At 34.0% G+C, this 65,583-nt stretch overlaps 6 protein-coding genes and 1 non-coding gene across 11 annotated transcripts in view; 4 read left to right on the top strand and 3 right to left on the bottom strand.

Annotated features, from left to right (window-relative positions):
* LOC100259239 (nuclear intron maturase 2, mitochondrial) overlaps window positions 1–3,127 on the bottom strand; it is a 23,515-nt gene extending 20,388 nt beyond the window's left edge. The window contains exons 1-2 of one of the 4 annotated variants that reach the window (XR_009467115.1): window positions 2,888–3,118; window positions 328–2,742 (exon numbers count right to left, since the gene is read on the bottom strand). Coding sequence is in view for 2 of the 4 variants with exons in the window: in XM_019223818.2 (XP_019079363.1) it covers window positions 481–2,730 (2,250 nt within the window). In the remaining 2 variants the exon portion in view is untranslated. Of the gene's footprint in view, window positions 1–119; window positions 2,743–2,881 lie in introns of those variants that run through there. The other 3 variants (XR_787073.3, XM_019223818.2, XM_002269011.5) reach the window with 3 other exon arrangements.
* A 3,322-nt stretch (window positions 3,128–6,449) lies between these two features.
* LOC100259036 (PHD finger protein Alfin1) lies at window positions 6,450–13,374 on the top strand. The gene is made up of 5 exons (XM_002271538.5): window positions 6,450–6,846; window positions 6,970–7,002; window positions 9,153–9,381; window positions 12,607–12,733; window positions 12,839–13,374. The coding sequence occupies exons 1-5, from the start codon at window positions 6,747–6,749 to the stop codon at window positions 13,109–13,111; spliced, it is 762 nt and encodes a 253-aa protein (XP_002271574.1). The 5' UTR covers window positions 6,450–6,746; the 3' UTR covers window positions 13,112–13,374.
* A 387-nt stretch (window positions 13,375–13,761) lies between these two features.
* On the bottom strand, window positions 13,762–16,960 carry LOC100264414 (pentatricopeptide repeat-containing protein At1g14470). The gene has a single exon (XM_010659603.3). It carries the CDS (start codon window positions 16,666–16,668, stop codon window positions 14,383–14,385), a length of 2,286 nt encoding a protein of 761 aa, XP_010657905.1. The 5' UTR covers window positions 16,669–16,960; the 3' UTR covers window positions 13,762–14,382.
* Window positions 16,961–21,299: 4,339 nt separating this feature from the next.
* On the top strand, window positions 21,300–31,725 carry LOC100242129 (protein STICHEL). The gene is made up of 6 exons (XM_002268923.4): window positions 21,300–23,737; window positions 24,125–24,344; window positions 27,671–28,234; window positions 29,522–30,326; window positions 30,936–31,017; window positions 31,116–31,725. Exons 1-6 carry the CDS (start codon window positions 21,683–21,685, stop codon window positions 31,221–31,223), a joined length of 3,834 nt encoding a protein of 1,277 aa, XP_002268959.3. The 5' UTR covers window positions 21,300–21,682; the 3' UTR covers window positions 31,224–31,725.
* A 694-nt stretch (window positions 31,726–32,419) lies between these two features.
* On the bottom strand, window positions 32,420–38,966 carry LOC100247263 (2-C-methyl-D-erythritol 4-phosphate cytidylyltransferase, chloroplastic). 2 transcript variants are annotated; one of them, XM_019223730.2, is made up of 13 exons: window positions 38,725–38,966; window positions 38,325–38,407; window positions 38,154–38,225; window positions 37,275–37,330; window positions 36,299–36,378; window positions 36,066–36,148; window positions 35,079–35,156; window positions 34,727–34,795; window positions 34,493–34,561; window positions 34,338–34,384; window positions 32,891–32,981; window positions 32,697–32,784; window positions 32,420–32,660 (listed from the first exon to the last, which is right to left on the bottom strand). In XM_019223730.2, the coding sequence occupies exons 1-12, from the start codon at window positions 38,855–38,857 to the stop codon at window positions 32,719–32,721; spliced, it is 927 nt and encodes a 308-aa protein (XP_019079275.1). In that variant the 5' UTR covers window positions 38,858–38,966; the 3' UTR covers window positions 32,420–32,660; window positions 32,697–32,718. The 2 variants fall into 2 exon arrangements, with proteins under 2 accessions (XP_019079275.1, XP_002268908.1); XM_002268872.4 differs by having other exon boundaries at window positions 32,420–32,784.
* A 2,071-nt stretch (window positions 38,967–41,037) lies between these two features.
* On the top strand, window positions 41,038–45,447 carry LOC100252382 (uncharacterized). The gene is made up of 2 exons (XR_009467104.1): window positions 41,038–41,432; window positions 45,131–45,447. It is a non-coding gene; the product is annotated as an uncharacterized LOC100252382 (transcript).
* A 5,621-nt stretch (window positions 45,448–51,068) lies between these two features.
* On the top strand, window positions 51,069–61,738 carry LOC100264437 (methionine S-methyltransferase). Its single transcript, XM_002270941.4, has 12 exons — window positions 51,069–51,394; window positions 52,892–53,085; window positions 53,338–53,544; window positions 54,020–54,115; window positions 54,608–54,796; window positions 54,869–55,057; window positions 55,149–55,385; window positions 56,284–56,418; window positions 57,990–58,310; window positions 58,496–58,675; window positions 59,124–60,092; window positions 61,106–61,738. The coding sequence occupies exons 1-12, from the start codon at window positions 51,157–51,159 to the stop codon at window positions 61,427–61,429; spliced, it is 3,279 nt and encodes a 1,092-aa protein (XP_002270977.1). The 5' UTR covers window positions 51,069–51,156; the 3' UTR covers window positions 61,430–61,738.
* The last annotated feature ends 3,845 nt before the right edge of the window (window positions 61,739–65,583 follow it).

Raw genomic sequence — 65,583 nt, 5'->3', positions numbered from 1 at the left:
GACTCTTCTTTTCTATGTGAATATTAAAACAAAAAAATAATGAGCATTAGAGTAGATATTGAAAGGACCAAGCATTAGATGCAAAAAAAGTTAAACAAACAATTAGCAATTACAGCCAGTGAAATAAAATCCTCTGGATTTTTAAAATCAAATAAATATCATGGAAATTGTACAACCTACTCTGCTTTTTCTGACTTCAAAAGTGGGTAACAAAATTATTGCAGAAGCACCAATAATTTAATTTTGCTTCCCCTCTAAACAGTGCAAATGCCCACTATAAAAGAAAATTTTGGCTATTCAAGCACGGAGTATAAATGTACAGCTTACATTTGCTCAGCATGAAATCCTTCTTCCTTGTTTTCCTCATCTTTGAATTTGCAATCATAGTTCTCATGGGTTGCTTCCCCTCTTACTGGTACAAATGCCTACTTGCACAAAAAATAAAATTGGCCTGGCAAGCACAGAATATAAATGTATTTATTAAATTTGAGCTGCATGAAATCCTTCTTCCTTGTCTTCCTCGTCTCTGGATCTGTGATCATAATTCTCATGGGTAGATCCCAGCAGCAATTCTTTCCCTCTTTGTGCATCACTGACACCACTCTTCCCAACAGAAAGCTGGTCCACTATGATTGCATTTCTTTTGTAGTTCCAAACAAGCATTGAAATGTAATCCTGGGGTGAAACAAGACCATGTTCTCTAAGACAACTCCTTTGCTCCTCCAGAGTTTTAGAATCATCAAGCTTTATATACTCAAGCAAAGCCTTTTCGTGATCAGGCCTCCAATTACTCGGGAAAGGGGAGTAATCAGTCTCAGGTACAAGAGACATCCGGGTATAATGAAGTCCGTCAATTGACTCCACAAGACCCATCCTCAGCAAATTATGGTACTCCGGAGACTGCCCTTTTTTCTCCTTCAAAGGACGGCTCAAATTTCGTGCACCGATTTTATACACCTTTGCTCGGGAACGGAGCTTGTATTTTGCAGCATAAAGCTTTGCAAGCGATCCCCTTATTATGTATGAACAGAAGTTCACAACTTTCTTCCGGTTATCTGCATACCTATACCACTCAACCATAGTCGACAATAGCTTATTCATTTGAGCATTTGTATGAGCCTGAGTGGCATGAAACATTCTGAAACAAGGTTGTGGATCTGGATCCCTATCCCCTTTAAGAAAGCTCAACTTCCTAAATTGCTTAATGCATTGTTTCAAGCTTGCAGTGACAGACAAAAGGGTGCCCACACCCTTCTCACTAATGATCTTCCCACCAGTTGCAGTGTACCGAAGAGTAGGATACACAACTCTCCGGCACAACACATGATCGAGAAACATTATGCCCTTAGTTATATGTTCAATAGGAAGGCTCTCACTGTCAAGCTTAAGCATATATTTCTGATCACAAAACTCAATCAACTGCTTTCTCAATATTGCAGCATCAGCTCTAGGTCCTCGAACTCCAATCAAAATGTGACCCCCATATCTTATATAATCCATTTTTCTGGTTTTGTCTGGGCCACTAGTAGGGACAAATTCTGGCCAAGATGTATTCCCTTGTTCTACTTCCCCATCCGGACTATTCCATATGACATCACTCTTTGACGGGCGATAAAACTCCTTAATCTTACCCTCCATCCAACGATCCAGTTCATCTAGACATACATTAGCTAAAAGGGGACTAAGAATCCCACAATGCCCCCAAGAAGGAAGCTTCTCTGCCTCCTCAGGAGCAAACCCAAAAAAGGTCTCTAACCAATATGGGTCAGGTTTTGGCTCATCTTCTGCTAACACCCTCTTCTTTTGATACTTCCTCTTCTTCTTTTTCTTCTTCTCTCCTTCATCAACCTGACTTGTGATCACTGGTGTGACTAACGCTGCCTTCAGCAAATCAATCACCTTTTTATCTCTAACATCCCTCATTAAAGCACTTATCACCAACCCCACCTTCATCCCATCCAATATCGTACTCAAATCCCCTTTTATATACCATAAATAACCGGCAAAACTTCGGCGAATGACCCGCAACACCGAATGAGCATTTCTCCCAGGTCTAAATGCAAACGACTTCTCTGAGAACCGTGCCTCATAAATTGGCTCCAAAATCATAAACAAAACCTCTTGAACTATCTTATCTTGAAATGGGGCAGGCTGCGTGGTAGTCAAAATAGCCCTAATTTTCCTCTTAGACAATGATTCATACTCGGTCTTGTCCTTGGGAGATTTTATAAAGAACTCCAACCTAGCTCCCCACTTAAACCTAGAATCAAGAACTGCATTGCGCAGCCCTAACAAGTCTTCAAGCGCTGATCTTTGTATCGCACTCCGGGGCATATAAGCCCCCATCTCATCAGCGCAAACCTTTTGGTAGGCCAATACCCACAACTCAAATCTACGGAGAAAAGAGGTCAAATTGGTCACAGTAGCATCCGGTACTCGAAAATTATCGATCCACATTTGGGAGCACAGAGCAACCCCATCTTCCTTCATCAAGGTGGATGGGTCATCGGGGTCCGGTGTCCTACGGTTGGCCGCCGCGAATGAGAAAGCTCGAAAAAACGAAAACCCATTATTCCTAGGGTTTGGAAAATCAGATTTTGCATACAATAAGAAGTTGTTGGTTGCAGAAAAAGAATGGTTTACGAGTACCACATGGTTTACAAGTACCACATGCTTTACGAGTACCCGATGAGCCAAGACGGCGAGGCGTTGATGATGCATATAGTTCATGTCATTTCCCCACTGATAATTCAAACATAAAAACGAATCAGAAAGTGTTGGAAAGTACCTAAACTGAAAACCCTGTTTGTTTTGAGGGAAGAAACTTTCCCAGAAAGAGAGAACGTGGAAATTTTTTGCTAAGAGATAGAGAGAGTCATACATATACCAGTATGTTCGTTGCCACCAAAATAGTTCAAGAAACGGAGAAGCCGAAAATCAAATGTTTCGGATTGGTGCAAGGGAGAAGAGAGGCTTCGTTGAGCTACAACGTATAGTTTCTGCCTTTCTGGCGAAGGCAACGCTCTCACTAATTTCTCCAGTCCACTACTAGGGTTTTTCAGTGCCTAAAACCCTTGAAGCCGCCGTTTCTAATAGCGATTTTAGAAATAATTTGTCTTTAAAATATGAAATAAGAAAAGTGTGATTTGAATCATTTGATTATATATAAAATTAATAATTCTTTTATTAAATATGATGAAAATATACCAAATTTATAAATTCAATTCGTTTGAACTTGATAATTAATTCATTTTTTACATAAAATATTTTTTAACGTTCCATTATTTTTATATAAATTTTAAAAGAAAATATATTTTTAAAAAATAATAATGTATTTTTAAAAAATAATAATAATTTTATAAAAAATATATAAAGATGTTTTTATCCAAAATTAATCCATTTTTAGAAAGAAATAATGCTATTTTTTTCAAATATTATTTTTATAAGAAAAATATAAAGATATTTTTGTCAAAGTTTGATCATGTTTGTAAGCTAAAAAATATAAATGGTTAAATTTATAAATTTGAAATTATTTCATCCTTCCAATTAAATAATCCTAAAATTAAAGATATTCTATGTACAAATTCGCAACTTTTTCAAGTCAATACATATGGAGTAAGGAAAATTATTGATCACCTAAAAGTCATTTATATCAAACTTTCACAAAAATATATGTCACAATATATTATTTTTTTATTGTTATAATTTATTAATTGTTTCATATAATTTACATCATTCAAATCTTAATAAAAATAGTGTTTTTGGTATAAAATTTTGAAAAATAATTTTCTATAAAAATTAAGTTTCCACTACTCAATTCGTTAATTGCATTAAGATTTATTCAATTACTCCAAATCTTAGTTGGTACGATATGCAATTAAGCTTCCCTAAAAATTGATTTCAAATGAGACATGTATTTATCTATGGTACCATGAATAAATAAATATTGTGTTATGAGAATTTGTTACAATATGAAACTTGCGAATGATCGTAAACATTATAATTTTTGGTGCGAATAAATAAATAAATCATATTCTAACAATTTGTAAACTAAAGATATGTGGATGACATAAATATTACAGAGTCTATCTGGTAACTATTTTTTAAATTAATTTTGAAAAATAATTTGACAACAATTTTTTAAAACTGTTGTCTAATTTTTGTAAAGCAAAAGTCTATTTGAAAACATAAAATGTTTTTAACTCGTTTTTAATATTTTTTAAAATAATTTTTATATTTAATATTTTTTTAATTATTTAACATGCTTGCATAATTATTTATTAACACAATCACCATAAAAACCAGTGAAAATAATATAAAATAATTAAAATATGTTTTTTGAAAATGCTTTATTTTTTGTTATTTAAAATATAAAATAAAAAACAGTTTTTAGTTGTTAAATGTGTTTTCCATGATTTTTTATTATGAAAAATAAAAAACTATTTTAAAAAATAATTCCCAAATAGGCGCATAGTTTCTCTTCCAACTTATTTCTTCTCTAATATTTTACAATTTTATTTTCCGTTATTATAAAAGTACTTGAATGAAATATTATCAATTTTATTTGTTTTTGTACATGACTTAACCATTTTGCTTCTTGAAATTTATAAAATAAAAATACTTTGTTTTATTATTAATGTTTTAACTCTTCTTACCATGAATCATCCTAATGATTTGTGTTAGGAAAAACAGCACAAGATCCATATATTTTTAAAGCATAGTAATGGGATGAGAGAGATGGTTCAAATGCTGCCAACATTCATAATTAGTCTACCAAATTTTTGTTTGGAATAAAAGAAAATAATAAAAATTTGTCATTGGATTAATACCAAAAGAATTAGACTTTTTGTTTCAAGACAAAGTACCATCATATATTGTGTTTCTATGATATCATTAGGCAGTAACATTATTATTGATACACTTAAAAAGTTGAAGGGAAAAAGTGATAAAAAGAAGATTAAAAAAAATAAGATATAAGTTTAAACTCGAGACAGATTTTCCTTATGTAATTATTTGAGTTGATTCGTCTTTTTTTTTTAAATAAAAAATAAAAGATATTATTTCATACATCGTATCATCAACAAAACAAGACAAATCAAATTTATTTTTCAATCATTTTCCTCTCTTTTTCTATTACTTTTCATAATTCAAATAGAATCTTAAAATTTATCAAATAAACTACACTAAATGCATAGTTTTTTACACCTAAATTAAAATTAAAAATAAAAATAAAAATAAAAATTGCTGCATGAATTATTTGAAAATGAAAACTAGAAGAATATTCTTCTCTACTTAGCCAAATCCTTATGTTAAGGGGCTTCAAATATTACTAATGGTGATGTTTAGGCAAAATATACATATGGATATCATATATGACTTGATTAATTATTGAATAATAATAATAATAATAATAATAAACTTATAATAATGGCTCCTAAAAGTTCCCTAAAGACCATTACTTAATTATTGAAAAAAATGTATTTATTCAAATGATAACTCCACTATTTACATAATATTGTCTAATTAATTGATCAAACATCTTTAATCCAATTTTTTTTTTTAAATTTATTTTAAGTCTACTTAAAACAACTATTTATGAATAGAAGCATTGCAAATATGGTTTTTCATTTTATTTATTTTTAAATAGGCACCATAATTTAAAGAAAACCATTTTTTTGTTTAAACCTAACATATTAATCTACGCTTCAATTAATTAATGTCATATATTGTAAAATAGTTATAAATATTGAAAGTATTTGTGATGCCAGTTAATCGTAAATTAATTGAATAAATCAAATTCATATAATGTTTTTTTAACTTAAAAGAGTTTGAGATTCTAAAATTGTTTCAACGATACCATATCTAGTTGTTTCAACGATGAATCCATCTTAAATTAATATAACAAAGTTTTATAGTGTAATTTTAACGTAAAAATATGTTAGATTCGAAAAATATTTCAATGATACCACATTTAGTTATTTTCTCGATATTCATTGGAAATAAGGAAGATAAAATCTCATTTCAAAATCTTATGAATATGTAACAACAATCAATATTTTATTTATTGTCATATTAGATGATTTTATATTTATTAATATAATTCATTAATAGATGGAAAAATTTATACAGTACATTATGCATGTGAATTTTATTGGTATTTAAATTCAAAAATATATTTAATATATAAATTTCATTAATTTTTTTCAAATCATTCCCTCAATATTTTTTTTTGGGATTTGAAAAAATATTTGAGAGGAACCCTAGATGACCTAATAGAATACTTTATTGAATTCCATTTTCCATTGGAAGAGAGAAGGTTGGACTAAAACCAAACAGCCCTGAGATACAAGTATGGGCCCACAAGGCGTGGGACAACCAATGAAAAGATGCCAAGTGTTGTGAAAGAAGAACAAGGAATTCATGTATATATAGTGGGCATAGGGGATGGGTGAGGGTTATAGAGAATTGAGAAAAATTGAGAGAAATTGAGAGGAGAAATCAACCCAAATTTATCATTTAAAAAAAAAAAAAAAAAGAGAAAGGAAATTCATTCAAATTTATACAAATTTCCCAATTCCATTTCCTTCAATTCACAACAAATTGATTGTTTGATAGTGAGAAGAGGGACCCTTTTCCCCAAATTTGTTTGTGAAACGGGAAGAAGAAAGAAACCCTAGAAAAGGGGTAGGGTTTGTCTGAATTGTGTTGTAAGAATTGGAATTGAATAAGCCCCAAAGTTGAGAGGAATGGAGGGACTGCCACCACACCCGGTACCCAGAACTGTTGAAGAGGTCTTCAGCGATTACAGAGGCAGACGTGCCGGCTTGATCAAGGCCCTCACCACCGGTTCGTTTGCTCTCTTCTCTGTGTATATATATGCATATGGTTTTCTGTTGTTTTTTTGTGTTTTTTCCTTGTTTTGTTCGTATTTTGATGATTTTGTTGAATGGGTGTTTGTGGGTATTGCAGAAGTTGAAAAGTTCTACCAGCAGTGCGATCCTGGTAAGTTATTTTTTCTGCTTCCAGGGTTATTTTGATTTTGATTTTGATTTTTATGGGACTTGTTATAGTTTTTTTAGTTTATGGGTTTTCCTTATTGCGAGTTTTAGTTTATGGTGCTTTTTATGACTCTCCACTGTTTATGATTGTGCTGAGTATTTCTCTGATTACAGCATTTTTTGACTGGTTTTGTGGGGTGTTTTCTGATTCTCTACTGTTGAGTGTTTCTCTGATTAGAGCATTCTTTGACTGGTTTTCCAATGTTGTGTGTTGTTTTTCAAAGTTTTATTTCAGTATTTGGAAGGCTTTCTTTCTTACTTTTCTGGTTTTCCAAGCACACAAACAACACCCTCCTCTTGATCATTGAATTTTGGTTTCCCTGTCTCTTCATGGTCTAAAACCCTAGCATCTTAAGGGAGAGTGCATTCACTGCAATCATGAACATGGGGGACATGTGGATGCATTATTGATGAAATGCAACTGCGATCATAGGGTCCACGTGGTTGAATTATTCAGGGACTTCAGAATGAACCGTTAGCTATATTTTTTGCGAATTGATTATGATTTTCTGTCTGTGCTTGTTTTCTAGTTGTCTTGTGGTGTTGACATTTTCTTTGGTTGTACTCTTTGTTTTACTAATTGATTTCAAATAAATGTAATTAATATATGTCATATGATAAATGCTTGTCCTCCAAATAGGGAAAGATATCATTTGTTAGATTGGTTAGCATTCATAGCGAGCCACAATTGGTTACTTAGGCAGCAATCTTCCACAAAGCTAAATGGATAATTGCAGAAACTACTTGTTTGGTATTTGGTAAAGTAGTTGGCATGGCTCCCTCGGATTTGGGTGATTGCAATTGTTGATTAAACAGAAATGTGATTCTATCTTCTAGAGGGGATATGAAGTTTATTTTGTATTCATTGTTTTCATAATGGGAATACAAAGCTTATTTGATGTAGGACATGTGGCCAATCTGTCTACAATGTGGGGGAATTTATTCATTTCCATAATATATAATTTTTGTTGTAAGATTTATAAGAGTGCAGAATAAACAAGATATAAAATTTTGGAAAGAAGAATGGTGGTAAGTGAGAGACTCTTTATTGTAATGTTATTGGAAAGGCAAGTAATGAAAGTGAATAAGTATTTTCTCATGTTGCAAATTATTCTTTTAATTATTAATGTCAAAATAATAAATAGTCATAATATTACTTCTTGATATCAAAGCTTTGAGAGAATGAAGAAAGCCTTTTACAATATTGTTGATGGTTCCTGTTATAGGTTATTTGAGTTTTTTTCTTTGTTGTTTAACTTCCATTTTGGGGTTTCAAGAATCACTGTTTTAATCTGTTTATGCTCTTTGGCACCTTTTCTTGATTTTCATACTTATTTCTTTATTCTCCTGGCTGTATATATGGTACATTTCTTAGGATTTTCTGTATTGATGTCTTTATATTATGTTGTATTTACATCTCTTGCCCATGTCCATGCTTCAGAGGTTATACTAATCCATGTTCTTGAAATTTGAATCCACCATATGTGATCTGGGGGTTTGATTCCAGAGGATGGAATTAAATGAATCTGCCCAGATTTGGTTATTAAGGGTATATTACTTAGATTTTCTCTTTGTCAGTTTAATGCTGTTCAACCCATTTAATTTTTATTTTTTGCTTCCTTGCATCGCACCAATGCAATGTTTGGTTTGCATATAGCTGTTTTCTAGGGCTTCTCTCAGGAATTGCTGGAACATTAAATTTTAATTTTTTGTTTCCCTGGATCGTGCTGTTTCTTTTACCCTCGATTCTTGCCTCTCTAGCTGTTAAAAGACATGATTAATTAACACCATAATTATGATAACCAGTTTGAGTGGTGAAGTACGATAATTAAGTTTTCACATCTTTACCTAACTTTGGAATATTTATTATTTAATGTATTTTACACGGTGATAGAAGAATCAAAATCAGTCTGAAATTATTTACCATCTTGTGCTTTCCCCATTTCTCATGTAATGTAAACAAGTACTTTTTATGATTGGGGATCATTCTATGGTTATTTTATATTCACTTTTTACATTATCCATATATATCTTATGTTGGCATAAATGAGTGCAACTTGCTTATTTTGGATGTTTGTAAATTTGTTCTTATAGAGAAGGAGAACTTGTGTCTGTATGGACTTCCAAATGAGACATGGGAAGTTAACCTGCCTGTTGAGGAGGTACCTCCTGAGCTTCCAGAACCAGCATTAGGTATAAACTTTGCTAGGGATGGGATGCAAGAGAAAGACTGGTTATCACTGGTTGCTGTGCACAGTGATTCATGGTTGCTTGCTGTTGCATTCTATTTTGGTGCCCGCTTTGGGTTTGGTAAGAGTGAAAGGTAACACTTTTTGGAACTTCACTGAAACTTTCCTGTCTTTCTCAATGTCAAATTTCAAATGTTTTTTTGTGAGTCATGGTGGTGAAGTATCTCCAGTTCTCTATCCTTCTGCTTGAAACCTTACTTTCTTTTTTAGGCTTTATTGTTTACTTTTTCCCCCATGTGAACTGTGCATTATTTTCAGCAGTCCTAACAATTCCACTACATTTGGCTTTCAGCAGCACACTTAGTGTTGTCAGTGCCTTAGTCTCGCTTCCAATGTTAATTAAGAATGCACAAACAATATCAGTCGGTTCCTTTTTTCACACTCTTTCTGCTACTCCTAGACTCTCTTCCATACATTTATTTTTTATGTTTTACCTAACATTTTTTTCCACTCAATGGAACTTAGTTACATGGATAATGTGAACATGTGGAATTTAATTCCTGAATATGTATTTCGTTATGTCCATACTGTTTTGGTTAATCCATGTATAATCAGTGCAAGAAGGTACATATTCATTCATTTTTGGACCTTTATCCAATCCCATTAAGATGTGATGCCACTTCATTTCCACCTTTTTGGTAATATTTTTGCTTTGTATACTGGCACCATTCACTTGTACCTCTAAATATGAATGAAATAAAATGGGATATTTTTGTTTCTGTGATAACCAAATGGTCCTTTTGTGAACACTCACTGCTTTTTTTTTTTTTTCCTTCATTATTTCTAATTTAAATTAATTTATTTCATTTGATGGTTGTCATCTTGAAAATGCATTATTACTTAAGTTTCCATAGAATGTGCGCCCACTTTCAGTGATAAGATGATGTTAAATTTTTTAGCTTGAGGATGGGAACCTAAGTGCATCATCACTTTGATTACGAAGTTATAGGGTTTAGTGATTTTAATCTGCTTGGAAGTTCTCTCATGATCTTTTCCTTTTCATGGAATTCTAAAAGACAGCTTTTCTTTTTTGTTAGTTTTTTTACTTATTACTTTTTATTGCAGCATTGATACTGATTTGGGATTCTGGTGAAATCCAACTACTATACAAGAATGTAGTAGCAAATTTTGTACATTTCGGCTATTGTATTGGTCTTGTGGTATTATTCTATATTTCTAGGTGTGTTAAAAATGGAATTTGCTACTGAAGGAAATAGTGGAGATGGATAAGCATTAAATTATGTTATATCGTTATTTTAGAAGGAACACCATTGTGCATTAGGAAGTTGTTTGAATGTCATGTTCTCTCTTTTTTTAAACATTCACCTACTTGTTGAAAAAAGTGGAACAACATGTTTCTTGTCTTCTCCTTGCTTCTGTGTTTTTTTTTCCTTTTTCCTTTTTCCTTTTCTTCTTTACACCTTACTTTAACAATTCTAAAGGTTTTTGGCCATATTACAAGGGCCCCCCTCCTTTTTTCCCAACAACCCAGTCTTTTCCAACTGTTTAGAGTTTAGACACCTCAAGAATCTCCTTATTTCAATTTTTAAATCAATGCTTTCAACTTCTTTGAAGAAACAGAGCTAGCTTTTGTAGGAAAAGGGCCTCCACCACCTTGAACAAACCTTCCTGAGCCACAGGTTTTCAAACCAGAAAGCATTCTTCCTATTTGCTAAACCATTAGAACCCTCAGAAATAGGTGAATGATCTGGCAAAGGTCTTGCTAATAGATATTGAATAGCTCTCAGAAAATGTGCCTCTAGGTTCTCAGGGAAAAGTATCTGTCCAGTCTAGATGATGTGTCCTTGATTGTTTCACTGTAGTTGGATCAAAAAGGTTATTACTTCTAAAAAAATCATTACATTCATAGTGTTGACAAAGGTTGCATCCTTTGTCCCAAATAGTCACAGCCCCATGACAATCCCCTTAGGCGAAGGTGCCATTCACGAATCTCTTCTCACCTCTTGGCGCGTCTTCTCTAGCTTGTTTCTTGGAGAGTGAGATATCTATTTCTCATTCCTTTAAGGTGATCTTAGTTTTTACTTTGCTATGTTGCACATTTAACACACAAACCTTCCAACATAGAAGTTACATTTTCATGGAGAAATTAGTTATCCTTTTCCCTTCCCACCTACTACTCTCTTCTCAACATCTCCAATCTTTTCTTTTGATGAGGCACTTGAGCTTGCCCAATTTCCTTCTTGATCTTTCCTTGAGCTGATATTTTCCCTCTTTCCACTTGATGTTCCCCAATCTCTCCATCACTGCTCAATAGCCAAAGAACAACTGAGAATCCTCTTCTTCAGAGCTCTTGAAGGAGAATTCCCAAATACTTGTTTAATGCCTCAATAGATTTGAAGATTCACTTTGAGCTTCAATATTGACCTCCACCGTTACCCACCCTTGCTTTTCAGCATTGGCAGTATTCTCCTTTTCTCATCTGATTCTGCTATGAGCTATAGTTCCAGGTCCACAATCCAACAGCTTCTCCAACATAAGCATATCTACTCACCCATTCTCCCCCCCAACCATACCCTCAACCTGACCACTGCACTTGCCAGAAATGAACACCCTGCTTGCCCACCCATTCTGCACCTTAAATCCCAGCCTTCTTGGCTGGTCCCCACCCCCAAATCAGAAAATAACCTAAGCTCATTTTTGCTACCTGTCCATGTACTCATCTTATAGATTCCTATATCCTTATCTGAAAGGGCTTCATGGTGATCAATACCAAAAACTCCATGTGCATTCTTTCCAGTTTCCACATCATCTTATTTCTTTTCCAGACATGAACCCACCACCTCTGTGCTTCCTTCCAACCAGATACACACTGGGGAGGGACCTTCCTTGAAGCTCTCTGAGGATAGAGAACCAGTGACTTATCTATGTTTGGCCGCATTGACTTATGTTGCTTTACTTGGGCATATTCTCTTTTACAGTGTAAATTGCAATGTTGACAGCATCACTCGTCATGCTTCATTTTAAGTCAAAATATGTTACCCCTATTTCTCATAAATCTGCACATTGTGAATCAAGTGCTCAATGCCTTGTGGATGAACTCTCTGGAATCAAATCAACCATGAAGCATAAATATTCCTGAACAAAAGCCAATGCTGGGCCACATTGGAAAGAGTAACTAGAAAACATCCCTGAAGTCCTTGAAGATATTGGAAGCCTTTCATACCCTAAAGGAAGAAACTAATACTGAAGAAATATGGTTTCTTTAAAGTTCAAAACCAAATCTAGAAGGTCTTTTGATACTCCATGATTCTAATTTCAATCGAAATTGCAATTTACAGGAAGAGGCTTTTCCAGATGATAAACGAGCTTCCAACCATATTTGAAGTTGTGACAGGAGTTAAGCAACAAAGAGATATGTCTGGTAATCACAACAACAGCAACAAAAGCAAATCAAGTGGGAAGATGGTAAGGAGCAAACAATTTTACATAATTGCTTTTTCTTTATTTCCTGCATTTATCATTACTTGTATCAAGTTACTTACCTGTTGCTTGTTTGGCTGCTTTAAACAGTCTCGGCAACCTGAACCCCAGACCAAGGGAGTAAAGGTGTCTCCTCCATCCAAGGAAGAAGACGAGAGTGGGGACGAAGATGCTGAAGATGATGAACAAGGAGCCATCTGTGGAGCTTGTGGGGATAACTATGCTAATGATGAATTCTGGATTTGCTGTGACGTGTGTGAGAAATGGTTCCATGGCAAATGTGTTAAGATTACACCTGCAAAGGCTGAGCATATCAAGCAATACAAGTGCCCGGGTTGCAGTAACAAAAGGGCTAGAGTTTAAAATCTAGGTTTTGAGGTTGGAGAGAAACATCAATTGAACAAAAGACATCTAAGGGTTAGAAACTTTTTGGATACTATTTGCAAGTGAGGAAAGACAAGACAGTGCTCCATTTTAGTTACGAATTAGAATGCCTGCAGATGGGATTTTTATTTTGCTACTCTTTTCTGTTACCTGCTTTATCATGAGATAATTGGGAATTGTGTTTTCAAATACTTCTTAACCAAGACATGATATATAACAGTTTCCTGCATCTCTTCTCAGTTTGATTTGGATGTATATCATTTGATTTCTGCATAAATTTCCTTGATTACTTCTATGTTATCTGAGCATGGTGTAGAAGTTGGTGCATGTCAGCTAGTACAGCAAGTCTTTATTTCGTGTTACATCTTGTTGTAATCCATGTGCTTACTGTTAGGTTTTCTTATTGTAATCACAATTTATTAGGGAAAAGCCACAATTACACTCCGTATTGGTAGGTGGGTCAAAACTGAAATCAGTAATTTACCTTTCTAAGGTGGTGGAGAGGGTTGTTGCTTTAAAGACCAAATGATTTGAAATGCTTGTGAATGGATTATATGTTGGTTATAATGCTCCTGAACATGATTTGGTTTGTAAAAAGTTTTGGAAATAGGAGAGGTAAGCTAAAGACATCAAGGCAATGCTAATCCCCTTTTTTTCCCTTGTATGATTTGCCATCTCAACTAACATCAACACAATATTCGATGCTCACCTTTCTATTAGTGAAAAAACAGCATAGTACCTTTTGTTCTCTCTGTGTATGAAACATCATGCTCTGTTAGTCATAAAAGCATGCTCATCCTCATTCACTGTGGGAAAGCCATGGGGTTGTGCCACTCTTTGTTCTTTCTAATTGGCATCTCTTGGGTCCTCCTTTGGTGAAAGAGTTGCTAATTTGTTGACTTTCAGGTTCTATGAGCAGGAAGAAAAAGGCTGGCTCGGAGAAAAGCTTCTCTATGCCTGTTCTGAACAATCTGATGGAAGCATAATCAAAGATCCTTTGAACAGGTGCAACACTCGGATCAACTTCTTGAAGATTTCCTTATTTGTAGCTTTTAGCATTGGTCTCGCCAGATTCTTCAAGCTAGGCTTTATTGAGTGGTTGTGCTCAAAATAGTGTTGTAAATGTCGTTACTTTTGATTGTCTTTTTGCCTTTTTGCCTTTGGGCTCTTTCTATACTTCCCTTCTACGAGGGTGTCTTATTTGCCTATCCAAAAAAAACACAATAGCGAAGAACCTGTCATTATGCTTATTACCAATAGTCCTTGCAAGAGCATAGTCCATCATTGAAGCAGTGAAACCTGTTATTATCCCTCACAATGATCACTCTTCCCTCCAACTTTGATATCATCTTAATAGCAGTGTGGCAATCCCAACACACCCTGAGGTTCTTCACCACCCTTATCACTGCTCCTGCTTCACTCACTAGAAGAGCATAGCAAATAGCCAATTTTTCACTATGAGTCCCCACTATCTCTTCCTTCTCTTCCTCCTCGACATCCCTCAGCACACAACTCTTATCAGCTATGTACCCAGCCTCCCTCATCTTTTTCCTTAGTTCTATCAGTAGCTGGTAAATATCATCTGATCTTTCATGGGACCTGTCTGCTACTATGAACTTATGCAGCTTACCGCCATATTCCACCCAACTCCATCCAGTTGTCTTCTTCACTCCTCCTTTCTTCATTGCTTCTCTGATCCTCTCAACATCCTTCCACCTCCCTGCTGAAGCATATATGTTTGAGAGGAGAATGAAGTTTCCTGAATTGTCAGGTTCGAGCTCAAACAGCTTGTTAGCAGCTAGCTCCCCAAGTTCAACTTGTTTATGGATGCGGCTAGCATTTAGGAGAGACCCATAAACTCCTGCATGCGGCTCCATTGGCATCCTTTCCATCGTTCTTTTTGCATCTTCTAGTTCACCCACTCTGCCTAACAGATCAACCATGCATGCATAGTGATCTATAGCTGGATCCTTGATGGACTCAAAGACCTTTCTGCCTTCTTCTAGTAATCCTGCATGACTGCATGCTGTTAGGACTCCAATAAATGTTACCCGGTCTGGTTCAATACCGCCTTCTTTCATGGTGGACATTAGGTTGATGGCTTCCACTCCATGGCCATGAGCTGCAAAGCCCGAGATCAACGTGTTGTAGGAAACCACATCTCTTGTTGCCATTTCCTGGAAAACCCTCTTGGCATCTTCCATGCTCCCACATCTAGAGTACATGAAAATCATGGCATTGTGTCCTGATATGCTCAACTTGATCTGGTTTTCAGTTAGGAATCTCACAACCCAATTGCCCAGTTCCAACGCTCCAAGATGGCCACAAGCTGAAATAACACTCACCATGGTCACCTCATCTGGTGTCAACTTCTTGGCTGTGATCATTTCTTTGAAAAGCTCGATTGCCATGGCAGATTGCCCATTTTGAGCATAACCAGCAATCATGGAGTTCCATGTGACAACATTCCTTCCAGGCATAGTGTTGAAGAGCTTCCTGGCTGAATCCAAATCGCCAACTCGCATATATGCAGAAATCATAGCATTCCAAGTTACTGAATTCCTGTACGCACCCAGCTCATCGAAAATCCTCCTAGCAGCCCCAATGCTCCCACACTTCGCATACATGTCAAGCAATGCCGTCCTGACAAAGCAATTCAATTGAATCCGCTTCTGATGGAGCGTCCTGACAAGTGAGGCTGCGAGGCAAGGATCCCCGCGCGATGAACATGCAGAAATGACAGTGACCCACGTCGTCTCGTCAGGTTCGATCCCTGCATTCACCATCTCATCAAACAGCCTCAACGCTTCCTCTGCAAGCCCATTCTGGGCATAACCCGAGAGCATTGCATTCCAGGACACCACACTTCTCTCAGGCATGCAGTCAAAGTACCTCCTGGCAGCCTCCAAATCCTTAACCTTGGCATACCCTGTAACCATAGCAGTCCAAGTAATCACATTCCTCTCAGGCATCACATCAAAGAGCCACTGCGCCTGCCCTTCACTTTCCCACTTCCAGTACCCAGAGACCATGGCATTCCAGTCCGCCACCTTCCTTTCATAATCAGGAATTTCATCAAACACCTTCCGGGCATGCCCAATTGGACCCAACCTGGCATACATATCAATCACCGCATTCCGAACAAAGGCATCAGAGCCATGACCCAGTTTCAGCACATGAGCATGGAATCCAATTCCGCCAGTGCCTGCGGACTTTATCAAGATGGGGTACACAAACGCATCAGGCCTCACACCACAGCCCTGCATTTGTTCATACATAAGCACCACCTTGGCATGATCTTGGAGGTGGGAGTAGAATCTGAGCATGGAGGTGAAGACAAAGACATTGGGGTTGAGGGTGGAGTTGAAAAGGAGGTGGGTGTAGTGGGGTGGCGCACGGAGCCGCGTGCAGTGGTTGATGAGCAGTGCCACCCAGTAGTTGTGGTGGTGGAGGGAGTTGTGGATGATCTGTGCATGGAGCTGCCTAAGATGATTGAAGTTGCCTACTCTGGAGGCTATGCTACCCAACTCTAGCATCACATCAACTTCACCATTCTCATATTTTCAGGTAAATTTGCCCTTTAACACACTGCTATCAACACCTTCCATTTCAGGATGGTGGGTGTACTGAAATTTGTCCACAAATTCAAGCTTAATGTTAACGATTTTGTACATTTTCCAACTTTGAATCAAAAACCCTTTGAGCTATGAAAAATTTAAGTTACCAAAGAAGTACTTGAAAGAACTTCTTGTATCCAATATTGGAAATGTATTATAAAATTTAGAATTATTCCGTTAAAATGGTTGAAATAATCTTTATATTTGTGAATTTAACCTATTTCATATTTTTGTTCTAATAGTAATTTGTTTTTAACCTAAATGTCCTTATTTATTTTTAGTATTTACATGTAAGTTTTAAAAGAAATGTTTATTTTTATAAAAAATAAAATAAAAAAATATGAGAATATTTTTGTCAAAATGATTAAGAGTTAGATTTTTAAATTTGAGTTTTACTATTTTAATTAAATAACCCAAAAATTTAAGTAGTAATTACATGATATAATTTTCTTATAAGGTATAAAAGGAAATAAAAAAACTAATTTTTTATATTTGATTTATCATAAAAAATATAAAAGAGAAATAAATATAATTAAAATTAATTTTAAAATGATATGTTTTTAAAATATTTAATTTTTATATAAGAAAAAAAATAAATATATTGAATTTTAAATAATATATAAAAATAATTTATTATTTTTAAAAGTATATTTTTCCCTTTTTTCGTGTGCGCGCGCGCGCCTTCAAATTTTTGGTAACCAATTGGGGATACCCAAGCACACTGGCATTGAAGCTAGGCTACATTTACCAAATTTTACTCTAGAATTTTTCATTGACCGCTAACCAATTATGCCCCCACGAGTTTCAGTAAAAAATCAGCCATCAAAAAGATTTGTCGTTTACATGTAGCATGCCACGTTTGGGAGGTAACTTCAATGCAGAGGCAGAGTAACTGTCACATCTCTAAAAAAGGCAACTCAATATGTGATGACTCGACTCGTCATGCCCTTGGGTGACATATTGGCGGCATGCCCTTGGCTTGTATTTCCCATTTCAGATAAGGGTTCGAGTGAGACCATTTCTGTCGGATGGATAAAATGATCTATGCTAGAATGGAGTAGGATAGAAAGGCGAAAGATGATGAGCCAACTCAACGGGCTTGGTGGAAACTTTGCTGGAGGAGGATTGTGCTGAAACTACTGTATAAATTATTTCAATTGATTTGGGTCATTGGGTGTAGGGATCTATTAGGTAAAATACCCGATAATAGAAAGTTTACTACGTATATAATGTTATAAATTTCTTTTTTTAATCTATATGAATATAAGATTACAAGATCAATTAAAATATGAATTTAGAGTTTTGATCAGGGTTTCGGGATTGGATATCAATTTGATACTATTTTCTCATTGTCTTACAAGACATTCTCTTTTATGTTCATACTGTCTGTTCTAAACTCAATGATCTTTTACAGTTTAAAAACCCTATTGTATATATAATGTTAGAGATTTCTTTTCCTAATCGAGGAGGAATATCACAAATGATTAAAAGTTGCTCAACCATCTTATTCTCCTTTGTAAACTAAAAACTGACTAAACGATCATGATCCATAAAGATATTTGACTCATGAGTAGTTGAAATTTATAATAGTCTATTATGACTCATAAACACAATATCCTCACGATTTTAAAACATGTTTAGGGACAACATATCAATCACCCTTCTTATTCCACCCGTAATGATGTTGGAATTAATAGTGGTCCACAAGGGGAATCGATAGCGGTCCCTTAAGGAAAATACGTAGCTAAGGTGAATTAATTGGTGTGATAGGAACCACTAGAAATGGGGTAGTAGTCGTTGTAGATATCTACGAAGAAAGGTGCATTAAAGAAGGTCCGGTACCTGTCCCAGAGAGAAGGGGGTACACACAGCCTATATGGGCCATGCTCACTGTCGTCGTCTAGCTTAATTTCAACCTGGTGGTGGGATCATGTTCCACTCATTCATGGACCCCTCTTCTTAGCCATTTCTGCTGAATCTTTAACACCCATGTCTAGAATTAGATAAGCTGTTTGTGGGTTGATAATGGAACAATGTTCATTTGGTTTAATCTCAACAAAGGGATGCAGACGAGCCAAACATGTCGCCATTCTTTGGAAGAACTCCAACAACAGAAGCCCATGGTTCGCCACAATGAAAAGCAGAGATGGACCTCCCTATCTTAGCCCCATAAGGGTGCCTTTGGCCTCCCTGGCTCAGCCTAATTCCCAGACAACGTGGACCTTCCCCTATTATTGAGGCTGCCCAATGGCAGATAGATACCCTTGGGTTGTTCTTCTCCATAAATCCCATGTGCCAAACACCCCCCTTTCATCTAGGCCTACTAGGACGTCCTAATTTGAGTGCATAATTGCCTTCTTTGAGACACTGTTTAACCTCACATTTTCACGGAAGAAGGTGAAAGGGAAGCTTTACAATTAACAAGTAACAAGCGGGCATTTTGGTCTTTTTGCATTTACCTCTCAAAAAGGAAATAGATAGGTACTAAAAATAATTCTCGTATTCAAAATTAATGAGTTGAAGTAGTTCCAAAAAGCATTGATTTTCTCAAAGCTTGGTATAAATTTATTCATTGATAATTAAAGCAAAGTCTTTAATTAGTTGTGTGCCAATCATGTTATGTTGTGATTATTCAATGGAGATGGGACCTCTTATTATTAAAAGGCTTAAGGTTTAAGGCCAAGGCCAAGGCCAAAAAATGACCATGTGAAATTTGTTTGTACTTGGTGCAATGTATATCTATAGATTCTATACCCTTTAAAAATTATATTAACTTCACTTCTTATTAGCTTGCTTTTCATAAATATAATTATCATCCATCGAGGATGGTCGTCTTTTATAATGTTTGATATTTTTCCAATCATTTTTTCATACATGCTTTAAAGTATAAAGAACGTAATAAAAACTATAAACAAATATGATATGATTTTACTCATTTTTTAAATTATTTTCCATATACAATCATCGATAGTAAGAAATGATTTGATCCTTATCAGCACATAATATTTTTTCAATACACGTGAAAAAAATATGAGAAAGATACAAATAATATAATTAGAATTACGTACATCATGATATGATATTAAAAAGCGAAAAAACGCAGAATATTTATGATGATAAATGATAAAAAATAGTCAAAAACATGGCAGGGAATGAAACTTAAATAATATTTATTTTCTTTTTTTATATTCAAAGGCTTAAATTATATTTTAAAATTGATTTATGATCATAAAAATTTTCCCATATTGAATAATGAACCACATATACTTGAATGACAAAAGATGAAGAGAGGAGAGAGGGAGAGAAGTGATTGAGAGAGGTCTCTATTATTATTATTATTATTATTATTATTTTATTTTATTTTTGGCCTCAAAAGGGGTGGTGTGGGGGGTGGCCTCATCATGTGCTGTTTTTCAAATATTTTAAAAGGGAAGGTTTGAATTTTTTTTCTTTTTTGTTCCTTCTTTACCATCATAAGTCTTCAAACCAAACCCACATTTTAGAAAGAAGAGCATAAAAGCATATGGATATGGATTGAAGGTTGAAACCAACCCTCCACCTCCACTTCACAATTCAAAATTTTTCTTTGCATCACAAATAATTCAATTTTGGGTGAAATTCAACCCATGATATAAATGATGTTGAGGCTCTTGAGGGTGACTCAAGAGAATTTCTTGGACTAGACACTCCTGATTTGACCGTTACCAAACCAACATAATAATGCTTAAAAAAAAAGGAAATTAAAAAAACTTACTCATGCAAATTTTATTAAGAAAAATCTAAGAAATATTTGATAAATGTTTTCAATAACAGTTTCAAAAAATAGTTTTAAAAATTTATTCATTGATATTTTATAAATAAAGGTCTAATCGAGAATCTATAATAATTTTAACATATTTTTAAATATATTTAAAATAATTTTTATATCCAACGGTCCTAAAAAAAACAACCTATTTTCATTGTTCATAATAAAAAGTAGAAACAATTACTGATTACCAAATATGTTTTTTTACTTTTATTATTTTAGATATTAAAAAATTATTTTTGAAAATAGTTATCAAACAGACCATAAATTAATAAAAGATACGAAATCATTGACAAAGTCAAAATAAATAAAAAAAACGCAAGTGACATTCCATGATTAACGATAAGATATCTAAGTCTATTTTCTAAAGGTGTTAACAACCATTAATTTCCTTTGGAATCAAATAATTTTGATATTTATTCAATCATGAACAATCTTGAATTTCATACTCAATTAATATCCACCTAAAGGCAAACCCACAAAAGAAATTTCTAAGTCATTTTGAGAAACATATCCAAATATTTGAGGAAATTTTGGCCCTCAAAATCAACTCCACCATAAATTTTGCAATTATGCTAAATTAATTTTTTTAAGAAAAAAAACAAAAAAGTAAGAAAATATTTTTCTTAGTAAATAAAATTTAAAATTATTAAAAATGTATTTATTTCTAAATTATATAATATATATAAATAAGCAAAATAAAGAGAAAAATGTATAATTTCTAAATTTTCGGAGGACAATCATAGGTAAAAACAGAGGGACAGGAAATCCCGGGACACCAGGCTTGGACTTGGAGTTTGGAGGGAAGTTCGATTTTTTGGCTCTCAAGAATCCATCGCAATTAACTAAGCATCCATCTCCATCCAAAACCCTAATACTGTCTTTCTCTTTCTCTTTCTCTTTCTGTAGGAGTTGCATTTCACATTTGAGATTGAGATTAATCTGTGGTTGTTATTTGAAATCACTCTTTATGTTAGATTTTGATTTGCATCATGGATGTGCAAATGGCAAGAAATAGTAAAAAGATTGGTTGTAGTTGATCTAAATAAATCTCATATTTGAAATCATTTCTCGTATACGTTTTGCAAAATGCAAAATCAGAGACAAGGTTGATTGGTTGAAGAGAAAATGTCAGAAATGGTTGTGATGGATCCCAGCAACTTCCACTTGCAGAAGAAGCAGCTCACTCAAATTCGCAAGGCAGCTCGGGTCTTGCGAGATCCAGGAACCACGTCTTCCTGGCGGTCTCCGCTCAGCACCGCCAGATCTCTATCCCTCTCCGCTGCGACGCCCCCGCCACCTCAGCCGCCGCCTCCACCGCCCCGGCCGCCGGAGGAGTCGAGGAGAGTGTTTCTATACAATTGGAGGAGTGCTAGTCAGAAGGCGAAATCGTCGGTGAACGGTGAGAACGAGGACGATGAAGACGGCGTTGATGGATCGAGCGTGGATGACAGCTTGAGCGATTGGCGGAATGGCGTGGATTCCAAGAGCGACACCTACATTGGCGGCCGGCGGCACCGGCGGCACCACGCTTCGATGATCTTCAGATGCAGAGATGCGAATCTGGTGGCAATGGGCAGACCTAGTGGGATTAAGAAGAAAAAGGGCAGCAAGAATGTACACTCCATTGCTTTGTTGAGACACCAGCAGCAGCAGCAGCAGCTCAACACTGCTCGCTCCGGCAATTCGAAGCGATTGCTGGAGGGGATTTTAGGCCGGGACGACTCAGTGGAGCAGTCGGATGACACTGAAGAGTACTACAATTCCGAGGATTTCCGGAGAATTTGCGAGGCCTCTCCATTGCTGTCAAGGCTGAGGCAAAGGAATTGGTCTCGGTCCTCATCTAGATTGCTGAGGAGCAAACGAAAAGATGACTCTTCTTATTCGTACAGTACGCCTGCATTGTCCACTAGCTCTTATAATCCGTATGGCAATCGAAACCCCAGTACTGTTGAGTCCTGGGATGGGACTACAGCCTCCCTACACGATGGGGATGATGAGGTAGATGATCAGTTGGATTTGCCGGGCCGGCAGGGATGTGGGATTCCTTGTTACTGGTCTAGGAGGTCAACACCAAGACACAGAGGGATATGTGGGAGTGGGAGCTGTGACTCCCCTTCGCTTTCTGATACTATAAGGAGAAAAGGAAGTAGCATGTTGTGTGGGAGTCAGACCATATACCCCAGGCGCCATGGGCTGCCGTTGGGTTCCAAGAAGAGGAGAAGTGTTTCAATGACTCCTCAGGGTCTGCTCCCATTGCTGACCAACAGTTGTGATGGCCATGGAGGGTCATCTATGGGAACTGGGCGAAGTGATGATGAGCTTTCTACAAATTTTGGGGAGCTAGATTTAGAGGCCTTGAGTAGGTTGGATGGGAGGAGGTGGTCTTCGAGTTGTAGGAGTCAAGAGGCTATGGAGCTTGTGGCTCTAAATGGGGAGAGGGAAGAGGAAGGTAGCCCTGAAAATGTTAGGAGCTTGAGTCAGAAATATAGGCCAATGTTCTTTGATGAATTGATTGGTCAGAATATTGTTGTTCAGTCCCTTGTCAATGCCATTTCCAGGGGAAGGATTGCCCCTGTATATCTTTTCCAGGGTCCCCGTGGGACAGGGAAAACATCCACAGCTAGGATTTTCACTGCTGCTTTGAATTGTTTGGCAGTTGGAGAAACTAAGCCATGTGGGATCTGCAGGGAATGCAGTGACTTCATATCTGGAAAGAGCAGGCATTTTAGGGAAATTGATGGCACCAATAAGAAGGGAATGGACAGAATGAGGTACCTTTTGAAAACCATGCCATTTGGAACTCCATCGCCTCTTTCACCATACAAGGTTTTTGTTATTGATGAGTGCCATTTATTGCCCTCTAAGACTTGGCTTGCTTTTCTCAAATTTCTTGAGGAACCGCCACCACAAGTTGTGTTCATATTCATAACACCTGATCTTGAAAACGTGCCTCGTACTGTACTTTCACGGTGTCAGAAATACCTTTTCAACAAAATCAAAGAAGGTGATATTGTTGCCAGGTTGAGGAAAATTTCTGATGACGAGAATCTGGATGTTGAATCAGATGCATTGGAGTTGATTGCCTTAAATGCTGATGGTTCCCTTCGAGATGCAGAAACTATGTTAGACCAATTGAGTTTGCTGGGGAAGAGAATCACTACGTCTCTTGTAAATGACCTTGTGAGTTTGCGACCATGCTTCCATGACACAGTCTGGTTCAATTTTTAAACCATTTTTATTTTTGTGATTAATTCTGTTTCCTGCTAGAGCTCCAAATACATTATCCTCCTTGCAACTTACAATGTTCGATTTGGCTGTTGAATTTCACTTGAGACAGTGTACTTGATATGAATTTAGTAGATGAAGACCAAAAACCTTGGCCTTTTAGCTTGAGCTAAGAGTTGGATTGTTGATCTGATCTTATAGTGTTTTTTTTTCCTTGGTGGAGAACTAGGAAAAAACCATTTTTTAGCAAATTTTAGCTAGCTGAATACTTCTTCTAGATCCTTCTAACCATAAGGTGAATTGGTTCAAACTTGTTTATGTTATTTATTTTCTTTGCTGTAGGTGGGTGTTGTTTCAGATGAGAAACTACTGGAACTTTTGGAGTTAGCCATGTCATCAGACACTGCAGAAACAGTGAAAAGAGCCAGAGAGCTAATGGACTCTGGAGTTGATCCAATAGTTTTGATGTCTCAATTGGCCAGCCTTATTATGGATATCATTGCTGGAACATATCACATTGTTGATGCCCAACAAAGCGATTCATTCTTTGGGGGACGAAGTCGTGAGTATAATCCACTTGACTATGATATAGTTGTTTCTTTTAAAGTCAAGCTCCTATGGCCAAATATTTTAGATCTATACTTTTAAATGAATTAGTCTATTTTGTTTTACAGATCTCTTAAGCTTATAAAAAGGTCCTAGATATCTTTAAATACAAATTTGGTAGTGTAATATGGGGGCTGCACGGTAAACACCTGGATAAAATGGATTGGAAGTGGGGCCTATTGTGAAAATTTCCATATTTTGAGCAATGGTGGGAAATATAAACACTCTTTTAAATCCAGCAGATTGTTCACTGAATGCATTTCAAATCCTATATGAAACTCAATGGATAGATTAATATCCATGGCAAATTCAAACACTTTGTAAGTACCTTAAGGAAACTTAATTAATAGTCTATAATCATGGCACAGTCATTTCTAACCCCTTTGGATAAGATCTCACAATTTTCTGAAGCAACAAATTTATTTCTTTGGTAGTTATTCTGTGGTTGCCTTGTCTGCATTGTCATTATCATAGCTGGTGGATATAATGGTCATTGACATTAGGTTCGGAATAAGGGAATGAATCTGGTCTCATTGTATAAACAAAATCTACAACTCTGCTAAATTTGTCTCTTTCTTGAAATTAATAAAAATAAATTGCTAGGATCTGTAATTCTAGAAATTCAATCTTTGTTATTGAAATGATACTCGAGTAATTGTTTTGAGGTTCATCATAATTTAAGTCTTTAAGTTAGTAGCTGAAACTCTGCTGTACTCAATAAAGTCTTGTATGTACATTTTGGGGTTGGCTGCTGTTCAAGTCTATCTCTACTCCTAGTTGAATCATAGGCAGACCCCTCTTCTTCCCCTGCCCTTCAGTCCTTTTTGGCTTTTGTAAAAAAATAGAACCATCAATTTTCCTAAGAAAAAGTTCCAATCTTCAACAATTTCTTTCTTGAGCAGAAATCACCAATAGTTTCTTAAAAGCATGCTTATTGGGATTGAGAGATTCAAAATGAATGCTGGTTTATCTGTTTAGGGGCCAGGTTACTGGGTTGCAGTTCCAACTTTGTTGCAGTCAGCCTTGATGTCATAATGACACTGCAGACTCTATAATTGCAAAATTGAATAGCTTGTTTTTTTCCTTTCTGATCAATTAAAAATAGCAGATTGAGTAATTAGTAAAGTTTGAGCCCATAAAAAGAAATTTTTAATAAATTGAACAATAAGGTTTTACATATAGTTGTATTCAAGTTTGATTCTCCTATCATCTATACTAGGTATCATGAGATGATGCAGATTCTCTCTCCTCCATGTTTTACCGGTCTCTCAAGGGTAATTTGCCTGCAAGAGATCTCATTCAAAACAATTACGATAACTTGTCAAACATATTTAATATTATTTATTAGGCGCCTTCTGTATGAATTTCTATTTGCCTATCAAAAAAATAAAAAATAATTTTAATACCATTTGAACTTGTTTATTTTCTACATTTAAATTTGAAAATAATTTATATATATAGCATGCAACATAGTGAAGTTAGTTAGAGATGCAAGATATGGGTAGATATGGTTGCATATATGAATATCACATATAATTATGTTTAATGCATTTAAACTATCTAAATTTGTTTTCCCAACATTTTTGTTTTTTGTTTCTGTATCTTTTTTGTTTCCTTTTAATAAAAATGTGTATAGTTTTGGGTATACACATTATTTGTTTACCTATGTGTTCGCTCACACTATTTGTTTACTTATCTGTTTTGTTCACATTGTTTGTTTACTTAGTGTTTTCCTCATGCATGAGTATCTTTTAGGATTGGGTTAGAGTGTACACGGGGGATATTGTTACTTCTTTGATAGATTTTGTGGATTGGTTAGGGTTCCCATAGGGTGCGGTCGTTTTTTGTGCGTTCTCGCCCCCATTGGTTTTTTTGTATGTGTATACATCGTGTATACCTTTTTAAATACACTACTTCTTTTACCTATCAAAAAAAAAAAAAAACTTTTTAATCTATGTTTATGATTGGAGTCAAAAAGTGAAAAATAAAATAAAATTGTTTTGGCATGATCTTGAGGAGGGAAACAAAGCTACTGATTGAGCTTTAGGCTTAGGGTGGAGTATAGTACTTTTCAGTATCATCATTCTTTAAAAGTATTAGTGTAGCATGTTGAAATATTGTACTGGAGTAGCCCTCCCATGGTCCCTCTTGTTCTGTTAAATGAATTTCCATAGCTATAATGGTAAACGAAAAAAAGAGTCTTATGCAACCATAATCAATTAATCTCAGAGGGAAACATTATTATTAGATTTATGCTCTTTCTTTGGATCAACTGGAAGCTATAACATTGAGAAAGTATCTTCCCCTTTACAACTACACATTGTGTGGCTGGTCTTAGAGAGCTAGTGGAGCCAGCCCTCCTAATTGCTTTCATCTGTATGAGTGTCCCTTGCCTTAAGGGTAATCTCAGAGCTCAATTAGGTGATGACAGGTCCTGAGTTTAATTGGTTTCCATAGGTTACCCATACCATACTAGTGTACCTTCTTTGTACTTGGTTGCACTCCTTTTGACATTTCTCTAATCTATACTATTTGCTCTCTGCCTATTATTGAAGTAAAAGAGGCTTCTCAAACCATTAAGGGCTCAGATTTCTGTTCACCTGCTGACTGGTTTGTGATTAATGCTATTTCAGTAAAAGTGACCATCTTTTTTTCTTTTTCTTTTTTTTAATTTTATTTTTATCAGATATAAGTGTCCATCTTTTCCCTGTTCCTTAACTATCATAAATTTATAATTCTTCTGCTATTTGCTTCAGCTGTTGAATTCATGTATCAGGATTGCTTAAAAGTTCAAAGCACTTCTTTTCTACTTAAAAAAGTTTAAATTACCTCTAGTTGCTTTCTTTGCTAGTGCCTATATACTAAATACACGAGCTTATTTTATTCTTATTTTCTTTGCAGTTTAATATTATAATATATATATATATATATATATATATATATATATATATATACAATTAATATAAACGAATAATATTTTATTTTATTTTAAAAGCCCATCTTTCAGCATTATGTTCTAATTGGTTGATATTGATTTTCCTTGATTTTTTTCTGTTTCCAACACTTTTACACATGTTATGCCATCATTGGAAAAATTCTGGTAAGTTTACAATGTGATTTACACAAAAACAGTTCTAATGTTCTTGCCATCGACTAGAAATTCCTTGCCTCAAGTTTTCTGAATCTTCTGATGCTAATCCTAAATACATTTACAAAATATTGTCATTTTTCTCCTTTTAATTTGTATTAATTATTGCTATGGGTGGTTTGGGTTGTTGACAGTGACAGAGGCAGAAATGGATAGATTAAAGCATGCCTTGAAGCTTCTCTCAGAGGCTGAGAAACAACTAAGGGTTTCAAGTGAACGTTCAACATGGTTTACGGCAACTCTCTTACAGCTTGGTTCCCCTTCACCTGATCCTACTCTGTCTGGCAGCAGTAGGAGGCAGAGCTCAAAGACAACTGAGGATGATCCATCAAGTGCTTCTAGAGATGCTACTATTGTTCACAAGCAGAAGCCTAATGCTCACCATATGCCTCGGAAATCATTTTCTCCTATTTCCATGCCTAAATCGGCTGAAAAAAATTCCACCCATCAGGGGGATTTATTGTCCCTAGTTGATGGTTTTAATTTCAATGCCAAGCCTGTGCACAGTCAATTTAGGAATAGTGGTGCCTCTGCTTCCTCACATGATGATGTTATGATGGGGAATCTGGTCTTTAGAAGCATTAATGCAGATAAGTTGGATGATATCTGGGAGCGGTGTATTGAGAGGTGCCATTCAAAGACACTGAGGCAGCTGCTACACGCTCATGGAAAGCTTGTATCAATCTCTGAAGCTGAAGGTAAGCCCATAAGACTATTTGCCCCATCTTTCACTAATAAAACTGAAAAACAGAACTTGGCAAGAAGAAGTTTTATCCTTTAATAAGTATTCATTTCACTATTCTAGGGTAGAAAGAAGTTGTTTGCTGCTGATTTCATTTCAAATTGTAATGTGGTAAATATTTTAGGAACTTATATTGATATTTGTTTCCATATCTTTCTATGAACTTATGTTGATATTTGTTTCCATATCTACCTATGGAAAAATATTTTCCATTCCTGTGAATGATAGACAAGTACTTGGCATGAGATTGTTAACTCAATACATTGCTTCATTATTTCTTCACTTTTTTGGAGTAAGACATTAGATCCAAGTGATTTTCATGATAAGAAAACTTAGTTATTATTTATTTATTTAGGTATGCATGTATGTATCTTCTATATTCAGTATGAGTAGCCTGGATTTCACAGTTGTGAAAAGTGGATGTTGACCAATCCTGTTGAAGTTTTCATGCTCTGGCACTTAATAAAACAATTAGTTTGTGAGTCCCAAATTACAGATCACAAGGTCTTAAGCTTAGGGACCTTGATGTTGTAAAGCTACTGAACTATGGATTATACATGGTTCCCAAGCCAAGGGCTTGAGTTCATCTTGCATTTAATTGATATCTAACTTAGGTTGGCACATCCTGCTTCCACAAATGAAACTTAGCACCTGTTGAACTTTTGGGAATTTGACTTCTTTTGAATATTTGGAAAAAGATTGTTTCAATGTTTTGGTCAATTTGCTAGGTTTTCTTTTCTCTCTTTTCCCCCCTTCCTTTAAGTGAGTTTATCTTTTACACATGAAATGCAGTTCAATTTGAAGGAGAGCTTAAGGGAAGGTGTACATCTTGATAGAATTCACGAAAAGAAAAGATTGTAAATTTATAGCATATCAATGTTCCACATCCTTCACGTTTATTGTAAATTTAAGCACATAATCTCAACTCTATTGCACATACAAGAAGCATAGATAGAATGTTATGCCAAGGCTTTGGTATTGAGTCTAAAAAGTCAATTATAGCTTAATAGGGGGCAAAAAATGGTGTAAACACTGTACCAAGTAAAATCACAAGAATGTGAATGATCAGAGTGGTTTCTTCAACTGAAAGTCTATGCCTTAATTGGTTTATATCTTGTCAAAAACCAGAAGAATTTCTGAATCGGGTCAAAGTTTTTATTGTTTCTGAACCTGCTACGTAAGCTGGCTTACTCCTAATAATTTGCCTCCTGAGCTCTCTGGTCTAATATGGTTCTGCTTGCAGGTGGTCTGGTTGCTTATGTTGCATTTCAGGATGAAGATATTAAATGTAGAGCTGAGAGGTTTCTGAGTAGTATCACAAACTCAATTGAGATAGTTATGAGAAGTAATGTAGAAGTTAAAATAATCCTCTTGCCAGATGGTGAAATTTCTATGAATATGAAAGCAGTTGGGTTGCCAGATACTTTGGGCCTGAAGCAAAGGGAAACAACTGCAGCAGTCGAAGGGGAAAGAAAAGCATTCAGCATGAAAGGAATAGATTCAGATCTAGACTCCTCACATCAGGAGCTGCTTAAAGTATCCAGAGGAAGCTTTAATGATTCTGAAGGTAAGCTGAGAGGTGGATCACGAGATCCTTCTAATTGTTCTCCACTGCTAGATAGAACATTTGGACCTACAGATGAATTGGCTGAAGGGCACATTGAAAGAAGTAGTACAAAAGAGAGGAATCAGGAGATTCCAATGCATAGGATTGACTCCATAATTCGCGAACAGAGATTAGAAACTGCATGGTTGCAGGTTGCAGAGAAAGGCACACCTAGGTCGATGAGTCGGTTGAAACCTGAGAAGAATCAAATCCTGCCCCAAGATGGTACCTATCGTCAAAATCAAGTTGAATCCATGAATTCAGTAGGTGTGCCCTCTCAGAAATGGGAAGATGAACTAAACCATGAAATCAAAGTTTTGAAGATCAATGATAGAAGGGCCCTTCAGAAGGACCCAGTTGGTAAAAGAGTCGATCATTATCCCATATCTCCAAGCTCACTTCATGATAGCAGCTTTGTGGCCAATTTCAACAAAGAAAGCATGTAAGTCTTTGCCGCATTTATTTATTGATGATTGTTCATGACATAATCATTTCTATTTACCCTCAAATTTCTTCCACATGATTGCTTGAAACTTGGAAAATAGACTAGGTTAGCTGCTTCCCTAGATTTGGTTGCATTTGTATTAGATGCAATATAAAATCCTGAAAATCCCAGACTAAAAAGTGAGCGAACTTCCTCTACAAGGAAAATATTGCAAGGTTCACGGGCTTCACATCAAAAAAATATTTATATGAACTAGGTTTTTACCATGCAATTTTCGAATGTTTACTATTGTCATTATATTTGAATTAAGAATAATGAGATTGAAATACTTGCAACAGATGGTATTCAGGTTGTTCCAACATCAGCTTATTCCATTAGCATGTTCTGTCACAATCGTTTTCATTTTATTGTCCCATGATTTCATTATTAGCAGTCTGCTGATTTACCAGCTGAAGTTGTACATGAGATTTACTTCTAAAAAGTTTATACACAGTATATCCTGGTGTAGTCTTCTGTAGAGTTCTATGGAAACATTGGTATGCTTAGGTGTGGTATATGGAGATCTATCTGTTGTTTAATGCGCTTGCTCATTGTGTTTGTATCTAGGGGATATGAATCAGGGACTGGAAGTGTAGGTTGCAACAGCTTTTTCTGTTGGAATAACGACAAACCTCCTAAAAGGGGAAAGGTAGGCTGGCTGCTCGTATATTTTTGCTGTCCTTTGTATCTAAGAAAATTTCTCTCACTTTGATGAAGCATACCCTTTTTTTCGTGTATCTGAACCAGATTAAACAACGGCCTCCCCTTCCATCACCCAAAGTTGGACGAGGACGATTCCCATGCTTTGGTGAGTGTGGGAAATCAAGGAAGACAGACAGCAGATTCAAAACATAACCCAGAAAATTCAGTTATTCTTCTGTATTTATTTTTCCAGTTTAGCCATTCTTCAGGAATATGGGGGAAAAAGAAAGGTAATGTAAATGTAATGTGTTTGGCCTTCTGCATTTCTTTAGATCCAGCCAATTTTTCTGGGATCAATAAAGGAAAAGAGGGACAGCAAAAAACTTTGAATATTTTCTTTTGTTCTTTCTCCATCAATGAGGCCTCAATAAACAAAAGACCAGTTTGATTCTGACCTTGTTTGGCTCGCAGAAAAGACGGTAAGGTTAAAAGATCCTAGACTCTACAAGCGTTTCTCAGATCAGCATGGGTCGCTGCTAGATTTTCATGTATTTCTAGGCATTGTTCCAAGACTGGGTATTCAATTGCTCTTTCATTTTGTTGAGTTAGGGTTTGTAAACTGCCTACAACCAACTCTGTACACCAACATCGGGTAGATTTTTGTTTCGAGTTTTGGTGTTATTACTTTCTCATTGATCATTAGAGCATGATTTCACATTGATGGCTGAATCATGAAGAGAAAAATAGACATCTACAGCATAGATGCAGATGTTAATCTCCATGTTTGTATTCAGGAAGAAAGCAAGAATACAATGTTAAGCAAATTCAGACTCTTGCTTTGTTACTAAGAGGAGAAATGGAGTGTTATGATTCAAGATTCAACTTGACCGGAACGGGGTTTTTGCGCATCAAAAACCTTAATAAGCATTGCTTAAGTTGCTAAGTCCAAAAGGATTTGGGCCCACAATAACATCTTTCTTCACGTGCAATCCCATATGCAAGTATGGGTAGACTTACAGATAAACATCTGCAATCAGCCTCTTTTAGGCTTAATAAATTAAGGATTGAGATTTGAACATATGATCTCTCGTCAAAACAAGGTCTTGACACCATGTTGGGCAATCAATTTTTTTCAAAGTTTGAACTGTGTGAAAATTGTAATTAAACATGGTATCAAAACCCTTGTGTGGTGGAAAGTCATGCATTGGAACCTCATTGCATAATTTATCTTAATTAATTAAGCTTGCATGTAAGCCCAAAAGTGGTTGAATGTGGTTGTTTGCCCATGGGATCGTGTCTCCACGTGTGGATTTTGAGTCACATGTGAGGGAGGTGTTAAAGTGCGTGACATACAATATCGGGTTCAAATCCTATAAACTTAAGCTTCTGGAAAAATTGATATTTCAACATATCCAAAGTAAGATGCCATTGAAAGCAGATTCTAAATCCAGATGCCTAGTATGCTTAGCTAACTTGTTGCTTCCCGTGGTAGGGAAGCACTTATGAAACCATAGAAAACAATCGGTTCGGTTCAGAATCCAGCTTTCCCCCCCACAACTTATTACATTTTTTCCCTTTATTCAGTCAAAATCTTCGTTCATCTCTGCTAGAATCCTTCATAATTGTGCTTTAGCTTTTCAAAAAAATGGACTACATTCTCATTGGAGTTTATAGTTACAAAATGGAACAAGGTAACGAAGAACAAAATTTACTTCTCTCCAGAGTCGAGATTCAATATCCGCTCAGCAAGTAGCAAATCATCAGGAGTAGTGACCTGCATATCAAAGAATTAGGGCACATTGATTTGTAATTCAAATAATGCTTGGTGAATCATGCATGTAATAGACTTTGAATACGATCAATGTAGAGAGTTCCGCTACCTTGATGTTAGTGTAGGATCCTTCAGTGATGAACACAGGATGCTTAAGGTGCTCCACGATAGACACATCATCGGTGACCTCAAGGCATTCTCTGTAGAAAAAAGTATGAATACTCAAATTTGTTTCCTATACTTGGGTTTTTTTTAATCATAGTAGTAAACAATAACATTGGAATAAAATGCATATGAATAGAAATGGCGATGTCGGCCTATATTAGAAATTCTAGCTAAAGAAAAACTCAATTCATCAAAGTCTTATTCCAACTACTTGGAGGTCATATGAATCCTTTGCCGCCCTGTTCCTCAATTGGGCCATCTTTTTTAGAATCATAGGCTTTCATCTCAATTACCTTCCTCTTATTCATGCACTACTTTCAACATCTCAGCCTTCCTTGTCTCATTTTCATGCATAGAACCACGTGGCACTTCACAGTGATGAGAATGGTTCAGTACTAGACAACTAGTAAATATTAAGTCCACATGCTTCCATTGTTTCCTATAAAAACTCTAGGGTAAAATCATTTCTAGTTGAAGAAATGAACATTTTAAGACCTTCCTCCCCTGGAACCAGTCAAGGAATTGCCTTCCAGGCCATAGAACTGGTCAACAGTTTGTAATTCAGTTAAGGATGGTGAACAGGGTAGATTTCCAGTTCCACAAAGTTGCAAATTCCACAAGTTTTTTCAGGAAATGTAGATTCGAACTTATTAAACAGGGTTTGCATCACTGGTTTCAACAAAGCACTGTAATTCTGGAGTCCATGAGAAGGGCAATTCAACTGGTTGTATAATGTCTATTGTATGTTATGTTATTGCTTTCGCATTAAATCTTTGGTTTGATGTTTGGTATGGAAATCTTTGCCTTGAAATCTTAGGTTTCACAGAAGGTTATATGATTTGGAGGTTGAGTTGGTGGAATCTTCTATGTTCAATCTTTTTGAATTGGCTGTTTTCAGTGTAGGGAGGATAAAGACTTCCTCTGTGATCAGGTTTCTTACATATTGGTAGAGTCACAAAAGATTCTCACTGTCAACCAATTCATCAGAAGGGTAGGACTCTGGTGAGGAGTCTGCAAATCACTCACTAAACCATTATGGAACAGCTCATAGTTTGTGAGTCTTCACTTTTATCCTCATTTGTTATCCCATGGGTGCCTTAGTCTATGAAGGTTTCTTTGTCTAGTTGGCAGGGCAGATTTGTCTTTGAGGGGAAAAGGAAAGTTTGGAGGCCTGCTCTGCTGAGCTTATTTGGTTGCAGGATTTATTGGAGAAGGGAATTTTTCTGTGTCATTTCCAATTCTAATCAACAGTTTGAATTGTTCCTAGTTATTGCTAAGGCTATTGTTCAACCTTTTGTTTTAGTTTTCTTTGTTCTTTCAGCATTCCTTGAACAATTCTTGTGCACAACAATCACAGCCCGTAAAATAGCATATTGTGAATGGTTAGATACCTATTTACAAGCTCAAAACCTTTTCTTAGCAGCTCAGGCTTGATGACCTACACAAAAATTAGTAGTAATATAATGATATTAATATCAATACAGCAGCTACTTCAGCAAAAAGGCTTTATTGAACATCAAGTTATTTAAACTCTTCAACAGCAAACCTGTGGGGTCTGCATTTCCCAAAGCGTTTTTCGGTCCAGAGTTCTTACTACAAAAGATTCACTGTTTGCCTGCACAGAAAAATTTGAACAAATTTCAGTTTGTTGAGTTTTCATCAGCCAGAACTCTATCATAAATCATACTCATGAGTTTATTTTCAAAAAATTAATGCCGAGAATGAGCTTATATGATTAATTTTCTTGTCCTTTGGTAATGTTTTCCAAGTGCATTCTTACCTCTTTGATCGTAGCTTTAACAGGAACACCAAGTACCGCTGCTCCATTCAGCTGTCCGTCTTTAAGGACCTAATAACAAAAAAGAGATATACCTGATCAGCCTTAACTTGAGAAATCACAGTATGAATGTAGTTCAAAACTGGCTAGGTATAGTTGTCTAAAAGCCGAAAACTATACGTCCAAAGCATTCTGGATAATTTAAGTAATACTCCTAAAGGGTAATGGGAAACACACTAGCACACAGTAATGGTTATCAACTATGAAAAATTTGCTTTATCAATGGCTGTCTCCAAGATACAACTTAATCCTATGAACTAGATTCGTTTGTACAATAACATTCCTCAGCCCAAACCTGCTCTATATCTCCTGTAGATACCAAAGGTCTTGCAGAATCGTGGATGCAAACAAGTTCGGAGTTCAAATCAACTGCCTGTACATAAAAGTAGCATTCAACAATAAGAAAACAAACTTGAAAGTATGATGAGGAGGTCTATTACACCTACTACCAATATAAATTATAGACGATGGCAACGTATATTCTCTTAGGTTATGTTGGGTCCCAGGAAAGTATTAAAGAAAGAAAATTAAAGAAAATGATTTTCCCATTGTTGGTTTTACCATTAAAAATACGAAAGAAAATAAAATATAATTAAAATTAGTTAGAAACTCATGCATTTTCATATTATTTAATCTTTATATACTGTTGTTAAAATAATTGGAATGAGTTTGAAGTAATATATAAAATAATTTATTGATTTTAAATCTATTTTTTTATTTTCCTTCACTTTAAATCTAAAATAATTGAAGCATCAGCAATTAGACAATTAACCAAAAACATTTTCTGAGAAGAGACAAAACATTTTATATAGTAGTTTCGTTGCCTTGTTTTCTTTTGCTTAGGGGGCACTCGTTTTTGGTAGTTTCTTTGATCTCTTCTCAATAAAGTTTGTTTCTTATTGGCTATATTTGGTTCTTCAAAAGTACTAGAAAATGGACAAAAATGATACGGAAAATAATTTTCTTATGTTTGGATATCATGGAAAAAAGTGAAGAAAAAAATATAAAGGGAGAGAGAAAGTAAAATACTAAAAGATTTTCCTCCCTATTTTACTTGGATAGAGTTGAGGAAAGTTTAGGGAAAATGCATTCCTCAACAATTTAATTTTCCTTCCTTCAACTTTTACATAGATAGCCAAGCAAGAGAAAAATTATATAAATGTTTCTTACCTTTTCCTTACATTTTTCATTTCCATTTTCCTTCCCTTAAACTTTCTTCGAGCCAAACATGGTAATAAAAAAAAATTATAGGACTTCCATGATTAAAACATTTTTCACGCACCTGAAGTCCACTATATACGGAATCTTGTCTCTCCTTTCCAGGCAATGTGAATTTAACGTCTATATGGATATTCTCTTTGGCATCTAAGAACAAAACCAACATGTTCATTTAAATGACTTTTATAAAACCCAGCAAGTACACTTGTGCAGCTAAAATGCAAGTACTTGTTTGAAAGGATGTCATTTCATATACAAGCTCTTAATATCGAATACATGAAAAGAAAACCCGCAAACCTTCAAAAATATCCTTGTATGAGGGATCACAAACTACAACAATTTCCTTCACTGCACTCATGCGTGAGAAAGTGTAGAAACTGCAGCAAACCAGGATATAGTTATGTTAAGACGACACAAGATACCATATCAATAAGTGAAGAAAGAGAAGAAAAGAAAAACCAGGAATGTGCTAAATGTGATGGTCAACACTTAGTCCCACTTCACCAAGAAGCAATGAGATATGAGCCAGGTAAAGTCTGTTTTAACCTTAGAGACATCATGCCCACACTCAATAACCCCAACTGTGAGACCTTTTACATCAAGCAGACTGTTCTGCATGATACTAACCAGATTATCACATATGCACCCACATGGCCTAAGGTACTATTATGCATTATATGTTCACCTGGAAGGCGCAAAGGAACAAATTTAACGCATTGCTACAGTGAGCCTACTCCATTGTTATCTGGCCTATGAGGTTTTCCAAGTGGGAATGTCAAAGCATCAGATCTCATCATTTTCATTGATTAATATAAAAGCATAACACCTGTTGTCCATTCCTATGGCAACCTGCTATTGAGAAACTCAAGTTATGTTTGGTTCTCGGAAAATATTAAGGAATGAAAAAAATGCTAAGAAAAATGGTTTGTTAATGTTTGGTTTTACTACAAAAATACAACAAAAGATTAAATACAATTATAATTAGTTAAAAACTTATATATTTTCAAATTATTTAATCTTTATATAAAATAATTAAAATAAGTTAAATGAGTTTGAAGTAGCATATAAAAATAATTTATTGACTTTAAATCTATTTTTTTTATTTTCCTTCACTTTTTCTTTCATTTTACTTTTCCTCTTTATTTTCTTTTCCTAAAATTTTTCAAGAACCAATCATAGCCTTGGTTTCCACAAGTCATCTAAAAATGTCCAAAGCCTACCCCAAACATTTGGTATAGTATCATCTCGAGTTAAGTTTAGTTATAGCCATTACCTATACAAAGCAATTGGTTGGCCTAGGAGAGGAAGGTACTGCTTTGGCATGCTTGCCTATCCACACAAACATAACAAGAAAGAACAAAAAATTAGAAAGGATTCTCAGATGTAGTTACAATTAAGGTTGAACCAATTGCAAGCATGAGGACAAAGGTTAGAACAACTCAGTGGCCTACAATATAACAATAAATCTGACAGATTCATGGTAAGGGTTGATTTGTACTGGGCCCAAATGAATCAATCAGTGAAAATCTTATAATGTCATTTGATGGAGTATGATATACATCGTGAGCCCTAAGGTCTCAAGTTTGAGTCCTTCCCCCATTATTTACCGGCCTAATTATCCGTGTTCCTAAATGTGTGATTTATCTGCAACCAGTGTTGTCTAGCTTGACATATATCGTGAACTCAAATCCTATAATCTTCACTATGTTTGTAGGAAAGTACGATGGAAAGTTAAAAAATAAATAAAAATAAGGATAATGATTTTCTCATACTATGAAAAATACGAAACAAAAAATCAAATAAAATTAAAATTAGTTAGAAATTTATTTGTTTTCAAATTATTTAATCTTTATATATAGAGGAGTTAAAATTGAAAGTGGCATATAAAATTAATTTATTGACTTCAAATCCTTTTTTTTTTCTTTCACATTTTCTTTCCTTCTATTTTTCCTCTTCTTCCACATTTTTCCACAAATTTTCCATGGACTAAACATGGCTTAAGCTTTTGGGAAAATTAGCAACTCATCATTGTTTCAAATAATAATCAAGAAAAAAAGAAAGTTAAAAAAAAACCCACCCTCCTAAACATTGAAGAAAGCAACATTGGCCAAAATTATATCAACTATATATAAACATAAAGACAGAAACTTACACCCATCCTCTTTCCCTTTCCTCCAGCCAGAAGAATCACAGAGACACTCTTCTCTTTCACAACCAAATCAGTCTGCATAAAACCCAATCAATAATATAAAAAAAATAAAAAAAATCAGAATTTTTATATATTGAATTGAAAAAATGACATTGAACATTTACCAACTCTAACCTCGTTTAGTTGCCCAGCATTTGCAGAGCAACTTATCTTCGATGATCCACTTCTCCCCCTTCTCCTCACTTCAATTTGACAACCTGAACAACCCAAATAAAAAAGAGAGAGAATTATGCACTGTTCGGTAGATCAGAAAATGCGGGAAAGGAATGGAATTGCATAGTTTGGAAATTTATTTTTGGCTTGACTGTTTAAGATGTAGTCAAAATTCTCGTTCTTAGTCAATTTTTCTGGGTTTGCTCAGAGACCAAACAGAAGGTGAAATTGAGGAATGGATGAGACAAGACTGCTGCTCTAGATGTACTAAAAAAAATCTAATTAATTTTTCTGGGTTTTTTCCCTTTCTTTTCTTAGAGACCAAACAGAAGGTGAAATTGAGGGAATGAGTGAGGCTTGCCTGGGAAAGGAGAGAGTTTGGAAGGGGAGAAAGTGGAAAGGAAAGAAAGAGGCTTGTGAGGGATCTGGGAAATTGTTGGCAACAGCAAAGGAGAAGAGTAGGAGGAGGCAATGTCCAGCTTGAGGACTCCCATGTTTCTCTCTCCTTCTGCTGTTGCTGAGAAATGGCGGCTCTGCCTTTTGGCCTGCTTTCAATCTTCTTTGGATATGCCAAATTGTTTCAAGGCAAATTCTACAGTATTCTAACATGTTATTTTGGAAATGAAACTAATATAAATAAATAAATAACAAGGAAAAAAATAATAAATTGATTATAAAACATATGTGAAAATTTAAACCCATAATTTCATATAATTTGACTTAAAACTTAAAAGGAGAATTTTCTCATGTTTGGTTTTATTATGAAAAATGCAAAAAGAAATCAAATATAATTAACACAAATAAAATATTTATATATTTTAAAATTATTTCATCATTATATAAAAGACATAAAAAATAAATGAGTTTAAAATAGTATATAAAAATGATTTATTTGATTTTAAATCTATTTTTTTAATTTTTCTCTTATATATATTTTTTTCAAAATTTTAAAAATCAATAGAAAAGAATTTAAAAAAATTATCACTTATCATAAAAACGATTATTTTCTAAAAAAAATGTGATTTTGGTTTCAATTTCAAGTTTCAAAGCACGTAATAAATAGAAAGTTTTTTCCATATTAGACCTTAAAATATTTAATATTTTGAGAGTAGATTAATGACATTTCTAATATTAGTTAAAATGTAACTTTCAACGCATTCTAATTTGAGTATTATGGTATTTATCTACTGCAAATATAAATAAGTTGTAATAAAAGTTTCAAAATGTTTGGTTACGCCTATCCATGTTATTCAAATCATTTTATATATATTTTATTTTTTTTCATCTTTATTTATTAAACAATTATGGAAAGTGCATCATTTAGAAAAAAAAAAAAAAAACATTTCTCTAAATTTCTCTATGCACAACCAAATAATGAAAATTTTTATGACCTGTTCAGTAATTGTTTTCCAAACTAGTTTTAAAAAATATTTTTTAAGAACGGTTTTTGAAAACTTTTCTTTAAAATTTTATAGAACAAAAGTTGTTTGAAAACTTAAAATATTTTTAACCTATTTTTAAATATGTTTAAAAAAATATGTTTAATGATTTATTTTTAATCATTCTATATGTTCGTGCAATTATTTTCTAAAAGAACTCCCATAAAACAAACACAAAAATTGTAAAAAAAAAATTTCTAAAAACACCTTATTTTTTGTTTTAAAATATTTTTTTGTTATCAAATGTGTTTTTTTGGTTTTTTGTTATGAAAAAAACTATTATTTAAAACAATTATCAAACATATCCTTAGATTTTTTTTCTTATCATTTCCTTTTATTTTTTTCTCCATATATTTCCCTTAACTTTGAATACTAAGGATATTATTAACATATTTAGTAACAGATTTTTCTTAATTTTCTAAATAATTTATTGTGAAATTTTGCAATCAAAATTTAGGCAAAGAAATTTATGTATAACTTTTAAACTATAAATAAATAATATAAGATAAAATATCATTTTGATAATTAATTTTAAGTCTATTTTATATAGACGTGTCCCAACTTTATAGATATTGTTCATTCTGAACTTAAAATAGCTCTCACGGTTTTAAAATAGATCTATTTAGTTAAGAAAAATTTATACTTATATAATGTCAATAACTTACTCCTCCACTCGATGTGAGATATTACAATTAATCATATGTAAACACAATATTCTTTGTATCAAGGTTGAAAATCAACTTCAATACAATTTATATTGACTAAATCCAAATCTCGTAGACTGTCTCATATAAACAGAAATGAACTTTGATGATTTTAAAATACATTTACTTGATTAAAAGGAGATTTCTCATTGATCAATGTCAAATATCATAATTTATTTTTAAAATTTTTTTTTATAAACATATCTACTTTTAAAAATAGTTTTATTATTTATGTTATTTACAACATAAAATATATATTTTCCTCTTAGATAACTTGTTTTAATTTTTTTTTTTATTTTATGGAAAATAACTTCTTAATAGCGTGCTTCGAAAATAGATTATTAAAAATAAATTATTTAAGGCACCATTTGGAATCTTCTAGAAAAATTTAAAAATATGGAAAATATTTTGAAAATTTTTTATACTAAAAGGAAAATAAATTAATAAAATATAATTTTTATATTTGAGTTTTTAAAAAATGGTTAATTTCATTTGCCTTTTTTAAACTTTTGGTGAAATTAATCATTTTTTAAATTAACCAAAAAAACTGAATAAGGCAACTCGAAAACCTCAAAACCCTGTGTCACTCAACGAGTGAACTCACCCGCTTTGACATACGATATAGGAAGGGCTCATTTTCTGGCTGCCCAAACAGGATTTTCAACTGCAAATCAGATCAGAAAATCAGTAGAGAGAGAAAGAGATAGAGAAGATGGGGAAGCCGCTGGGACCAACGGGAGAGTTCTTCAGGAGGAGGGACGAGTGGAGGAAGCACCCCATGCTCAACAAGCAGCTCCGCCACGCCACTCCCGGCCTCGGTATCGCCGTCGTCGCCTTCAGCATCTACCTCGTAGGCGAAGCCGCCTACAACAAGCTATACGCTCCTTCCCATTCTAACTCCCACACCTCTCCTCAATCTCACTGAGGTCCGCTGTCTACTCTCCGATTAGGGCTCCTTTTTCATCTCTTTATGATTTCCGATTTGATTTGTGTCTTTTATTATTTTCGATCTTCTAATCCTCTCTGATAGGGCCTTTAGGGTTTACGGTTTCATTCATTTCTTATTATGTGATCAGATTGTAATCTGCTTCTAGGGTTTTTTTTCCCTTGAATTGAAATGGGGCTGATTACCATGATAGGCAATGGAGGTTGTGTTTTTATCTTTGGGATATGTTTGGTTGCCGGAAAGTTTGAGATAAAGAAGATGGGGCGGAAAAATATAAGGAAAGAAAACGGCAAGGAATAAAATTCTCTTGTTTGGTTGTCATGAAAGGAGGAATTCTGCACTTTTGCGAAATTTTATCTACATTTTCTTTGGGAAAATGAGTTCCTTAATAATCCTTTTTTTCGTTTTGTAAACATGAGAAAATCGTTTTCATGGCATATATATATATATATATTTTACTTAGCATTTTTCAGGAACCAAACATAGCCTTGATCAATTGATTACCTAGAGCAGAATGCGGATATAAGATTCTTGTTGGATGTTCTCTCTGAATTCCCATCTGAATAGTCTGATTATGCAGTTTCCACTGGATGTATTGAAACTATGGGTTACAGTTGTCTAGCATGATCAAATTTGAAGCTTTATATCATATATGAATTGTTTGTTTTGGATTATGGTTTAGCATAAGCTACACAGAAGTCTCTCAAGCATGCTGAGAATGATTGTAATTAACCATTAAATCATATGTTCTGGTTAACCTCTCACTCCCAGGAGAAAACGGGCTTGTTACATTCTTTTTGTGCTATACATAGCCTCAATGAAAACCTACCATCTTTCAATGTGAAATGGGTACTTATTTCCTCTTGAAAACAATTGAACATATACCAGAGGGGTGGCAATCAAACTACTAAAAATTCCACAGGTACACTGATGATAGAAACATGTGTTTAAAGAAGTAAATGTTAAAGCCTTGGGTGTGAAACGGGAAGAATGGGGACAAAGTCAAATGAATTCCATTATGTCCAAATATTTGGGATGTGATGATGCAAGTTGAGAAGGTTGGTGCATGCAGCAATTGATGAGTGGGAGATGAATTTTAATTAGAAAATTCAATTGTATCTTGTGTTTCTATTTCGAATGATAATGAAGCTTAAAGCCTTTAGAATAAAATGCAGTAATGAGGGAGACCTCTTGTTATCATTTCTTTCCCATTTCCTCATTCTAATTAGAGTAGGCCAAGACGGAATAAGTAAATCATGGCAGGAAAAATAAAAAAGTTGTGAAAATCTTCCTTTTTATCATAAAACTACCATTTGCCTCAAACTTACCAACTTTTATAGCCATTTTGAAGCAATTTTGAGCATTTTGTCATTTTATTTATTTATTTTTTTTTTCCTTTTATGTGGGTGTGGACATTGTTGTCAAACACATGGAAACATAATTCAATAGCTTTATGTTGGAGATTGTGCCAGAAACCCAAGTTCATGCGTCTGGATGGGCTTGAACACCTTCATTTCTTCATGTAGTTGCATATCAAAGAAAAGAAAAAGGTTCTATGTTTTTCTTTATTTTGTTTTCTATAGTTCATGTGTTATATTGTGAAAAGGTAAACAATACACTTGTTCAATCCCTTCACCTTTTTGGCATGTATAGATGCATTCTTCTCTTTTCTAGAGAACATCTCTGATGTTGACTAGAACTACTGTAGCATAAAATTGAACAGAATTTAAAAAATTAAGATCTTTTGACCAAATCCAGTAATCACATAATAGTATCAGAGCCTCTTACATGTTTTTCCCATCTTTTGGGATATATTTCCTTGTCATCTTCCTTACGCATTTAGTACGTTTCATTTGTTTTGTGAAATTAGTGTTTTATGCAGTGTATGATATGGCCTTCCTTCCTACACATGATGCAGATATTAGGAGACAAAGCTTTTTGTACTTTTTATCTTGGGATGTATTGTTAGTGTGCTTTTTTATTGATTGTCTTAACTTTAGGAGGCACATATATGGACTGAATTAGCTTAGTCGTTAAGTTTGTGATCGTTAAAAACAAAGCATGAAAGATTAATTGGTCAATGTTAGATTGTTGATTCCGCACGCATCCTTTAGATTTTTGAATTTTTGGGTGTCCTTAATGGAGACTAGCTCCTCCTCCCTATTGTAGGTCTTGTTTCTCCTTTCTGCAGGCTGGTTGGGTTTTGTTTGTATATTGCCTGTATACATCGGGTATGCTCCCTGTTTTTTGGCGTTTATTAATTCAATATGCCTTTGTCTATCAAAAAAAAAAAGAAAAAAGAAAAAGTAAGCATCCTTTAGATTGAATTTCTTAAGGAATGTGCAAATGATGAATTGCATTCTCAAATTGAGGAGTCAACGGAGAATATGACTGCTTGTAGAGATAAGATGTAGAATGGAGGAACAAGAGGAGATAATTGAAGATGATTAGATTGCAAATTTAATGTAAAAACCAGTGAGGATATGCAGTGGGTTAAAATAGATCAATCCCTTATTGTAATGACTTGTGTACTCTGGTGTGCTAGTTGCGCTTTTTAATGCCCACTCTTATTTATCAGAAAAAAAAAATAGAGTCAATCCCTTATTAAGAGAAACTCTTGAACATTAACCTTGCTGCATAACATATACCTTGATACATCATGTGACATGTTGACATAATTTTTCATATTAATGTTTGCGTCAATATGCTAACTTTTGAAAATTAAGACCTGTTGACCAAATCTAGCAAGCAATGTTGTTAGAGCCCCTCACTTGTTTCTCCCTTTATCAAGGATTTCTCTTCTTCCCTTTTATCTCTCATTCACTTATCATAAATTTCATTTCTTCAGTGATACTAAGCTTTTAAGTAGTAGTCAATAGTTTTACCATCCTTTCACACATGACACTGATATTGGGGTTCATGCACTGTTCTACTCTGGAGCATCTTGTTTATTTACCCGTTTATGGGTGGTTAACCCAGTTGTATTCCTCAACCTTATGAGGCATGTTTCAGTGCCAAATTAGCCCAGTGGTTTGGAAATTGGTAGTTGTTCATCCCTCTACACTTCATGATTGTTTAAAGCCCTTAAATCCCCTTTTAGTTCCCATACAGAGGGTGACACTTTTTTTACATTTCTTTCTCTCCTAACCTATTAAAAAAATTTCTGCACATAATGGAGTTCTTTACCTCCCTGGATTACTTCTATTAATCTGAATGGAATGAATTCAACCCGAAGGCCACAAAAAACTGCAAGGAAGATTAAAAGATGCAAGTGCATGATATCATGCCATCAGTGGTTTCATATCATTAGTCGTTGAAGGACTGATATTCTTTTAATTTTTTGGTTTCTTAATTTGATTTGGGGTCTTTAATAGGGCTCCATTTCCCTGTGAAGCATGGTTTACCAGAGTCAGGGTTGTTTGGTCCTCTGTCAAGGCAAGCAATATAGAGCATGGAGGGGGCAGTTCTGATATTTTGTGGAAATTTTTTTCATCTGAAAGCCATACTGACCTTTTATAACGTGCTCTATTGGGTTTGACATGATTGGGAACCTGACAAATTAAGTTGGTGCAAACAAACAAAACATGATATCTCTTCTCTTTTAGTTTTCTTCTCTGCTCCATATAAAACTTATATTATCTTTGGAATTGATTGTTTCTTGTATGAATGATGACATAGGCGAATGCTCGGTGGAAGGTGGAGCAAAATTTGGACCTTGAAGTCGACTCCCTCTGTGTCTGAGTGGTATTCAATAAAAGCTTTCTTGAAATGGACTTGAGGCCTGGTAATTTTATTGTGTAATCTCTAGGAGCCTGAAGTTATGAATTGTCAATTTGGTGTGTTGCTTTCAGTGCTACATTTGGTGTTTTAAGCTTGCTAGTGCTATAGCTGCACTTGATGCTTTAAGCTCTCAACTAGAAATTTAATTGCTTTATGAAATGAACAAACCATATGGTTGCAACTCTATTAATAAAGCAAAAATTATTAAAGCCAAAGAGATGGGCTAATAATAGACTTGACCTCCTTGCATCTAACAGTGTGTATATTGGTGAGAGGATCTTATGGAATAGACCTAAGCATGCATTACCTCTATTATCATAGAACTACACCTGCATGTCTCCTTTAACTTGCAAATTCTTTATATCTCTTCCTCTTCTTACTCAACCATACTTATCATTTGTTTCATACGTGATTCATGTGATGTCAAGAACCCTAGTTAATCATTTATTGTCACTTGCATCGCATGGAGTGCCAGTGCCACCCAAGTATCATTATTTTTGGTTCAAAAAGTTTTGAGGCAAAGAAAAATGTAAAAAATTCTCCTCTATTTATTAGTTCAAGAAATACCTGAGGTCAAGAAAATAAATATTATCAATCATTTTTTTAGTTTATAAAAAGATTCTTTTAAAAAGTATTTGTAATGAAAACAGTTGTTTATTTGAATTAAGAACTTAATCAAATCGCTTCGGAATGAATTCTTAGGGCCAAGAGGTGGCTCAAAGAAATCAGAGTGTTTAAACTCTAGCCGAGTGTCAGTTATCCATTTTCTAGGGAAAAGGGTTTATCCATGGGGAATAGGGATAAGGCTATCTGGAAGAAGCCCACCATACAACCCTCCATTGGGTTTTGAGCCCTTAGGCCCTTAGAAAACTCAGCCAATCCCCTCCCAAGTCAACCAGTCTCATCAAAATATGTGACACCCATTGGAATCTGATGGCGTATTCCCCAATTCAATAAAGTTTATCAATGGAAAGTATGCCTTTTTCTTGAACAACATCCTTGAAAAGGAAGGGGGTGGTCGGTGGAATATATAAAATAAGAGTATATCCCACATTACTATCTCCCTCCGCACCAACACAAATCATTACAATTTTAATGATGCTACTAAGTATGTGGGTTGTTATGAGATTACACGACAAATGAGAACTAGATATAAAATAATAAAATCATTTATAAAATACAATGATATTTTTCCTCGTGTGATCATTCATCACCTAGTACGATATAAACAATTTGGAACTAAAGATACTGGGATAAAATCGAAGGGTATATACCACCATATCATAATCCGTCAATTCTTTTTTGTTACAGATTTTGCTCCGATTTCTTTTGTCAAGTCTCTCCTCTTTTTTTCTTGTTTGGTTTTCTTTTTCATATTTTCCTCATTTATTCTCGTTGATCTGACTCCATTTTGCAAGACCACTTTGATTTTTAATGGATTTCATGAAATTTTAATTATTTTTAAATAACTTTAAAAAAAAAAAGTGTACATCAAAACACACTTTTTTTTAATTAATTTTTTTAATACAATATTGAAAATTTTCTCATGGTGCCTAATATGATAGCAAATTTTCTACACCATGAAAAGACCCAAAAGAAAAAGTTGGTATTTGATGGTGTCATATGGCTACAACAAAGTCAACAATACTATAGGAAAATTGCACATCAATTGGGTGTTGTGTATGTGCTTTGTACTTGTTGAATAACCTTTGTTTACTTTGAAATGAATAGGATTTTTATACTATTTTGCCCTTTTATCTTTTTGTTCCATTACCCTCACCCCTTCAACCAAGGAACTCACTCTACATCCCTCCCTATAAAGTCAAATGTCATGAGGTGTCTTCCAAGTTGAAACATGAGGAGCAATCATACTTATTGTTCTCTATGATAGAATATAAAAAAAAATAATAAACAAAAAATCTAGACTTTATCTACCCACAATATTTAATATCCATCATTTTTTTTATATTTTTAAATATGGGATTAAGATTTTCTTTTTGATAGGATATTGAAACGATGCTTCATAAGATGCCCACTATTCCATCCTATGAAAAGACCCAAAAGGAACAGGTTGACATTTGAGGGTGTTAATGACAACAACACTAATAGAAAATGGCACATCAATTTGAGTCATGGACCCTTGGTGCATGTGCTTTGTACTTGTTTTGTTAACTTTGTTTACTTTGAAGTTGAAGAGGATTTTAAAAATAGTTCTTTTTCTTTAGGGTCCATTACCTTCCATGGAAACAGGGGACCTCACCCTTTCAACCATGGAAGGGACTCCACATCCTTCCCTAAAGTGAAAAATGTCATGAGATGTCTTCCAAGTTGAATAGCATGAGTAGCAATCATAACCCAAGTCTATAGTTTTTGTTTTTGTTTTTTTGTTTTTTTTATTTAAATAATTATGATAAATCATTCTTTTATCTTTTTTTTCCTTTCCCTCAAAGGGTTTGTATTATCACAATCATTACCATAATTTTTTAAATTTCCTTTTAATGGGCTTTTACTAATATTGATAGTTTGGTGTAAAAATATATGGTGAATTATAAGAGTTTAATATATAAAAGTTTAAACAAGTGAACAAATGGATGAACTTCAACATCTAAAAAGATATAAATAGGTGTATCTCAAATTTAAAAACAATTGTATTTTTTCCATTTTTTTTCAAGATTTTTAGGTTATATTTGATTCTTGGAAAATTCGAAGAAAATAAAATAAAGAAAGAAAATGTAGAAGGAAAGAAAAGTGAAAATAATTAAAAAAAAGATCTAAAGTTAATAAATTTTGTTTTACATTATTTTAAACTCATTTTATTAATTTTTCATCTTCTATGCAAATGTTAAATAATTTAAATTATATAAATTTTTTTATTAATTTTAATTATATTTTTCTTTTTTTATATTTTCTTTAGTGAAATAAAATATAAGAAAATGGTTTTCAATTTCTACTTTCAACTAACATATAAGATACACTTCAACTGATGGACAACCCCTTTGACACCTTCATCTCAATTCCCCGCAAAAAAGGAAAAAAAAAAAAAAAACAAACAAAAAGACAAAACAAAACTTAATTGTCTTGTTTGATAACTGTTCTTAAAAATAATTATGAAAAATAATTTCTAAGAATAATTTTTAAAATTTATTCTTTGATATATTGTAGAATAAAAAACTGTTTGAGAACTTGAAATAGTTCTAAATCATTTTGAATATTTTTAAATATATATTTAAAAATAATTTTTATATTTTGTGCTTTGTTTTTAATTATTCTATATGTTAATATAATTATTTTTTAAAACAACCCTTAAAAATAAGTGAAAATAATATAAAATAATTAAAATATATTATTTGAAAACAAATTTTTCTTTTTTTGTCTTTAAGAATAAAAATAAAAAACAGTTTTTACTTGCCAAACGTGTTTTATTATTCTAAAGAGCAGAAAACTATTAAACAGGCCATTTGTCATGAAGTTTCTTGTTTAGTTCTTCTTGATAAATAAAACAATTTCAAAGTAGATAAATACAATAAAAGAAATAGATTTTTTAATTAAAAATTTAAACATATCAAAATTATCCTTCCTTTAAAAAAAATGTTAAAATATATTTTCCAACAATAAATTGATGACATAACAAAATTATTTTCAAATATTGTAGGAATATGATACCTTTTTTAGTACCATATGAAAAAAGATAATATAAAAAAAAAAGAAATATCACTATCATTTCCTTATTATTCTAAAGAGCATAAAACTATTCAATAGACCATTTGTTATAAAGTTTCTTGTTTATTTTATAGTTCTTCTTGATAAATAAAGCAATTTCAAAGTAGATAAATACAATAAAAGAAATAGATTTTTTTAATTAAAATTTTAAACATATCAAAATTATCCTTCCTTTAAAAAAATGTTAAAATATATTTTCCAACAATAATTTGATGACATAACAAAATTATTTTCAAATATTATTTCAAATATTGTAGGAATATGATACCTTTTTTTAGTACCATATGGAAAAACATAATATAAAAAAAAAAAGAAATATCACTATCATTTCCTTGTATTTCTATTTTATTACTTTCTACCTTCTAGATCCTCTTAGTTGGTTTTTTTTTTTTAGACTACTTTTAAAACTATTTCTGTTATTTTTCAAAAAAAAAAAAAAAAAGTCCTAGGAAGAAACCAAAGGGAGAAGGGTAAAAATGGAACTTGTAAAATGCTCCATGTCCTCCATATGGCAAACAAGATCCCAACAAAAATTCAAGAAGCCCCAAACCTAAGAAATTTAGTGTTATGATAATGTGAGTTGGTCCCCCACATTCTCCCCTTTTTCTTTTCTTTTTTTATTTTCTTGAATCTTCTATAGTGAGCCTACCATCCAAATCCAACTTTTCATCATGCCCCTCTTACTTAAAAATAATAATAATAATAATTTTAAAAAAATTATTTTGTACAATTTAAAAGATGTTACCATCCATTGTTAACTTAAGTTTGATTCTCATAAAATACTAAAAAAAGAAAAAAAAATTGTTGAGAAAAATGTATTTTTTCATATTTAATTTATTAAAATAAAATATAATTAAAGTTATTAAAAAACTTATATATTTTTAAATTATTTAATCTTTATACAGAGAGTTAAATAAGTAAATTTTTTTTTTAATAATATATAAAAATAATTTATTAATTTTAAAACTATTTTTTTTATTTTTTCTTTTTTGTTACTTTAAAACTATTATATAATTATGATGATAGAAGTTATCATCCTTTCATTATAATTAAGGGTGCATTTCAAATTATTTTTATTCGAAATGTTTTTAATGAAAGTGTTTTTAAAATAATTATTAATCAAATATTTTTTTATAAAATATTATAAATGATTTTTCAGCACTATAAGTGATTTTTTATATTTTTAAAAGTGTTTCCAAAGTTTTATCAAATACTTAATTTTGTTTCTTTAAAAACACTTTATCAATTAAAAACATTTTTTAAAATTATTATCAAACGGACTGTAAAACTTATTTGGGTTTGACTTTAAGAATTCTTTGAGTGAAACTTATTTTTCTTGAAAAAACACTTCTTGGATTAATTTTTTTTTTCTAAAATTAAGAGTGCGTTTCATAATAATTTTAAATTAAATAATTTGACAAAAAGTACTTCTAATCTTGAAAATATTTTAATACTATTTTTTTATAAAAATAAAAAATAAAATCTTCGTCCATTAAGGAAAATGTTTTAAGATTAAGGAAAAGGCAAAAGTATGTTTTTATACTCATATAAAAAAGATCATAAAATAAGAATCCAAATTTATAATATATAAATTTAAAACATTCATTTAAAAATAATTATTATTTCATGTTCCAGTATTACTTTTGATCATCTTAAGTATTAACTTTTAGCTATAAGTATATGAAACTTGAATTAATTTTAAAATGTTATTATTTTTAATAAAATAACCAAAAAAATCTTTTTAAAAAAGCCACTTTTGCTATATTTAATAAGTAAGAATAAGAATAGAAATAAAATAAATCATAATATTGATAAAAGAAAGGAACCAAAATAGCTCTGAAAATAAGATTTTGCAAACATAATAATAATTTTTTTTATTTCTATTCTCGTCCTAAAATTAATTCAACTAGTGACCGGATAAGAATTAAATTGATTTCTCATTCATATTCCTTATTTTACGTTCTAAAATTGTTTTTGCCGAAATGTTCGGGATATTAATAGAACACCGGCCAAAAACAAAATTCAACAAGAAAACGCCACGTGGCTAAAAAATTTACCCCCAGAGGGCAGTAAAGCGCCGCGGCCCGCTCGACCAAATATTATAAATTTATAAGAGAATTTGGGAGTGCTCTGCCACTCTTCTACCCTGCAAATATCTATAGCCTCTTTCTCTTCAATTTTCTCCGGAAAATCTGATTTCAGCGATGGAGAATTCTGCTTGGTCTGTTGACGGGTTCTTGGATCAGTGCAGGCAGTCCGGAGACTCCGCCTACACTGCATTCCGATCACTCCTCGAGAAGCTCGAGGATCTGACCACCCGAGCTCCGGCGAGGGTATTCTTGTCCGATCTCCAGAAGCGGTTCGCTTCCGGAGAGGCCTCCGAGCAATGCCTCAGTACCTTCCATTTCCGGATCCAAGACATCTTTTTGGACCAGTACGAAGGTCGTTTTCTCAATTCCTTCTCACTTTTATTTGGTTCTCGAGAAAGCTGAGATTTTTTTTTTTTTTTCCTGAGTTAGTCAAACAGCGGAGATAGTAAGATTGCGATTTGAATTTTCTTTTCCTCCCGTTTCTCGGTGACCAAACAGGGGAACTTGGTTTGGATTGTTTATTTTTGTTTATCGATTGAAATTGTTACCTAAAGAGTGTAATATCTTGGCATAACTGGAAGATGAGGAAATTGAAAAGCTCTAGTTTTGGGGAAGAAAATTTTTTATTCTGCGTCGGTGAATATATTTTAGCGCGTAATGTCCATGTTGCTCAGTTTCCATTTTAGGAGTCCTGGGGAAAGTACCGAGTTTTCTTGTTACTTTGGTTCCAAGATGTTTCATTGGTTAGGCGGGGTTTCATTTATTTAAGTATTTTATTTTCTTAAGTTAAGTTTATTTCCTCTCTGGGTCCTGATTTTTTTCCCTTTTTGCCCTTGTTATCATGTTTTTTCTCACCTGGCGTGTTTTCTCTGCCGTTCCTGTTTTTGTTCTCTTTTGAAAATAACAATACCATGTTTTAAGGGTGTGTCCAAATGGGGCCTTAGTCAAAGTCAAGAATCTACAGTGTCTTAGATTTTGAGAATCTAGCTTACTTCTAGTTTTGATTCAGTGCTACAATTCTAAGCCATTTACAAATTTAGTATGATAATCATGATTAATAGCATCTTATTCCTATTATTTGTTGTTGGCAACACAAATCTTGCTCCTCCATTTTTTTTTTCTCCTGTATCCATTTTTATGGTGCTTCACCTTTTGAATACCTTCAGCTTATGAACTAATGAGTTCGTCGCAGTACCCTTGACTTGCACCGCTTTGTATATTAATGAATGCATTGTTAAGAAAATAGTGGAGATGGCATCAATGGAGGGTAAGATTCTGGAAGTTCATTTAAGGTGTGGGATTAAGGCTCTTATTTGTTGAGTTTTTCAGAAGCATCATGGACCACTGGAAATGTTCAAACCATCTCAACCATCCACTGCCTTGCTAGCCCCTTATTCTACCTGTTAATGCAACTTATTCTTGGATTTTGAAATGCATACTTTACAATTTTTTATTTTTCTTAGTTTTTTCGCTCATTCATCTCAATATGCACTGACAGAGCTAGAAATGAGGACGGGGGGCAATGTGATATCAAGATCTAAATTTGGCTTAATGTTAAGCCTTTTTTTTTCTTTTTCTTTTTCTTTATCTTTTTCTTTTTCTTGGAAATTTAGTTTTTCAGGGGGGGCCATCTGCCCCCTCTGGGCACATCACATGCTGGCTCTGCCAGTGTCAATAAGTAGATCTTGCTACATTTATCATATAAGCATGGTTTCTTTGCTTAATGCTCTGCACCATAAATATTAACTATTTTATTTCTGTTTTATCTGATGATTAAGGATTACTGATGTGGTTGTTTATTGTCCGATTTGAATTAACTGTTTTGACACTTCTCTTTTACATGCTGCAGGCTACTGCGGGAGGAAGAAATTGACAATGATGGTGATCCCTAGCATTTTTATCCCAGAAGACTGGTCCTTTACTTTTTATGAAGGTCTGAACAGACATCCTGACTCTATCTTCAAGGACAAGACTGTTGCGGAGCTTGGTTGTGGAAATGGATGGATATCTATTGCCATTGCTGAGAAATGGTCACCTTTAAAGGTTTTTCTTCTTTAGCCCATTATGGTAGGATGAGACTGCTCTCACCAGTGCTTGTTGATGATTCATCTTTCTATCTAGAACTAAAAACATTTGTGGTCCTGTGTGTCAATTAATTGCATGTCATCTCTTTTTGGAAATTGGTGAATACTTAGATGGTTAAAGTTTGCTCTGGTCCTTCTAGTTGGTTAAGGACCATGACTGATGCTATTATACATCTATGAAATGTCTAAGCAGTCCCCTAACTTTTTTCAGGTGTATGGCCTTGATATTAATCCAAGAGCAGTAAAGATTTCGTGGATAAACTTGTATCTAAATGCTTTGGATGATAATGGTCAACCTATCTATGATGGTGAAAATAAAACTCTACTGGACAGGGTGGAGTTTCATGAATCTGATCTGTTAGCTTACTGTAGAGATCGTGGTATAGAACTTGAAAGGATTGTTGGATGCATACCACAGGTATTGTCACAAATTATTACATTTGTTATGATAATTTCATATTACCTTTGCTTCTTTTTTAAATATCATGATAAGTTCTATAAACTATTCCATAACATTATTTGATTGCAAAGCTAGTGTTAAATCACAAACTTGCCCTGAAGGCCTAAATTGAGGGAATGGATCAAAACACTACATCAAGATAATGCTCTTCCTCATGTGTGTGGCTTGAGCTTAGGAAATGGCCCAACTATATATACCAGGCTTATACCTCCTATCACATGTAGTGTCAAGCCACCAGCGGAAAGCCAGACAAAAGTAGGTATCAAATTAACAACAGATTATAAAATAAATAGTCTTAGAGAGAGTTGAACCCACTACCCTTAGGAAGCCAAATTCTGATAAAATATTGAACTACCACTCACCATCAGCTCTTATGTTTTTGGTATCAGCTTTTTGACTTATTTGTTGTTTCCCCTGTTTGTTCTCTTTGCAGATTCTCAACCCAAATCCTGATGCAATGTCTAAGATGATTACAGAAAATGCCAGCGAGGAATTTCTATATTCACTGAGTAATTATTGTGCACTTCAGGTTGGAAGAGATTTTTTTTTTGATAGGATGGAAGAGATTTTAACTATTTTGAAATTAATTGATGTATGTTAGAGAATTGTTCTCATGCTAGAATTTTAGTCCCACAATTCTAAATATCTAATATGTTTTTACTTCTTGTTGTCATGTATTTGTAAGGTTCCTTAGATAATGAACATGTGCACTACAAAATGTAAAACCTTCAGTGAACTCCAGCTTCAATATACCTTAGGTCCCAGGTGTTTGTCAATTGAAAAACAGCAATACTCTGGTCTAGATTCTGATGGAATTTGAATGATCTACCCATTTTATAGCAGTGGATTTGTATGCTAGCTTATTTGTGTTTTTTCTAGCTCCTGATGACAATATACCTATGTTTCTTTAAGTTAAGATTTTCCAAAGGGAAAAATTGTTATCCATTACAATGGGTTTGTTGCCTTTCTTCTTCTTTTTCCTCTCTCTCTCTCTCTCTTTTCACAATCTTTTTCTCTATAGGGTTTTGTCGAGGATCAGTTTGGATTGGGTCTAATTGCTAGAGCAGTTGAGGAAGGAATAGCTGTCATCAAACCAATGGGCATTATGATCTTCAATATGGGAGGTCGACCAGGACAAGGTGTTTGTAAACGCTTGTTTGAGCGCCGTGGTTTCCGTGTTACTAGGCTTTGGCAGACCAAAGTTATTCAGGCGAGTAAACCTTTCTTTTAGTGAAGATTATGTCTCCACCAAAAATGCTTTCCTCATGAAATTTTATTACAGGCTGCTGATACAGATATTTCTGCTTTAGTCGAAATTGAGAAGAATAGTCCTCACCGCTTTGAGTTCTTCATGGGACTTGCTGGAGATCAGCCCATTTGTGCTCGAACAGCATGGGCCTATGGGAAGGCCGGTGGCCGCATTTCTCATGCTTTATCAGTTTACAGCTGTCAACTTCGTCAACCAAATCAGGTTTGAAATTCATTTTCATATTTACCTGTGGACATATTTTGCAACTGATGGGGCAGGAAAGTATAGTGATAATAATGGAATACACTAACAGGTGAAAACAATTTTTGAGTTTCTCAAAAATGGCTTCCATGAGATCAGCAGTTCCTTAGATTTATTCTTTGAAGATGATTCTGTTGCTGATGAAAAGATTCCATTCCTAGCTTATCTTGCCAGTGTTTTGAAAGGGAATTCATTCTTCCCATATGAGCCACCAGCTGGTAGCAAACGGTTCCGTAATCTCATTGCAGGCTTTATGAGAACATATCACCATGTTCCAGTCAATGCTGATGTAAGAAGCCTTCATCATTTGTTGTCTTTAGCCATGCTGCTGTATATGTTTGTTTTTTGCTCTCTTCAATAGCTACTATTCAACAAGCATAATTAATTGAACCATTTCTACTTGGTGTAGTGGACCTCTATAAAACAATAATACATAGGTCCATTTGCTCTAGCTTTGTCCAATATATTCTCCCTTAATTGTGCTATATGATATTTGGTTCAGTGTTCCATCTTATGTGAGTAAAACTTGTAATTGAAGGTTGAATATAATATCCATTTGTTCTATGTCTTAACAGGTTATATGTGTGTGGTTAGTGTGTGCATGGTCTGAGAAATTCAGCCTATATCCTATCAAAAAGAAATTCAGTTTATAGTGCATGGTCTAAGATATTATTTAGTGATATTTTGATGTGTACGTTGATACTCTTTGCTCATGTAAAATGGTATCACTTTTCTATTGCATTATTGCTGTGGAATCTTATGAATGTGCTTGATGTGTATTGGCTCGTGAATGCTAGACGTGAATGCTAGAGAAACTATGCTAAGAAACAAACTCACATAGTTTTCCATCAGTTGGGCAGAGCCAGCAAGTGCTTATTTAACTGCTTGTTTATTCTAGGTGTTCAGAATTTCAATTCTGAACAATTAGATGGCTTAAGAATTTTGTAATGTATATTGGAGTTCAGATATGTATCAATTCCACATTTATCACTTAGACAAAACATATTTTGAAGTGCAGAAGAGCAGGAATCGGCTGCCCTAGTTTGTAGAATAGTCCACTTTAAATGTACAATTTCTTTGTTTAGGGAGTTCTAAAAATCTTCATTATCTGTTAGTATTGATTTTTTTTTTCATACTGTGTTGAGCAAGTTTTATTTCTGACTTGTTTTTCTCAATTCTTGCGCAAGAATGTTGTCATATTTCCTTCAAGGGCTGTGGCAATTGAGAATGCTCTTCGATTATTCTCACCCCGTCTTGCAATTGTTGATGAAGATCTGACTCGACATCTTCCAAGACAGTGGTTAACATCCTTGAAAATTGAGGTATGCCCTAATTTGTTATACTCTTATACTTTGTATTTTTATATGTCCAAGCTTCACCATGATTTTGATTTTTTTACTAAATTGATTGCACATTCACATATATGTAAGCTTCCTATGGAGTACATCTTCTCTAGAGGTGGAAAGTTTTTGTTAATGGTAAGATTCCTTAAATTTCTGTAGTAAACTGGTGCGTCATTTCTATGAATAGAAATTAATTAGGCAACAAGATGTCTCAGTTTTAGAAGAGAGAGAAGAGGAATGGATGTTGTGTAGTTTTCAAATATCCCTCCAGATGGTCTAATCTTCACGTGTGATTCCAGGATCTCTAATGGTCAGCTGCATGCCTTTGATGTCCCCGATATAAAGGGACAGCTTAATGGTCCTTGGTTAATTATATATGACAGGAAGCATTAATTTAAAAAATATCAACATATGGTCATCATGGTCATCTTCTACTTCTCAAAATCATGTCCAAGGCATTAAAATCTTGAATAAACATGCAATTTTGTTTAGTGTGGATCAGTTAAAAGCCGTCTCATATTGTCTTGATAAACAGTGAATTTTCATTCATTTTTATTGCATTTCTAGTTTGTATTTTTTGTCTTTCCCTCATTACCAAAACAGTAGTTAAGGACATGAACTAATTAGTAACCATTAATCATGTAAGTTTGTACTTTTCTCATCTTTTAACAATTCCATCCATGTGTTGTCCTGATATGTTTTTTAGTATGTGTTTTAGTAATTGGAATGTGTTCATTTAACATTATTTATAGGATGATTATTTTGGTAATGGCTCTAACTTTCTTCAAGATACTTTCTTTAAGATGCCTTTTCTCATTCCCTAATTAATTAATAGAGGAAGAAATCTGTGCCCTTAAATGCTAAAGAAAACTAGTGGAACATGCAATGTCTATGGGGAATCAAAACTGTTAGCTTAATATATTATTTGGCTCATTCCTCAACAACTTAAAATTTTGAGGTGGCAAGTAGCTTAACATGGTGCTAGAGCCAAGTTTCTAAAGATCTTGAGTTGAGTCTTCTTAGTCTGTTAATTTGGCCAGTTGTTGTTGTAACCCACTGTGTGTGGAGGATATTACTTTGATATGCATTGTTGGAACATTCCCTAACAGCCTAAGCTTTTGGCGCGTACTGTAGTTTAATATGGTATAGAGTCAAGTTCCTAGGTGCTTTGAGTTGGATTTTCTCTCTCTATTTTTTGATAGGTTAAGATCAATTGAATTAACAGTGCCTAACAAAAAGGAGTGTAAAAGTATACAGAGTGTATGCAAGGCGCCAAAGGCCAAAATCAGCCAAGGGAGACACAAACTCTCTCAATCTATTTAGTACCCCATTTATTTGTTTATGATTGGTTGTCTGCCTCTCCGCCTGTTGATTGGATCTGTAACAAGCTAGAGTGTTAGTTTAAGATACAATATCAATCCATTCCCTATTAACTCAAACTTCTGAAGCAAATGGTAGTTTAATAGAAATCACCTCAATGCTTGGTTATAAGTTGCTGACTGTCTATGCTACCTATGCAAACAATGATTACAAATATTTGTTTATTGTAGAGTGCAAAAACAGATAATCCTTCAGAGGATGTACTCACAGTGATTGAAGCCCCACGCCAGTCAGATTTAATGATAGAGCTCATCAAAAAGTTGAAGCCACAGGTGGTGGTTACTGGGATTGCTCATTTTGAGGCTGTCACTAGCTCAGCTTTTGAGCACCTTTTAAATATTACTGGAAAAATTGGATCTCGCCTTTTCTTAGACATGTCTGATCACTTTGAGTTATCCAGCCTTCCAAGTTCCAACGGAGTCTTAAAATATCTGTCAGGAACTCCTCTGCCCTCCCATGCAGCAGTTATATGTGGCCTAGTAAAAAATCAGGTATTTATTCATTTTGGTATTATAAACATACCGAGTCAGAATGTTAGAAGTACTGACCATTTTTCTTTTCATTTAATCAAACAAGGAGTCACAAATTGATCCCAAGATTGTCTTACAAGTTGATACCTTAGTTTGTTGTATTTATTTCCTTTTCCTTATTATTGATAGCTAAATACTCTTTCCAGGTTTATTCAGATCTAGAAGTAGCTTTTGTCATTTCAGAAGAGGAGGCCATCTTTAAGGCACTGTCCAAAACCGTGGAATTACTGGAAGGGAATACTGCACTCATTAGTCAGTATTATTATGGTTGCCTTTTCCGCGAGCTTCTGGCTTTTCAGCTTGCTGATCGACATCCACCTGCAGAGGTTTGTTCTTTCTTTTATTTTTGAAGTTATTTGCATTTAATATGCATTTGAATATCTGATTGTTTTAGAAACTTCACATATTTGATAAATCAACCCTTCCATTTGACAATGTGGCTTGTGGTCAATATCATGACCAAGAAAGAAAGCCAGTTCTCTGTCAAAGATATTAGAGGAGGCAACAAAAGTATCTCTTTCTCAAGTCATTTTTAGCATCCTATATCTATTTTCTGTTTCTGGTCAAGCATGATATTTTATTTTCCTGGGAAAGAATCAGGTCAACATTTGATCACGATCATCCCATGTTTGGGTCATGATATGCAGCATGAAACCTGAAAAGACTAATATTGCTACATGCCATTACCCTCACAAGCACTGCAAGCACCTCGCTTTTTCTTTATTCAAGAGGACAAATTTTATATCTGAATTGACTTTTACTAATGATCTTCAGAGGGTATGTGAAAATGAAAAACCTGCTGAGATGATTGGCTTTGCTAGTTCTGCCCTTTCTGTCCTTGATAATGCTGAGTTGTCAATTACCGAGACAGAAAACTCATCAGTGATCCACATGGACGTAGATAAAAGCTTCTTGCCATTTCCATCTTCAGTCAAGGCTTCTATCTTCGAGAGTTTTTCAAGACAGAACATGGCTGAGTCAGAAACTGATATCACCACCAGCATCAGACAATTTATTAAGAGCAACTACGGGTTCCCAACAAGTAGTGGAACAGAATTTATATATGCGGACTGCTCACTAGCCCTTTTCAATAAGCTGGTTCTTTGCTGCATCCAAGAAGGTGGTACCTTGTGCTTCCCAGCTGGCTCAAATGGGAACCATGTATCTTCTGCTAAATTTTTGAAAGCAAACATTGTGAATATCCCTACCAACTCTGAATTTGGGTTTAAGCTGTCTGAGAAGACACTTGCTGGGGTATTTGAGAGTGTGAATAACCCATGGTTGTACATTTCTGGTCCAACAATCAACCCTACTGGCTTGGTATACAGCAATGGAGAGATGGAAAATATATTATCTATTTGTGCTAAATTTGGGGCAAAAGTTGTGCTAGACACTTCATTTTCCGGACTGGAATATGACTTTGAGGGTTGTGGTGGCTGGGATTTGGAAGGCATTTTGGTGAGACTGTATTCCTCTTCTAAACCGTCTTTTTGTGTATCACTGCTTGGAGGACTCTCTTTGAAGATGCTTACCGGAGGGCTTACATGCGGATTTTTGGTTTTAAACCAGCCTCTTCTGATTGATGCATTTTATAGCTTTCCAGGATTAAGCAAACCTCATAGTACTGTTAAATATACTGTAAAGAAGTTGCTAGGTCTGCGAGAGCAGAAAGCAGGAGGCCTACTGGATGCTGTTGCAGAACATAAAAGAATTTTATGCAGCAGAGCTAAGCGTTTGAAGCAGGTATGAATTTATATGATCATATCCATAGAAGGATTTCCATCTATCATCTTCTTCCTATGATTTAACCCATAGAAACCATGAAACCAATGGAAGGCCAGCCAACCACCACCCAACTTACTACTCATTTATAGCCAAGATCATCAATAAAGTCAAAGAAAGAGATTGAATTACTCTTTGCCACCCATAAAAGAAAGACCATGCTTGACAGAGTCTGCATCAATTTGAGAATCAATTACTTTGTACTCTCTAATTTTCTCTTATTCCTTTCTTTTAATGCTTTAAGCTTCTTGGCAAGTACATAATGAGAATCTTGAAACAAATGACTTTCCCACTGACTAGAAACCACCCTCCTCCATCCACATGTTCTTAAATCTACTATTAGTTTTTCACCTACATAGACATCAAATATCCGGCGACTGGAAAAATGATTCTATCTCAACCTCAGGAGCATATGTTACTTGATATCCAAAGAAAAAAAAGCTTTTCCCAGCATGACATTACACGAGAGTGACCAATGTAGGATTGAAGAGTTCCCCTAAATTTTTGGCCATGTGAATAGCCCTTGTTTTGGCTGCAAATCTGCAGGAGAGAAATCCTTCATGGAACTTGAAAACTCCTTCATTGCTAAGAAACCTAACACTGGCTTTCTTCTCTTGGAAACCACACGATTAGAAGTCCTCTCTCTAATGCACCACCTCTCACATACTACTTGCAGCACTCAATTCTTCCTTGAGAAGCTCTTCCACAAACTCTACTTCTTATCCAACAGCTTCCAATTCCACAGTAGACAACCCTCTGGCGTTGAGATACTTGTTTGACTGGATATAATCATTGAGATATTTGTTGCTCGTCATTCTTGTTAGTTATTCTTGTTAGTTCAACTTCATTGCACCCTATACTGTGAGCTTACCTGTAACTCTCCTAAAGTAGCTTGCTTGCAGGCTAGAGTCATGAGTAATTTCTCCTGGTTTTTTTCTTATTTAATTTCTTTTTGTGGGATATTTTTGCTACAGACACTTGAGAGCTGTGGTTGGGAGGTGCTTGAATCCCATGCTGGTGTTTCAATGGTGGCAAAGCCATCTGCCTACCTCAACAAGGTCATCAAGCTCAAGCATCCATCAAAAGACGGAGGCAGCGCTGAAACCACCACTGCCTATGAAATCAAGATCAATGACTCAAACATCAGGGAAGCCATTCTCAGGGCCACTGGCTTAGGTATCAACAGTGCTTCATGGACTGGAATCCCTGGCTATTGTCGCTTCACCTTTGCTTTGGAAGACAGCGAATTTGGTCAGGCATTAGATTGCATCATCAAATTCAAAGACTTAATTCAGTAACTGAATTGCTCTACAACATCTGATTCATTGTTTTCGCGACTTAGGTGTCGTGAAATGAACCAATCTTATTACCAGTTCTACAAGCTCAAAAGTTCAGTATCATGTGAGATTTTTCTAATCCATACCATTGGTATGTTAATGCAGTCTGATCTCATACTTTGACTGTCTTGAAGACTTTACAGCCCAATGTCCTCTCAATTGCCTCCTATTTCACATTCTCAAATCATACTATGCTGAAATATATCTCACCTTTCTATCTTGATATTCTCAAAACCATATCTTAATGAAACTATATATTGTCTTCATTGATATTTCACTTTTTATTTTCTTCCTTTTTCTTGTTATGGATACCAGAACTGCCTAATATGAAAATATTTTAATATTTGAAGCTTACATCTTTGCTGTTGTTGTTAGTAGTGTTCTTGTTTGAGCTAGCCATTAGGAAGGACCATTACTTGAAAGATTGAATTCTTTGTGGATCAAATTGATTGGTTAATATATTGTCAGAATTTTAATCTGTGGGAGGTAATGAGTTTGGATCTCTTTATAGGTTCCTCTCTCCCTATAGAAATGCCATGCATGGCGTCAAAGACTTAAGAGCGTGTTTGGAGTGATTGGGCTAAAATGGTTTTTAATTTATAGTGCTTTTGTCAGGAGTGCTTTTATTACATGTATTGTTAAGAACAACTATTTTAGAATGTATTTAACCGTGGTGAAAATGCTTTTTATAAAAGTGTTTTTATTGATGTTTTCATAATTGAATCGGTCATTGAATTGGACTGGTCATTGAACCGAAAAAGTTACCGATTCATGGTTCATTGGTCATTGGTCGAATCGTGGTCGATGATGTCATAAATATATAATTTATAAATTATTAAAATTTAAAATAATTATAAAAAAATAATAATAATTTATATATTATTTAAAAATTAAAATTTTATTTAAAAATAAAAAAATTAGTTATAAATTAGAAATCTTAATTAAAATCATAATTTAATTTAAAATTTAAAATTTTAATATTTATTTTATCATTAAATCATATTTATTTCTTGATCATCATTTGAATGACTATAAGAAGAAGCTTGGAACAAGTCCCAAAAAAACAAAATACTTGAATCAAGAAGTGGTGCAATAATAAATCTGAATTTCATTATTATACAAAGTTCACAAAGATGGTACTTGTGTCTTTTTTTAATCTTTCTTTTTGGGCAAAATGAATTTTGTCTTCTTATCATTATCTTTGGGCACACAACACAAGGATTATTATTATTATAAGGTTACCCACCTCTTCCCCCCGCCGCTCGGCAAATCACTGAGGTATCCGCCAAAAACAAGTAGAAAGATTGTTGCTTTTCTTTTACTTGTTTTAGGTTGTTATCAGTCAGCTTTCATTCATTCATTGAGGGTTTGCGGTGCCGGGAGAGGGTTTAAATAAAACAAAAAAGGAACCGTCCGGTTTGAATGAACCGCCCGGAATGAACCGACCAGTTCGTCGGTTGGACAGTTGGTTCCACCGATTTGATTCTGGTTCAACCTATTTCCAATCTAATCGACCGGATCGAATCGAAATCGTGATCAATCGATGATCAGACTGGTTGACTGATCGGTCCAATCCAATTTTTAAAACCATAATTTTTACGACATCATCTATTAATATATAAATAAAGAAATAAATGTTTTTTTTGGATATTTTTTTCAATAAATGTTTTTTTTGGGATATTTTTTTTCCATAATATGCCAAATAATAAAAAAGTAAGTGATTTTTAGGAGAAGCACCTCTAAGTGATTCCTCTAGTGATTTTGAAAAGTTTGTCAAATATCTAAATCTTATTTGAAAATTGTTTTTGAAGATAGTTTTTTATTTTAAAGAATAAAAAATTATTTTCTAACCTGAAAAACGATTTTGATAAACTTTTAAAATAAAATAGTTTTTTAAGAATTTGTAATGAAAATAGTTTGTTTTTCTTATTTTTCTTAAAGTACTCGGGGTAATAATTAATTTGAAAATATGAAAAATACTTAAAATCTTGCATTAGAAATATAATGAAAAACTATTATATATATATATATATATATATATATATATGAGCTTTTAAATAAAATTTTGTTTTTGAGAATTATTTTCAAAATATTTTTTTTTTTGAGATCTATTTTAAAAAATGTTTCCAAATGGGTCCTAATTTCCATTAGGAAACACTTTCAAATATTTGGAAGTGGTTTTAACCTTCTCAAAATCTCTTACAAATAGATTTTTAGTATAAATTAGTTGAAATAAGTAGAATTAAGATTATGAAGACAAGAGCTTGAGGGTATTTCTATCCTTTCATAAATATATATATATATATATATTTTTGACTTTGAGACATGTGACTTTTATTCATCCGTTCTTCTCTTCCTTCTTATCTCTTTCTCTTGTCCTTTTCTTCTCTTTTTATTACATGCATAACACGTGGCTTGTGGATGTCTTTACTGCTTCTGAACTTGTACTGCCATGTTTAATTTTTGTAGTTGAAGACGCATTTACTGCTTCAATGTCGTCATTGCTGACATCATCCTTCCATTGCATTTTGTAGATTATGATAACTTTCATCGTCCAGGTTGTCCCAAAATAATGCGTCATCGCTGAGGTAGGAAGATGGTTCCGGTATATCTACACTGAGTTCGGTTATAAAATCCTGTTCTTCAGAAGTAATAAAAGGGTTTGGAACAATGATGTGTTCTAAAGGTTTTATTCTCCATATAGACATGGTTTTTGTTTCGCCAATGAGATGAAATAATTTATTCCGGGTTGGTCTAAGATCATAGATTTGAAAAGCTCTAAAGTGAGTAAAAAATTCTGGAAATTCATCTGAACGGGTCATTTCCCATTCTGGTTCTTGTTGAGGGATGAGTGGTTCTTTATTATGTTTTATATATACATGATGATAGGCTGGTACTACTGATCCATCGGGTTGAAATAACGGTGGAATGGTTTCAAAAGAAATATCTATATATTTTTCGGTTTTAAAAAGATAAGTTAAAATATCTTTCAATTTTTCTGGGAAATTTTCAGGGATTTGAGATATATGGTTCATAAAAACATTTTTTAAAATTCCCTGATCCATAAGTTGCGGTACTAAATCAAAATTTTCTTTATTTACAACAGACATATTTACATAAGCTAGATATATAACAAAGAAAAATTCAGGGTCGTGATATGCCATATACCCTGTTTTTATCCCGACATTTTTAGTTCTAAAATGTTTATACAAAAGTTCTTGATTTTTAAACACTTTGTTATATTGGTTTTGTAGAAAAAAGGTTTTGACGAAAGAGTAGTCATCAACTCCAATTATGTTTTTAACAACAAGCCTTTCATATTGTTCAGTCAGAAGAGCTGATTTCTTAATTAAACTAATTACTTCAGGTTGACTGTTTGAACAGCTGGTTTGATTGGTTGACACTGTACTGGTTTTCAAATCTTCTATCAGTTTTTCTTGATTTTCTTGGATTTTGAGGTTTTGGAATTTTTGGGTTTCTAAAGCAATCAGTTGGTTTTGAAGGTTTTGTAAATGTTGGGCTAAAGCTGACACTGTTTTTCCATAAGCGTATTCTAAATTTTGGTTCGGAAAACTTTGTGGTTTTAAAGACCAAAAATTATCTACAATAACCTTATGTTCTTCAAAAAGGTTTTGAGAAAATAAAGAGTTAAACCTTAGGTTTGGATTCAACACTTCGTTTAGACGTATGGTTCCATATTGAAAGGTTCTAGCTTTCGTAGGTTTTCTTTGAGCCATGTTCCTGTAATCATGAAATCAATCATTAGTATTATCGACATTATTAATTATTTGTCTACTTAACCAGTCTGCTAATATATTATCTTTTCCTTTAATAGGTTCAAATTTAGGTTTGAAACCAATTAAAGAGTTTTGAAACTTTATCCATCTTTTGGTGGACAGTTTTGAAGAATTTTTGTTTTCAAAGAATTTTTTAATATTCTCACAATCGGTTCTTAAAGTAAATTGTTCTTGGTTCAAAAATAATTGAAATTTTTCTAAGACTAATATTATTGCTTCAATTTCTAAGTCTGTAGAGCTAAGGTTCTTTTGATAATCATTAAAAGTTCCACTACAATATCTACAAAGTTTTTCTTCTCCTATATTAGTTACAGCTAA

This window comes from Vitis vinifera, chromosome 12 (genome assembly GCF_030704535.1).
Source record: "Vitis vinifera cultivar Pinot Noir 40024 chromosome 12, ASM3070453v1".
Classification (NCBI taxonomy): domain Eukaryota; kingdom Viridiplantae; phylum Streptophyta; class Magnoliopsida; order Vitales; family Vitaceae; genus Vitis; species Vitis vinifera.
Note: the sequence above shows the minus strand (reverse complement) of the source record. Positions and strands in the feature narration are given on the sequence as shown.

What these genes read in the sequence shown, in the direction of transcription:
- LOC100259036 (XM_002271538.5), top strand. Translation starts at nt 6,747, where the DNA reads ATGGAGGGACTGCCACCACACCCGGTACCCAGAACTGTTGAAGAGGTC. An exon ending in GATCAAGGCCCTCACCACCG is followed by an intron (nt 6,847 to 6,969) that starts GTTCGTTTGCTC and finishes TGGGTATTGCAG; the next exon opens with AAGTTGAAAAGTTCTACCAG. An exon ending in CTACCAGCAGTGCGATCCTG is followed by an intron (nt 7,003 to 9,152) that starts GTAAGTTATTTT and finishes TTGTTCTTATAG; the next exon opens with AGAAGGAGAACTTGTGTCTG.
- LOC100264414 (XM_010659603.3), bottom strand. Translation starts at nt 16,668, where the DNA reads ATGCTAGAGTTGGGTAGCATAGCCTCCAGAGTAGGCAACTTCAATCAT.
- LOC100242129 (XM_002268923.4), top strand. Translation starts at nt 21,683, where the DNA reads ATGTCAGAAATGGTTGTGATGGATCCCAGCAACTTCCACTTGCAGAAG. An exon ending in ATTCTTTGGGGGACGAAGTC is followed by an intron (nt 24,345 to 27,670) that starts GTGAGTATAATC and finishes GGTTGTTGACAG; the next exon opens with TGACAGAGGCAGAAATGGAT. An exon ending in AATTTCAACAAAGAAAGCAT is followed by an intron (nt 30,327 to 30,935) that starts GTAAGTCTTTGC and finishes GTTTGTATCTAG; the next exon opens with GGGATATGAATCAGGGACTG.
- LOC100247263 (XM_002268872.4), bottom strand. Translation starts at nt 38,857, where the DNA reads ATGGGAGTCCTCAAGCTGGACATTGCCTCCTCCTACTCTTCTCCTTTG. An exon ending in ATGCTGGGCAACTAAACGAG is followed by an intron (nt 38,226 to 38,324) that starts GTTAGAGTTGGT and finishes GGTTTTATGCAG; the next exon opens with ACTGATTTGGTTGTGAAAGA. An exon ending in CAACCAATTGCTTTGTATAG is followed by an intron (nt 36,379 to 37,274) that starts GTAATGGCTATA and finishes GGTTTGCTGCAG; the next exon opens with TTTCTACACTTTCTCACGCA.
- LOC100264437 (XM_002270941.4), top strand. Translation starts at nt 51,157, where the DNA reads ATGGAGAATTCTGCTTGGTCTGTTGACGGGTTCTTGGATCAGTGCAGG. An exon ending in GTAATTATTGTGCACTTCAG is followed by an intron (nt 54,116 to 54,607) that starts GTTGGAAGAGAT and finishes TTTTCTCTATAG; the next exon opens with GGTTTTGTCGAGGATCAGTT. An exon ending in AACTTCGTCAACCAAATCAG is followed by an intron (nt 55,058 to 55,148) that starts GTTTGAAATTCA and finishes ATACACTAACAG; the next exon opens with GTGAAAACAATTTTTGAGTT.